This window comes from Hyperolius riggenbachi, chromosome 9 (assembly GCF_040937935.1).
Source record: "Hyperolius riggenbachi isolate aHypRig1 chromosome 9, aHypRig1.pri, whole genome shotgun sequence".
In the NCBI taxonomy this organism is placed as follows: domain Eukaryota; kingdom Metazoa; phylum Chordata; class Amphibia; order Anura; family Hyperoliidae; genus Hyperolius; species Hyperolius riggenbachi.
The window spans coordinates 126,794,115-126,866,203 of NC_090654.1; the positions used below are offsets into that span (position 1 = coordinate 126,794,115).

Consider the following 72,089-nt stretch of genomic DNA (forward strand, 5'->3'; position numbering starts at 1 on the left):
CTTCCTGGCTGGCAGAACACAAAGGGTAGCCTTAGGGCCCTTCCTCTCCAACCCTGTACCACTAAAATACGGTGTACCTCAGGGCGCAATATTATCCCCTTTACTGTTCACCATATACATGCTGCCACTTGGAGAAATCATACAAAAACATGGCCTGACATATCATTGCTATGCTGATGACACCCAGCTATATTTGTCATTCAAACCTGATGTCACAGACCCTACTCCACAAATAAACGCATGCTTAGCTGAGCTTCAGGAGTGGATGAATAATAATTGGCTAAAACTTAATGCTGACAAAACTGAGGTTCTTGTTATCGAGGGCCAGGGCTCAACAGCAAAGCAGCTCCAGTCTCAACCAACACCGCTAAGGATAGGGAGCTCAGACCTGAACAACTCAGACTGTGTGCGCAGCCTGGGAGTACTGATTGATGGGAAATTAAGCTTCAGGAATCAAATCTCAGCTGTTGTGAAACATTCCTTCTTTCACCTAAGGAATATTGCAAGGATTAAACACCTAATTCCTTCAGAGGATCTTCCAACCCTAGTTCATGCCTTCGTCACATCAAGGTTAGACTACTGCAACGTCCTCTACACAGGCCTGCATAAGAAAGACTTACGCCGCCTGCAATTAGTACAGAATGCCGCCGCAAGGCTGTTAACGAGCCAACCCCGCCATTGCCACATAACACCAACCCTGAGCTCACTCCACTGGCTACCGATAAAATGGAGAATTCTGTTTAAGATTGGCTTACTGACATTCAAATCCTTGCACAATCTGGGCCCTGGATACCTGAAGGACTTGTTGCAACTACATCACACCCCCCACAATCTTAGATCAAAAGGACGTAACACCTTGGTCACCCCCAGAGTCCACCTCAAAACCTTTGGAGACAGAGCCTTTTGTCATGCTGCCCCTACACTTTGGAACTCCCTGCCACACCCAATCAGGACAGCCCCATCCCTGGAAGCATTTAAGTCTAAACTGAAAACCTACCTTTTCAGTCTGGCATTCATGAACATCTGACTATCTCCTCTGTAACACAACCCAGCCTGAAACCCTGTATTAATCTGAGACACAGCTATGCGCTTTGAGTCCTATGGGAGAAAAGCGCTTTACAAATGTTATTGTATTGTATTATTGTATATTGAAGTGAACAAATGGAACATGTAACTAAATAGATCACATTTTTTGAGCTGCAGTTAATAAAGTGCTTAACAGTAGATCTAAATCCATTATGCAGGGATTCTATATACTTTGTCCCTACATGCAGCTCACAGTAATTACAGGACGGGATTGCACATTTGTATGAACCCTTAACCGAAAGCCAAGTGGAAGAGTCGGCTCGAGAATTATACATGCTAGGGGACAGAAGGCTGCCCAGTGTGGGAGCCCGCCTACTGACAAAACTGACGCCATCCCGAAGAAAAGGCCGCAATTCATCATCACCTTCCAGGATAGGTAAGTATTTATTTATAATATGTTTCACTTCCTGGAATTCAGAACTATAGGTGGTCACGACTGCAGGCCTCCTATCAGGAACCCGGTCAGTGGCGTTTGATCTAATTAACTGAGTTCTTGACATGGATGCTGCCCGCTGTCTGCCCCTCTGAATAGTCCACCTGGGGTACCCTCTTTCCAAAAGACGCTTCTCAACCGCTGCAAACTCACGTCTCGCAGCAGCCTCGTCCGAGCAATTCCTGCGGGCCCGAATGAATTCGCCCACCGGAACTGCCCGGACGGTATGTGCGGGATGACAGCTGGTAGCCCGCAATGTAGAATTCCCAGCACAGGGTTTTCTAAACGTTTTCGTATGAACAGTCCCCAAGCCCAAGTCCCCCTCCAAGGTCAAATCTAAGTAATCAATGGAGGTGGAATGCCATACATGGGTGAACTGTAAGTTGCACTGGTTGTAATTAAGACAAGCCATGAAAGATTCCACCAGGCTCGGGTCACCCCTCCAGACCACCAGGATATCATCTATGAATCTCCCGTACCATGCAACCCGCTCTAGATGGCGCCCCCACCCCCAAAGATGTGGAACTCCTCCCACCAGCCCATGTAGAGGTTTGCTAATGAGGGCGAGAACTTGGCCCCCATGGAGGCTCCACACCTCTGGAGGTAGAAGACGCCATCGAACATGAAATAGTTGCGGGTCAGGAGATATTCAGTAGCTGCACAGATGAAAACACGGAGGTCAGAAGAGTAACCCGAGTACCTGGCAAGATGGTACTGAAGGGCAGTAAGTGCCAGGTGGTGCGGGATGCATGAGTATAAGGCTCTGACATCAATAGTGAGCCAACTGTAACTAGCCTCCCATTTGAAACCCTCCATGCTAGCCAAAAGATGTTTGGAGTCCTTGAGGTATCCGGGCAACCTCCTAACCAGAGGCTGCAACATGGAATCCACCCAATCACTGAGGCGCTCCCCCAGAGAGCCGATACCCGCAACAATGGGTCTGCCCTGCGGGGGAGCGCCCTCCTTGTGTATTTTGGGAAGATGGTGAAAGACTGGGACCACAGGAGAGACTACCCCTAAATAGGCAGCAAGTTTGTGGTCCAAAACCCCTAGACTCTCGCCATAACTAAGGAGACTGAAGAGCTGTTTCTGGTAGTCCTGTGTCGGATTCCCTGGCAACCTGGTGTAGGTCTGTGGGTCTTCAACCTGCCTAGTAACTGCTTGTGTGAGCACACATTTGAACAGCTCATGGAAAAGAGGCCTTAGGGGCCATTCACACTAGAGCGTTTTGCCGGCAATTTCAGCAAAACGCTCAAGCACTAGCACTTTTTAAAGCGCTAGTGCAATAATACCCTATGAGCCCGTTCTCACACAAACGTTTAGCCTGCACCATTTTTAGGTGATTTTCCGGCGATCGCGTTTAGTGCTATAGAAGCGCTAAACGCGAAGAAATCGCCAAGTGTGAATGCCTTTTTTGCACTAATCGACAAAAATAGCCTGAGCAAAACGCTAACAAAAGCGCTAGCGTTTTGCTAGTGTGAATGGGCCCTTAGTGAGCTTCAACTGGTCTATTTTCAAGTTGCATAATCCTAAATGAACTCCGGATTATTTACATCTCATTGACCATCCCTAGTCATTAGCAACAAGGAGTGAAAATGAATAAAGAACTTGATAAATGTTCTCATTGGCGCGTTAATAAGCTCTGTACTTGGAAACAAAATATGCATTATTTTGTTCTGCCTTTCAAGATATGCTTTTTGCTTCACTGGCAACAAAATTACAGGAGACAATCCACAAAACTCCAGTGAACTGTTTGATCAACTCTGCCTCTCCCATCAGGTTACAGATAATCATGTTGTGATACATAAAATCCCCTCTTCTGCTCAGCAGTAGACATTACACTCTAAGGGCTGGTGCACACCGAGCGGCTTTTTGGGCGTTTTCAGATCCGCTTGCGGCTGCGGATCTGCTTGGTCAATGTATCTCAATGGGGTGGTGCACACCAGAGCGGCAGGCGTTTTGCAGAAACGAAAAATGCCTGGGTGAGGCATTTTTTGGATTTCAGATGCGTTTCTGCCTCAATGTTAAGTATAGGAAAAACGCAAACCGCTCTGAAAAACGGCACTTCAGAGCGGTTTTGCAGGCGTTTTTGTTACAGAAGCTGTTCAGTAACAGCTTTACTGTAACAATATATGAAATCTACTATACTGAAAACCGCAGCAGCAATCTGCAAAACGCTAGCAAAATGCCTCAAAAATAAAAAAAAGCATTTAAAAATCTGCTAGCATTTTGCGGATCTGCTAGCGGGTTTTGGTGTGCACCAGCCCTAAGGGCCTGTACACACTGAAAATCACCAATCGCAAACGCACTGCGATGCAATTCAGTTTTTTAATCAAAATTCTACTTGCAATTTTTGTGCTTTTGCGATGCGATTGAGATTTTGCTGAGGCTATCTTTTCCTGGTTTCCTGATTGTTTACCTAAAAAGAAAAAAAAAAAAAACCACACAGAAAATTGCATGCATTGCATTTTTTTTTTAAGCACAGCAGTCACTCCAATTGCATTTTTTCCTAAAAACAACAATTGCACCACTGTACAGGTCATCACGATTTTCATGAGTTTTCAAAAGGCCTTATAATGTAAAAACGCAGTGAAACCCAGCCAGTGTACACAGGCCCTTTAGCTCCTTTCACATGGTGTGGGCTATTTCACACTTGGACACTCCTGGGGAGCTTTTCAGGCTGTGACAAATCTATCCCTATAGCATTCTCCCTGCAGTGTTTGCGATTTGCTTAAATCACAAACGTGCTGCATGTGGCATTTTGGGGGCGATTGGGTTGGGATTCTCATTTCATAGATAGGGAATTGCAAATCGCAGCAAAATGGTGAAATATAACAATTTGCATTTCAAGTGTGAACCATATCATCCTAACAATGCAATTACTATAGTGCTATCCCAGTGATTGCGGAGTGGCACATCCTGTCCGAGTAAGGGCTGGTGCACCCCAGAGCAGTGGTTCTGGAGCGTTTTTTAAAACGCTTGCAGGGGGAAAACCGCTTGGCTAATGACAGTGAATGGGATGCTGTACACCAGACAGTTCGTTTTTTTCCACAAACACAAACTCCCGGGCTGCAGCATTTTTTAGAATTCTGAGGCGTTTCTGCCTTAGTGTTAACCACTCGACGACCGCAGTGTTAACCCCCCCTAACGACCAGGCTGTTTATTGCCAAGCTGGGCTGTGCACGCTTTTCAGCCTCCCGCACAGCCCAGCGAAGGAGCCCAGTGATCGCACTCACCTTTTTTTTGCCCCTAAGGGGACATGCTGCCGGAGGTGTCCAATCGCTGTGGCAGTGGGTTTTTTTCAGCCTCTGAGGCAGTTTCTCCCTCCCCTCTTCCCCTCGGTTCTCAGAATTGGAACAGGACTGCAATCCGACATCAGCCTATGAGAGGACGGCGCTCCCTGGCCAATCAGAGGCCAGGGATCGCTGATTTTATGCAGCGCTGCCGGGGACTGCAGCGCTGCACGGATGTAAACAAAGGGGATTTCCTTCTCCTTTTGTTTACAAACAACTCCGTTCCGTGAAGTGGCAGGGAACGATCGCGCATGCGCGTGGCCGTTCCCTGGGAAACTGCAGCCCCAGGCCTTGACTTGGTCCTGGGGCTGCTGTCGCAGCCACGCCCGCCGGTGTTAGGTGGTCCCCAGGTAGTTAAAGAGGAACTTCAGCCTAAACAAACATACTGTCATTAAGTGACAGTTATGTTAATTAAAATGGGTAGGTAAAATAATCTCTTACCCACCCGGTTTTACAGGCAAATGTTTTTTTCATGAGAGCAGCCATCTTTTTGGTTGAAAGGAGGTGACAGGGAGCACAAGACAGTTCCAACTGTCCTGTGTGCTGATCACCCCTCCCAGTTGCTAGGGAACGTGAACAACATAGGAAATCCCATCATGCTTTGCACAGCATCAGGGGAAAAAAGCCCAGGCAGCTTTCTTTGATGGGCGGAGCTTAGCTAAAAATGCAGCTAAAAATGATGCTGAGAAACACCAAGCCTTTTCAGTTCTGCTGAGTAATTTTGTCCGGAGATTCACTTTAAAGTATAGGAAAGTGGAAAACCGCTCTGAAAAATGCTGGATCAGAGCAGTTTTCCAGGCGTTTTTGTTACAGAAGCTGTTCAGGAACAGCTTTGCTGTAACAATATTTGACATCTACTACACAAATACACTGACAAACACTAGGCATGTTCAGAATACATGCCTAGAATCGCTCTGAAATCTGCTTCAAAAACTTCTAGCGTTTCAGCTCTGCGAGAGGTTTTTGGTGTGCACTGGGCCCAACACACAGTATGCAGTGTGTGTACAGGGCAATGTGTGCATTTACAGTGGCAGTGAGGCACAATTTCATTGTACTGTATGCCTCATTGCACTACTACGGTACTGCGTAATGCGACTTTTTAGCTACTTTGTAGGAGTCCAACCTGTAGCTTAAAAGAAAAGATGGCAGGGACCAAAACACTTTACTGGGCAGGGGATCTTCACCTTTAAAGGGAAGGGCCAAGCAAATAAAAAAAAAAAAGAGTTTCACTTACCTGGGGCTTCTACCAGCCCCATGCAGCCATCCTGTGCCCCCGTAGTCATTCACTGCTGCTCTAGTCCCCCGCTGACAGCTTTCCGACCTTGGAGGTCGGCGGGCCGCATTGCGTAAGTTTTTACGCATTCCCACTAGTGCAGGAACATTAACATACATTTTTACGCATTACCTGTTCAATGCGTAAAAATGTACGCATTGAACCAGTAACGCTAGTCACGTTTCCAGTCACGTTAAGAAATGTTGCGTTGCGGTAACTCACTGCTTGCAGTGCATTACCTCAACGCAGACATGGTGCGACTTTAACGTCGCATTAAAATGCACTGTCCCACTATGAATACAGCCTGAAGCCAGAAACTCACTAGGAGCGATTTTTAATCGCTAGCGATTTGAAAAAGCTCTTGCTAATGCAATGCTATGGGGGATTTTTATAAAATAAAATCGCTCTAGTGGGATCACACCCATGGCATTACATTAGCAATCGCTCCTAGTGGGTTTCTGGCCTAACGCTGAACTGTTTGCTTACTATTCACCACCACCACTACTTAAAAAAAAAAAAAAAAAAAAGAGTTTTGATGAACATGCAGGAACAAGAGACAATTTAATAATAATAATATGTTTATTTGTCCAAAAGAACTGCAGTCTACAGTTTTTAGAACTATACCAAAAGCGAAAATTTCAACAATTGCTTTCATCACAGCTGCAAGAACAAAAAAAATAATAAAATAAGGGCAATGGGTCTCTTTGCATATGTTACAAATGTTATGATTACATCACATAACGAGACAGACAAGGGCAGAAAGACAGCAATCCAGGTAAAGGAAGAAGAAACAAAATGAATATAAAACTACCTATAAAATGAACTAAAAACTTTTCTGGATAGATACTAGCAGATGTTAATCTGATTTTTTTTTTTTTACTGCTTTTTATTTTATTAAAAACATTAGCTACAAAATTATCTTTAAATTCACTTGATGTACAACTGCGATGAAGTGAAGAATCGGTTTGAGTTGCAACCTTCAGTAAGTGGATGCTGGGTGATGAACGATGTTACAACCATTGGGAAAACAGGAGCCAACAACCGAGCAGGAAGAACCGCGAGACCTGAGTCACCAAGAGTGGAAATCTAAAGAAGGCAGCGCTTAAATAAAAGAGGAGCACTAACCGAAGCACAACTATCCTTCCTGAAAAGGTCATTTGTACTTTTAAATATATTCCTCAGAACTAGGTTGAAAGATTTAAGAAATATTCCCTGCAGCTGTGTAAGCTTATAAAAACAGCAGCATATAGAAGTGGACTCTAAACTAAACTCCATGAAATATGGACTGGGCGTGGATTGAAGTACAACTTGTATAATTTATACATTTAAGTCCCAGAAACAGTTGTAAATATAGCAATATGGCAAGCTGCGTACATAAATGTAACCTTCTTGTGTCAGACTAGGCAACTGCAGCAAAATTCCTGATTTAAAAGAAAAAAAAAAAATCACGGTTAATGGAACTAAAGCTGAGCTCCCACCATGAAGTCTAATGCAAAAAGGGAGTGGAACACAGACAGCAGTCTGAAAAGATGCTGCCGATAGCCACACCCCGCTGCTGCACACATTGGCGTTTAGTACAACTCAAGTTATGGTATATGAACAGGTTAGCACCTTTTCATTTATAAAGTAAAAACAAGGACTCGGGTGACCCAAATCTGAAGTAAAATGTACAGTACTTTTAAGATTTTACTGCTTAAACCACTGATTATAGGAGCCTAATAAAACAGTGCATGCGATTTGCTGCCCTTGTTACATTTAATATAAAGTCATTATGGGATAAGTTAAATGCAGGTTCTGAATTTTAGTGTTCTGGCAATCTCATCAGCTGTGAATTTTATGTTGCCATGATTACAGCTAGAATCGCCACACGAGCCTGCAGATTACACCCCTGCATTTGAAATCTGCAGTCAAGTTTGCTCTATCAAACATCACAGACAAAAGCAAGCATACATTTCTCAAGATTGCAAGCCACATCCCCAAGATTCCCATAAGCAAGCACAGGAGAGAGTGGTTTTAAAAAGAAAATTAAGGGAGGAATCAAAAGAACACAAAGTAGGAGTAAGTAAAATATCCAGTTTTAGTTCAAACTTAAAAAGCACAAATACACTTTAGAATCACTGCATTTTCTTCATACAAAAGCAACTGGGATCTAGAAGAAAGAAGGGAGAAAAGCACAATAAAATAGTGGTATTGTCCACCCTGTATATAAAATATTTGTAATGCTAGACTATAAGCCAGGTGCAGAAAGCAGGCAAGTTGCTGCAAAGAAAAAAATTAAACATCTTTGGTGCAGCCAAAGCCAAAGTTTGCGCTGACTGGAAGGCAATGTGTTAATATAAAGTCTCAGATGCAAAAAACTTACAAACTAGGACGCAGGCAATGTGTTAATTAATATCCAGACTCTGATGCAAAACTTACAAACTAGGACGCGGGCAGTCTTTTCAAATTGAGTTTAATTTTTTTTTCTTCCAAATAATTAGAAAGTTGAGGGTTTTCTTTTTTTTTTTTTAAAACATAGTCCAAAATATTTTAAGGGTAAAACATTGATACTAAAAAAAATAAAAAACAAGAGAAATTAGGACAGAAAGCTTAGCATGGATGGTCAGATGCAAAGACAACTTTTCTCAACAGGAAGCGCTGGCATGGCAAAACAGCAAATGAAATTCAGGGCAGGAAGGAAAGCATGTAAAGTCTGGCGCAAAGAAGTTTCCAAACAACAGGGGGCGCCACTGTGGCAAAACAGCAATATGCAAGGGAAGGAAGTTGCAGAGATTTGTAGGATGTGGAAAGGGCACCATCTTGAGGCTTTCAGAGTGAAGTGATTCAGGCCAATATCCCCCGGACCACTAAATGTTGAAGATGCTGCTTTGTCCAATGGTGATGGCAGATGGTTGCATATCAAAGGAGAAGGAAGATGAAGTATATATTTCGTAATTCTTTTCTTCTTAAAGTATTTTTCTTTAAAGCACCCACATCTCCCAGTATAGGAAAAGGTTGTCAGGAATCTGCCCAGTCAGAGTGAAGTCATTTTAGCTGCAAGAAAAAGACAGAAAGGTTAAATGCATAGAAGTAGCAGCAATTCACATAGAACTACAAATATATTAAAATATTCATCTGCCAAACATTGAGTGTATTTTGCTTAAAAAAAAAAATCATATTCAAAAATGTTTCAACAATGTCTAGTGCAGCATTAAATAATAGCAATTATATTTACTAAAACTGTTAAACCTTGAAACCTTGTTACACAGAAAATCATAGTGGAGGCAGAGAATCTGGGGAACAGTAGATCCTTTCTTATGAGCGAGAGCTGTGCAGTGTCATTCACAGAACAATTAGCAACATAACTAGAAATTTCCTCCCCATTCCTACACTGAAGCAGATGCAGGGGCTGCCTGAACGTATAGTACTGCCTCTTAGAGGGAGGAGAAAGAGAACTTGTGTAACCAGAAGAAAAGTCATGGTACCCGAGAAGAAATTTAGAGAACCTGGGATGTGGGTTTATAAAATGTAAAAAAAACAAACACCTTGGCGGATCAGGTAGCCACCATCTCTGCCACTCTGCTTGCCCTCAACTCCCTTTCACTTTCGTGACCTCTGGGGGTCACAACGCTGGAAGAAGCTGCTTGAGCAGGCCATACCCCTTTCCTCTCATACCCTACGTAATAGCGATGACACAGAGGCATGTCATGAGGCAGGGGACATGCCTCTGTGTCCCATCTGCCTACCCCCCCCCGGTTCTCTTTAAAATGGCATCTGGAAATTTATTTGAAATTAATTTCAGGATGTAAGGTCTATAGAGTGCACCATAGTGGCTGCAGCTCTGGCGCTTTGAGTCCACCAGGAGAAAAGTGCAATATAAAGGTTGCGAGTCTTGTCAATGTTTTCATTAGCTGAAAGTCTGTTTTTTAAAGTGTATTCAAACATTAATTGCAATAATTGATTTAATGAGGACATTTAGCATGTTCTGGAGTTTTTCTTTAACCACTTTGTGACAACCTGACTTATAAAAACGTCCTGCTAGAGCCTCTTAATGGCTCCAGGACGTTTTTATAGTCAGTGTTGCTACTGCTGTGCGCGTGCAAATAGTGGAGAGAAAAAGAAAAAAAAAAAACCACCTTTATTTCCAAATACTAAAATACTATATTGTCCCCATACTTTGTTCTGGTTATCACAAGATTTTAATTGTGTCCCTAGTACAAATAGGCAGATAAAATGTGTGGGCTTTATGCACAGTAGCAGGGTTATTAAAACTATAGGGGATGAAATTGGAGAAAGTGCATTTTTCCCTTTTCCCCCTTTAACCACTTGCCGACCAGGGGATTTTTCAATGATCGGTGCTGCGTGGGCTCTACAGCCCGCAGCACCGATCAGGAGTGCAGCAGGGCGATCAGACTACCCCAGCAGGGATGTCCTGCTGGGGGGGTCTGATCGCTGCTGGCTGCATTTGCTTAGCGGGGGCTCTTCAAAGCCCCCCTCCGCAGCGTTCTCCGCCGTCTCGCCGCTGCCTCCCTCTCTTTCCCCCTGTGAGCTGCACAGGACGGATTTCCGTCCTGCGCATTGAAGGATAGGCTTCAGCCTATCATATGCCGGCGATCCCCGGCCACTCAGAGGCCGGGGATCACCGATCTGCCTTACGGCGCTGCTGGCCGGGGATCGCCGGCATATGATGTAAACAGCGGGGATTTCTTCCCCCGCCTGTTTACATTTTGCCGGCGAGCCACGATCGGCGGCTCTCCGGCTGTTCACGGAGACACCCTCCGTGAACGGACATGGAAACCCGCAGACGACCAGTTTACGTCAATCGGCGTTAGCTGGTCGTCAAGATGTTAAAATGCATAGAAAATAAAGTAAAGTAAAACAAATATTAACCCCAAAAAGCCCAATTGGTGGTGAAAAAAAAACCAAAAACCAACAAGATATAGATCATTTCATTGTGAATAGTGGCGATTACCGTATATACTCGCAAGCATGCCGACCCGCATATAAGCAGACCCCCAACTTTTTCCTGAAAAACCCTCATAAGCCGGGGGTAGGAAATGCTGGCCGTGTGATCCCCCCCCCCCCAGTGTGTCCCAGTATAGCTAGTATAGTGCCCGGTACAGCTAGTATAGTGCCCGGTACAGCTAGTATAGTGCTCAGTATAGCTAGTATAGTGCTCGCTATAGCTAGTATGGGTGTTTTGTTAAACGAGTTAGGGGGAAGCCTCCGGATCCTATCAAGTCTTCCCCCTGTCCTGCTGTGTCCCACGGCGGTCTCGCTGCAGCCCACAGAATGCACAGCTGACAGTGTCAGGTTTTGCTATATTTACCTTCTCTGGCTCCAGCAGGGGTGCTGCTGCGGCTCTCCGCTCAGAAATAGGTGGAAATAGCCAATATGTCGGGTCCGCTCTACTATGCAGGCAACTTGCGCCTGCGCAGTAGAGTGTACCGACAGATCGGCTATTTCCGACCGGAGAGCCACTACTACACCTGCACTGGAAAGGTAAATATTTACATCCCTGCTGTTCGAAGGGGCACAGCGAGACTGCTGTGGGACACAGGAGGATGGGGGAAGCCTCGATCGGACCCAGAGGCTTCCTCCTACTGAGAGTACCCCAAAGGGGATTGTTTTTAGTTACAGATTCTCTTTACATGGAACTTTAACAGAGGGGAAAAAAAAAAAAAAAGTTTCACTTACCTGGGACATTACCCCAGCCCCCTGCAGATGTCCTGTGCCGCGTCACCTCAAACCAATCCTCCGGTTCCCCGCAGGCAGCTAGCCCTGGCCGCGCGCCTACTTAATCGTGCTCCCAGGCACACATACTGCCACGGCAGCGCAATCAAGTACACGGGTGGCCAGAGCCGCGGAGGTGCACTGGCCGGTTTCCAAAATTTACACTAGCTGCCTGCAAGGGACCGGAGGACTGGTTTGAGACTGAACGGGCACAGGACATCCGCAGGGGGCAAAGGGAAGCCCCAGGCAAGTGAAACTTTTGTTTGTTTGTTCCCTTTAAAGAGAGCCTGAATGATTCAGTCCCCCGAAGTGCGACGATGTAAATATTTACCTCTCCGCAATCCTGCACAGGCATACTAGCGATTTTCGTTCGGGTAAGGCGGAAAGAGCCAAACCCAATCGATCTGCTCTATTGCACAGGCAAAAGTACTTTGCGCCAGCACAGTGGAGCTAATACGAACGGGTTTCGGACATTCCCACCTAGCCCGAAGGAAGAGCCGCTACTGCGCATGCGCTGGATCCCGGCGAGGTAAATATATCAAGCCTTGTCAGGGGAGGATTGCAGGAGGATTCAGGGGAGACGGCGCTGGATTTCCTGCAGCTACAGGGGCCCTAATACAGGGTCTCTTTAAGGGACATTTTAGGGTACAGAAATAAGTAAATTTGCAGTGCATTTTAGGGCAGAGATACACTGCAAAGCGCTTTTTGATCAGTTTTCGTTTTTAAAAACACGCTTCCATTGACTTGCATTAAAACTGCAGCAAAATTGCCACATTGGGCTCTATTCACAAAACTTCATACAGGACTTATTACATAAAATTTATAAAAAATAACCTTTCAGCACATTTACAAGCAAAATAATCACTCAAACAAAGTTCCTGATTAACTTCATTTCAGTATTATTTTTCTTACCTTAATTATATTTTTGCTCTTTAGGAGCTTAGAAATGTAACATAGATAAGGTGAAAGCAGAGGAAAAAGCTATAAATCATGCCCAATGTTTCACAAAATAGTGTTTGTGGCAAGTTTAAGTCAAGTCAATGGGAGTGCGTTTTTAAACATGAAAAAGGCTCAAAAAGCGCACTGCAGTGTGCGTCTGCCCTTTTTCTGGGGCCCTGGCCATCTTATTTCATTACACAAGTTTTTAAAGCCAATTACATCACTACATATAAGTAATATAGGGCCCTAGATCTAGAATATATGTAGCGCTACGACAACTAGTCAAGTAATATACAGAAGGAATGGAGTCACACAGGAGGGAGCACAGCAGCAAAGTGAGTGCACTCCGTTGCCAACAAACCATGTACATCTTTTCTTTGTAGCAAAAGTCATCAATGCTGCTCACCTCGCCTCCTGTTCACTGGGTTTTTCACCTTCTACAACTGCCTTGTCCTCTGGTTTCTCCTCTGCTTTTAAATCCTCTGTCTTGGGTGCCTCACTGCTTTCTTCTTTGTTTGCTTCCGGCGTCTGCTTTTCTGCTTCTGTTGCAGATTCCTTATTCTCAGTTTTCTCTGCTTCCAGGTCATCATCTCCTTTAGCCCTCTTGGGGGAACTCTGTAGGGCAAGAGGCAATAAACATGAGTATACACGAGTAGGTGCACACCATAAAGTCCTGGCAATGGTACATACTGGGATGGTTAATGAGATGCAAATACTTCCGTGTTGATACAGGATTATGCAAATGTTCTATGCAAATTTATGCAGCTTGAAAATTCATTATTTCCATAATTCTGCATCAACTCAGAACTATTTGCATCACATTTACCATTCCTAGTAAATACTTCTATCAAACCTAGGATCAGTCTAAATTTAGAGTGCTTAAAGGGAACCTTAACTAAAAAAAAAATAAAAAAAAATAAATAAAAAAAAAAAAAAAATACATGAGTTTCACTTACCTGGGGCATCTACCAGCCCCCTGCAACCACCCTGTGCCCTCGCAGTCACTCATGGCTCCTACGGTCCCCCGCTGCCAGCTAGTTTTGTTTTTGCCGACTGGGAGTCGGCCGGCTGCCATGCATACATTTTTACGCATTTCCGCTGGTACAGAAAGCTATCGTGGACATTAAGTACATTTTTACGCGTTACAAGGGCAATGGGTAAATTGTTATGCATTGCAAAATTCATACGAAGCCCAGACTCCAGTCTCCTTACCTCTGCAGCATCTTCTGCTTTCCTCTTAGTTCCAGCCTTATCACCCTTCTCCTTGGACTGCTCATCAATAACTAATTTCCCTTCCTCATCACTGCTGCCATCGGCGTGCCCCTTTTTATCACCATCGCCATCAGACTTCTCTTCATCCTCATCCTCTTCCTCCTCCTCTTCATCGGCATCAGCTTCTTCTGATTTCTTCTTTGGGGTAGGCTACAGAAAATAAAAAAAGTGAAAATGCTTCCCCCTTTTGATCGTAACCAGATAAAGCTAGTTCTACATGAATACAACACTGATATACAGTATAAACACAATGCTAACACAGGAACGGTGGCTCCTATATCATGAACACTAAAGTGAACAAAACCAAAACCCAACAAGCTCTTGTCAGATATGTTCAAAAGGTCCCTGAACAGCAATGGAGGGTAGAGGGAGGACTTAGGAAGCCTCTATCTAGGGAAGGGTGTTTTTTTTTTAAATATTTGCCCCGGGTTGACTTTAGAGCGACCTGAGCCCTCTTATGTAAAAATAAAAAACTAACCTCTGCCTAAGGGAGGTTTGTAAATGTGTGCTGTGTCCGTACAAAAATCCTTGGAGTTCCAAATTTATGATTCCACCATCTCCTCTAATTTACATATAACAATCTTATTGATTATAAGTATGTGCCATAAAAAGGCATTTCACCACTGCCAAAGCTTAGGAATTTTAAAGCCATGTTAAAGCGGTATAAAACCCAGACATAATATTCAATAAAAACTTGTTTTCCTACTTTTTATATGCCATACGGTTATCTTTGCTTTTGTGCATAAGCATTATGATTAATTGTATCAAGTGAGGAATGCAAGCAAACCCTTCTCTGACACTGCGGAGTCTCCTGAAGACAGTGAGACAATCAAAGCATTTGTGCTGATGAATAAACCAGTTATGAATAAAATGCAAAGTCAGCTTTCAGAGCAAAAGAAGTGTACTTTGGGAACGTATAATTTCTAAATGAATACAAGTATTATTCATTTAGAAATGATAAGTTCCCAAAGTACACTTTTTTTGCTCTGAAAGCTGACTTTGCATTTTTATTCATAACTGGTTTATTCATCAGCACAAATGCTTTCGGACTGTCTCACTGTCTTCAGGAGACCCAACAGTGTTAGAGAAGGGCTTGTTTACATTCCTCACTTGATACAATAAAACACAAGATAACATTTTTTCAAGTTTGGATTAGTCCAGCTTTCCCTGCAGGGGGCTTCTAATGCTAGGAATGCACGGTACGTTTTGTACCGTGTAATCGAGCCGCTGATGGTTCGATTGATAAAATCCGACGTGCCCTATCACCCGCCGGATCGATTCCCTGCCCGATACCACGGGCAGGACAACAGAAGAAAACAAAGAGAAGATAAGAAGCGCCCACGAGGACGAGCGGGAATCGATCCAGGCGCCCACAGAGATGAGCCGGAATCGATCCAGCAGCTTGATTACACGGTACAAAACGTGCCGTGTATTCCTAGCATTAGGCCTGTGTTTAACCCTTTGAATGGGGTTCTAGAGGAGGGGAAAAAAAAAAAAATCTATTAGCGCAAAGAAGAAATGCTGGGTTTCATTCCGCTTTAAGATGGCACCTGCTTTTTGGAACAAAAAGCTACTGACCAGGAAGCCGACACTCTACCCTGTCAGCTATCCTGGCCTGTCATTGTCCCAGCATGTCGTCTGTATAACAGGATTCACCAGAGCACCATATCAGCTGTATTCCAACGTGTAGCCCTGCCTCCTTGCAGAAAAAGGCCTCTACCTTTTCTAAATCTGATATAGAAAAGTCCAGGACCATTTTCTACAGGGGGGGCAGATCTGTGCACTGAAACCCAGCTGATATGGGGTTTCAGTAAATCCTATTAAACAGGCAACATGTTGGGACATTCCAACTTTGGGACAACGTTGGGACCTTCTAACAAAACTAGCCCTTGGTAAGAGTACTTGTAGAGGGTGAAGACAGGAACAAAAAACATTGATCGGGCCTGAAAGAAAACCCATCCCGGGGGGGGGGGGAATGGACACTTCATCGGGAGGGGGAAGCCGCTGGATCCAATGGACGCTTTCCCCATCCTCTGTCCCACTGTGGTCTCGTTGGGCTGCCCCGAATGGCAGCCATGTAAATATTTACCTTCCCGGCTCCAGCGCAGAAGCGGCTCGGGATCAGGCAGAAATAGCCGATCCCAGTCGGACCCGCTCTACTGCGCAGACGCAAGTCACTTGCGCAGTAGTGCGGACCTGGCTGGGATTGGCCATTTTGGCCTCATCCGAGCCAAGAGCCGCTACTGCGCCGGGCAAGGTAAATATTGCAGGCGTTACTGTGCCTGCGCCACAGCCTGACAACATGTGGGCTGTGGCTTCAGAGGGGCCCGGTGAGATCACAGTGGGACAGAGAAGGATGGGGAAAGCCTCAATCGGATCCAGATGCTTCCCCCTCTTGAGGCAAGTACCCCCAGGGGGAGTCTCTTAAGCAATCTAAAGGTGCCCATACATCAAGAGATTGTAGGCATTCGACAGAAATTAATCTCTAACCGAATTTGATTAGAGTATCTAAAGCAGAGGGACACCAAGAGCCCCAATAGTGTAATTCGTCTTGGGGACAACAAAATAAATGAGAAGTTGAAATTATAAAAGCACATACTCACCCATCATGAAATAAGTCTTCTGGACAAAGGCCTATCATTCTGTCCAACCAATTCAGTCAATATGTTCGAATTATTTTCAGATCTTAACTCATATATCAGAAAACTCACTCTCAAACGCCACTTTGCGATTAAGAGAAATCAGACACTTCTCTCCTCTGTACCCCTCATCATTACTGCCAACGACTCAATTGCCATCACTACATCTGATCCCAATGAGATACATTTGGAAACATTCATCACCACCCAACTGAAAGGACAGTCCCGATTCTATCCTACAGCCTCTAAGGGCCATTACATTGAAACGTTTTATTCCCTCATTATGGATGATCTGCGTACCCTGCAAACACAAACTCACACCACAAAACCAAACCTTACCCCCAACGAACATACAGCTCTTAAAACACTACTCCGAAACCCCAATCTGGTCATCAAACCTGCGGACAAGGGCGGTGGTATAGTTATTCTCAATAAATCTGATTATCTTGACGAATCCCTCAGACTTCTTAATGATCGCAACCACTACAACCGACTCACTTCCGACCCCACAACAGCCCTTAACAATATTCTCAAACAGTTCATCAATCAGGCCTTCTTCCAGAACATCATTACAAAAAACGAACGCAATTTCATCATTAACCAACACCCCGCTACCCCCTTTTTCTATCATCTACCTAAAATCCACAAACAGCTACATAAACCGCCCGGAAGACCCATCATTTCCGGCATTAATTCCATGACCAGTAATCTCTCCCGGTTTATTGATAAACATCTACAGCCACTTGTCATCAACCTCCCATCCTATTTAAAAGACTCTTACCACCTCACACAACTATTATCCCAGATCACCTGGTCCTCTGAATACAGTTGGTTAACCTGTGACATTACATCCTTATATACAAATATTCCACATCAATTCGGCCTTTCTGCTATTCAATACTATCTCACCACTATTCCCAATATGCCCCCCTTACAACAACAGTTCCTTCTGCAGTGCATTGAGTTCATTTTGTACAACAACATTTTCACATTTAACCTCCCTGGCGGTAAGCCCGTGCTGAGCACGGGCTATGCCGCGCAGGGGGATTTCTCAGGCCCTGCTGGGCCGATTTGTTCACTTTTTGTTTTGCAACACGCAGCTAGCACTTTGCTAGCTGCGTGTGCAGTCTGATCGCCGCCGCTCCGCACCGATTAGGTGCCTCCGCTCGCCGCGCCGCCCCCCCCCCCCCCCCAGACCCCGTGCGCTGCCTGGCCAATCAGTGCCAGGCAGCGCTAAGGGGTAGGCCGGGACTCCCAATGACGTCACGACGTCGATGACGTCGGTGACGTCATGCCGCCCGTCGCCATGGCGACGGGGAAAGCCCTCCAGGAGATCCCGTTCTTTGAACGGGATCTCCTGATCTCCGATCGCCGGAGGCGATCGGAGGGGCTGGGGGGATGCCGCTGAGCTGCGGCTATCATGTAGCGAGACTTTGACTCGCTACATGAAAAGAAAAAAAAAAAAAGAAAAAAAAGAGTTTGCTGCCCCCTGGCGGATGTTTTGCAAACCGCCAGGAGGGTTAATGACTGTATTTATCATCAGGTTAGCGGTACAGCTATGGGGAGCTCCTTTGCACCCTCGTACACTAACCTGACCATGGGATTAATTGAAACAACATTACTCAGCAATGATCACCCGTTCAAAAACAATATAATCCTATATAAACGCTATATTGATGATCTATTTTTCATTTGGAAGGGTGATACCACCCTCATTCCTTATTTCATATTATTCCTCAACTGTAACAAAGCCCGACTCAATTTTACTGCCCAACACCACCCTACCACAATCAACTACCTCGACCTTACTATTTCCATAGTTAACAACTCCATACAAACCAAAACATACTTCAAAACAGTAGACTCCAATAATTTCATTCATTTCAGCAGTTTTCACCACCGCCCTTGGACCCAGAATACCCCATATAGCCAGTTTAAAAGGATTTTTAGAAACTGTTCCGATATCAATGACTACAATTCTCAATCCGATATTCTTGCAAAAAAATTCTCTGAGAGAAAATACCCCAAGAAGCTGATCCGCGATGCACGGCATAAGGCCAAAATCCAACCATCCACTACAAAAACCATCTCCAATCCTACCACTGACAATAACCCTCAATCTAGATTCATCACAAAATACTGCAAAGAACACTCAATCATTAGATCTATTTTACATAATCGCTGGGAAATCCTGCTCCAGGACCCCTACCTTAAACCCCTATTACCTACCCGACCGCAAATCACCTATAGGAGAGCACCCAACCTCCGTGGCCTGTTAGCTCCCAGTAAACTTCGCAACCATCCTCCCTCCGCCTCTTCCAGTACACTTCCCCCCGGCTCCTGGGCCTGTAACCACACCCGCTGTTTAGCCTGTCCTTTCATTACCAACACAGTCAGCTTTAGTTCTCACACCACAGGTACTCAATACCAAATAAAAAAACATATTTCATGCCATTCCAAATTTATCATCTATCTCATTTCCTGTTCTTGCCGTCTCCAGTATATTGGCAGAACCACACAAGAAGCCCGTAGTAGGATAGGACAACACAAAAGGAATATCCTCAAACACTTCCCTTTGCACAGTGTCTCACGTCACTTTCACCACGCACACGACGGCACCCCTGACACCTTCACCATCACTCTCATTGATCAGATCAACGACAGTGCCCCGGCGGCCTCTGTTACCCTAAAAAAACTGGAAATGTATTGGATACAGACCCTCAGGACTTTGGTTCCTGAGGGTCTTAATGAAGTACTAGAAAAAATACATTAAGCACTTTACCTAATCCGTTCAGTCTTTTAATAGTCCTCTCTTTTATCCTTCTAATAATGTATATGTTTATTCTAATTTTATGATATACAACTTTTATTTTGATTTTTATACATTTTATGCATTTTACATGTCTTTCTACCATTTTTATGTTGAATACTGGTATATTTGTTTGTATTTATCATTGGTCTTACTCTGATTCAGTACAATGCAACTTTTTACACCCCCCCCTTATCCATTCTAAAGTGGTCAAGCATACCTTTGAGACTTCCATCAGTTCGAAACTAATTTTTCTAGCCGTTCCTTTTTTTTTTTTTCAACTTTATTTACAAAATTTACAAAGTTTACACACATGATGGCCCCGCCCCTCTATGACACACTTCCGCCCGGAAGTACTCTCACATTCCTCATACTGATCCATGCTACTTAATGAACTCAGGTGTCCTCTGGCATTACAGAGGCGCCGAGCTCGCTGATATAATACAGATGGTAAGTCTGCCTTCTCCTTATACTCTTGTTTACTTGCTGCCTAAAACACCCCACCTGTTTTTTAGCCATTCCAACACCCTCTGTTCCTCCTCCTCCTCCTCTAGACCATGTCAACCCTTTCTCCCAATTTCACCCACCATTCACTGTTCTGTATGATGTCCACAACAACCGGCAGCAAACCCAGCCAATTTTTTACTTTATGTATTTACATATTTGTTTGTATTTATCATTGGTCTTACTCTGTTTAGCACAATGCACCTTTAACATTCCCCCTACCCATTCTATAGCTGTCAAGCATACCTATGAGACTACTATCAGTCTGAAACTAATATTTATAACCCGCGCACAACTTGTCACTAAAATGTAATGCAAAATGTAAATTTACGTATTCATATCAGCACTTTGACGATTTTATGCCTCTGGTTGTCTGTTTGTGTATTTTCTGCAGCTGTGACTCCTACTGTATTTTGCCTGAGGAAGCGGGATGTATGGCCCGTGAAACGCGTTGCATTGTTTTTTGGAGTTCCGAATAAATTGTTGACTGTCTGAATCGCAGTCCTTGCCTGTGTCTGTTTGGAGGGGGTAAGACCACCGCTGCCTCCTCTGTTTAACCAGTTGGTTTTTTAAGTTCATTTAATTACCTTTTATTCTTTTGGCGCCTCTGTATCTTGTACACTGATTAGAGTATCTGTTAGTCGAAACTGCCCATATACTGTAGGCTGATTCCTGTCCCATTATAGCATGAAATCGTAGAACAATTTCATTGCTCGTTCCGAAATTGGCCGTCGTACACATAATCAACCAACTTCAGCCCGACATCTTGCACCAGGCGCAATCGACTAATGCGACCAATGTTGGCTGGAAATTGGTCATTATGTCAATTAGTCCTACACTTGGAAGCACCGATTTTCAACCAATTTGATTATAATATTTGGTTGGTCAATCGGCCGCCAAATTCGCCTGATGTATGGGCACATGTAAGAGTGATGTGCAGGTACTCTGCAGGAGAATGAGGGAATTCTTCCTTTATTACACATTCTTCATGCATGGGTGACAGACAACACCTATACCAGGCGGCTGCATGTGCTGTAGGCAATATACATATAAAAAGTGTAAATACCTTTTCTTCGTCCTTTGCACCCTTTGCTTTTGCACCTTTCTTCCGGGAAGTAGGCTAAAAGATAGTGTACACATTAGTGGGGCAATGCACAAGATTGGGGGTCATTAGGTGCCCCCACACAAAATCATGTACAAGCCTGAAATTACAAGAGCATTGTTGGATGCATTCTACAGGTCTGTTTTCACTGGCTGTTCACAAGCTGTGAAACAGTTTCTGCCCCACACTATAAATTCTCTTGTGAACAGAGTTGAGAGGACTTTCAACTTTCCTGAGCAGCGCCCCCCCTCCCCCCAAAAAAGACACTGGAGAACTAACAGCTGGGGAGGGAATTATACCACAATACAAGTCACCAAGATGGACATGCCTGTCATTTATATCGTCCTGAAAATTCCAGCTGCCTTGTAGAATGGTGACTTTCAGTCTTAGGGTACGTACAGACATACGATAACGATCGTTCGTTCTGAACGACGAACGATGTTAAAGGAGGTATCGGCCGATGATCGTTTGAAGAAAGGCTACTTTGAACATCGTTCGTGTACGAACGATCTTGGAACGAGCGTTGCGTGCGCAACATAATGTATAAACTGATTTCAAACACAAGTGTCAAAAAGAACTGTTTGAGCATGTGCAAAGCTTTGAGAACGAACGATCAACGACCGATCGTTGTACAGACATTACTTTTTGAACGATGGTCGTTGGAAAAGATCTGGCAGAATGGATCGTTCTTTACCAACGACATATCTCGTTGGTCGTTGTTTTAATGATCGTTAGTGCACTTTTTACGAACGATCGTCGGGCAATGCCGTCGGTAACGATCGTTTTAAACGACTATAGTCGCATGTCTGTACGCACCCTTATTCACTGGTTATTACATCGGCATCAGCATCAATCCAATCTACATACTTGGTGCACGTGTACAATCTAACAGTTACTTGACTAGAGGTGTATGTTGACAACTAATGTCGCCCATGGGGATCAGGAACTTGATCCCTCAGATTACTTTGTGGCCACGTTCTGTTGGTATACATGACACACGACGGAGCTATATGATAAAGAACTATGATATTGGCCTGTGCTCAGCCAAGATAACTCTGAACTGCAAACAATGGGGCAATATTATTAAATAGGAATGGAGGAATTATCTCTTTGGGAGGAGTTTCATTAGGAAATCTGTTGAGTACATTTATCCTTTGAAGTAAAAAGTGTGAGGCTATGATGAGATTGTTACCTGGTATCCAGATGCTTTCACCGTTGGGTTGTTCTCAATTTCCCAGAGCCCCTCGGTAAATCCTTTCCTCTTGTTTGCCTTTCCAAACTTTTCCTTGGACTCTTCATAGGGAACAAGGTCTTTGCCACCAAGGTATGCTCTGAACAAAGACAGAACAGCTTTTAATCCTCTGTGTGCACATGTATCCTATGTGTACTATCACTACACAATGTTGCCAACATCACATGTACCCCTTAAACCCTAGCTATATCGCTAACTTTTGGAAAACAATGACACCTGGTGAAATTCTGCTTCAAGAAGAAGGATAAATATTATATAATATAAATTGAAGTTTATATACTTAAACTTTTATACGTTGCCGATTTTGTACCCCTGAAAACACAAAAAAGACCCCTGGGTAACCTGAGGTTTGGAACACCATCACAGTAGCTTCTATGCTCTGTATGCCTCTCCATTATCTATGCAGTCAGCTTTTCCCAATATTTCCCTGTACATCACCCCATCTGTGATCTATAGTAAAGTCTAACCACTACTCTTGGCATAACACTTCATGTATGTGCCAACGAAGCAGTGATCACACCTGATCTACCAGTTATTTGTTAGGCTCTGATACAAGGTATAATGTACAACCTTCCTAGTATGCCCAGTACTGTGAACAAACAAGCAGAAGGGTCAACTATTCCTTTAGAAAAACAAATCTGTGATGTAGTGTAATTATTTAATGAGGAGCAATTTGGAGTTTAATACACTTCTATTAAAAAGTATATTTATGGCCACAAACGGCTGTTGCCCAAACTGTTTACTTTGTGATAATTTACTAAAGCTAAATAAAATAAATCCTAGAGCTCCAAATGTATATAATACTCAATCATGATATCATAAGCCCTTCTTGATTCAACTTAATATGCACATACATAGTCCGACCACAGTGATGCAAAGGATGCACCAAAAAAGTGGAACACAATATGGCACCTTTTATGTACACCTCCCCGGCAGAAATTAAAAAAAATATAAATAAATGAGATATAGATATATAGAGATTTGCTCCAAATAAAAAATAGTGCTGTTTACTAAAGCTAGTTAACACTTACGTTTCATGCGTGCCAAAGAAGAAGACTTGGTATTTATTAGCCGCGGACTTAGCAGCTGGATCAGGGATTTCATCAATCTAGAGAGACAAGAGGGAAGGGAAAAAAAAAAAAAGTCATGGTGGTTGCACGGAATAAAAATAGACTACAAATCCAATGGGCTGCAGGCTAATATAACACTGACATGTGAGAGACGGCTAACAGCAACATATTCCAGTCATTAAAGGGATACTGTAGAGGGGTCGGGGAAAATGAGTTGAACTTACCCGGGGCTTCTAATGGTCCCCCACAGACATCCTGTGCCCGCGTAGCCACTCCCCAATGCTCCGGCCCCGCCTCCAGTTCACTTCTGGAATTTCAGACTTTAAAGTCTGAAAACCACTGCGCCTGCATTGCCGTGTCCTCACTCCCGCTGATGGCACCAAGAGCGTACTGCGCAGGCCCAGTATGGTCTGTGCCTGCACCGTGCGCTCCTGGTGACATTAGGGGAAGCGAGGACACGGCAACGCAGGCGCAGTGGTTTTCAGACTTTAAAGTCTGAAATTCCAGAAGTGAACCGGAGGCGGGGCCGGAGCATTGGGGAGTGGCTACGCGGGCTCAGGCTGTCTGTGGGGGACCATTAGAAGCCCCGGGTAACTTCAACTAATTTTCCCCTGACCCCCCTACAGTATCCCTTTAAAGAGACACTGAAGAATTTTTTTTTTTTTATATAATGCATTGGTTGTGTAGTACGGATAATTACGAGAAGATTAGTAGCAAAGAAACTATTCTCATATTTTTAATTTCAGTTATATAGTGTGTTCTATAACATTGCATCATTCTCTAACATGTGCAGTTTACACCAGTGTTTCTCAACACGTGGTTTGCGGACCCCAGGGGGTAAGCAGCCAGGGGGGTGCAAAAACAGGGGAGCATGCCCACACATAGCGGCGGGGAGGGGGTCCACACCCCCCTCCCTCACCTGGGCTCCCCCTGTCAGCGCTTTCCCCCTCCGACACATTAACAGCGGCGGCATGGTGAAAGGAACGTGGACTTACTTCCACGTTCCACGACGGAGATTCTTCTCTGTTAGCGATGCTTCTGCTTCCTGTTTATCAGGAAGTTGCGTAAGGCTCAAAGAAGATCGGACCTCCGGCGTGGAACGCAGAAGTTTGCGTTCCTTTCACCATGCCGCTGTAATGTGTCGGAGGGGGGGGGGGGGGAAGCGCTGATGGGGGGAGCCCAGGTGAGGGAGGCCTCCCCGACGCTATGTGTGGGCATCGCTCCCCTCATGCGCTACGTCCCCCTCCTGGCTATACTTGGGGCACCCACACCTAGCTGTACTTGGGGGGACCTATACATATCTATACTGGAGGCACCCATGCCTGGCTATATTAGGGGCACCCATACCTAGCTGAACTGGGGGCACCTATATCTAGCTATACCTGGGCCACCTATACTTAGCTATACTGAAGGCACCTATACTGGGGGCACCTATACCTAGCTATACTGGGGCCACCTATACCTTGCTATACTGAGGGCACCTATACCTAGTTATACTGGGGCCACCTATACCTTGCTATACTGGGGCCACCTATACCTTGCTATACTGGGGCCACCTATACTGGGGGCACCTATACCTAGCTATACTGGGGCCACCTATACCTTGCTATACTGAGGGCACCTATACCTAGTTGTACTGGGGGCACCTATTCCTAGCTATACTGGGGCCACCCATACAGCTAGCTATACTGAGGGCACCTATCCTGGGGGGGCACTTATACCTAGCTGTACTGGCGGCACCTATACCTAGCAATACTGGGGGCACCCATAGCTGGCTATACTGGGGGGCACCCATACCTAGATGTACTGGGGCACCCATGCCTTGCTATACTGGGGGCACCCATGCCTAGCTATACTGAGGACACCTATACCTAGATATACTGTGGGCACCCATGCTTGGCTATACTGGGGGCACCTATACTGGAGCAGGCACCTATACCTCGCTATCTATACTGGGGGCACCAATACCTGGGGTGTATACACACACACACACGGTACTTGGTACGGGTTACTTGGCTCGAACTGAATTGCGATAGGGGGTACTTGGCTCGAAAAAGTTGAGAAACACTGGTTTACACAACACTCAGCATTCTAAATGATTTTTTCAGAGCAGACTTGTGAACTATTGACCTGTCTTCTGGCAGAGAAAAAAGAAAAATTCTTGTTGAGATAATCTTCAGAAGACAGCCCTCTCCACGACTTTCAGGCCCCGTTCACACTGCACGCGTTTCCAGCCGCGTTTTGGAAACGCGTGCAGGTGGCCGACACGCACGAAATCAGACATTGCATAGAGTGCAATGTCTGATGTTCACACTGCATGCGTTCCGGACCTGTGCGGTCCGGGAACGCATGCTGCACGCATTTTTTGCAAAAACGCGTGGCTGTCCCATTCACTTTTCAGTGATGGGATCAGCCACGCAACGCATACAAACGCGGATGGCGTGCGTTCGTCCGCGTTTCGCGTGCCTGTCCGCGTTCGTAATGTGAACGAGGCCTCAAAGTCGAAGAGCTTAATGGCTTTTTTGCATAGCGATAACTGGAGTTTAACTCTTCCTGTACTGGAAACAATTAAGGTAGCCATACACTGGTCGATTTGACATTAGATCGACCAGCTGACAGATCCCTATCTGATCGAATCTAATCAGAGAGGGATCGTATGGCTGCCTTTACTGCAAACAAGATTGTGAATTGGTTTCAGCCTGAAACCGATCTGTTGAGCTGCTCCTGCCGCCTGTCTCCCCCCTGTATACATTACCTAAAGCTGGCTCCGGGTCCTCTTCTCCGCGCTGCACCGCATCCCAGCATCCCACACGCATCCCAGCGTACACTGTCACTCCGTGACCAGGAAGTTCAAATGGAGCGCCCTCTATTTGAACTTCCTGGTCACTGCAGTGACACAGGAAGTTAATGTAAGCTGGGATGGAAGCAGGAACAGAGCGGTGCATCGTGGAGAAGAAGCTCGGGAGCCAGCGTCAGGTAATGTATACCTGATCGGATCGGCCGCCGCTAGCGATGCGCTCCCTACCCGCGGACGATCGACGGTATTTTTCCGCACGGCGCGATCGACGGACCGATCAGATTTCGGGAGGAAATCGGATCGGCGGGTGCGTTTAGCGCGAACGATTGGCAGCAGATTTGATCCCAGTGATCGAATCTGCTGTCGAAACGGCCGCAAATCGGGCCAGTGTATGGCCAGCTTTAGACTTGTCTCTGATATTAATTTTTTATTTCTTAGCTGTACTACACATACAAATTTAATTTTTTTTTTTGCTTCAGTGTCTCTTTAAGAAAAAGATAAGATACGTACAACATCTAAGGGTGAGCTGGGGAATTAAGGTGACCACACACTGGATCTAATCACTGATACTACCACTGATGTATTTGACCCTTGCAAGCTCACTTCTAACCAATTTTTGAAAGCTTCTCAATCAAAAACATTAGTGCCACAGGGAACAGACCACCAAAATGCAAATGCATAGCAAGAACTCTGGGCATTCACTATTGACTAGTCCATATACAAAGCAACCTGCAAGTGAAAAGAAAATACTGTAGATCAGCCTTTCTCAACCCTGCAAATACTTTTTGGATCTCAAGGGACCCCTGAACTTATTTTGCAGGTGGCATGGTCTTTAAAAGCTGGTGTGGCTGTTTGTCACTACCGCCTATTACACTGCCCTTCATTATAATGTCTCCTTAGTCTAGTGCTTTTTATGAATGTGCTCATTCTGAATTCGAAGCTTCTTTTTACCGTACCCCTATTATAGTCTGCTCGCTATCATACATCTCCCAACCCCCACGATGGGGAAAAATGCCAAGGTACTCGAGGTACCCTGGGGTTCCAGGGAATCCTGGTTGTGAGAGCCTGAAGTACATCAATTGTTTCTACAGTCCTAATCCTAAACAGGTCTTTGCTGGAATGTAATAGGTCAAATAAGTAGGTTTAAGAACACTAAAAGCTGATCATGCTGCGTTGCATCATAATTAACATTGAATTTTATTACTATTACTGAAGCCCGCCAAGGCAAGGATTGTGTTGGATGCAGGAACTACTACTATACAGGTTCTCCCCAGATTGCAAACAAAAGTGCAGGAAAAACACATTGCTTTCCATTTTTTAAGATGAAGGTAGACTTTTAGAATTTGATGCAGCAACCCACGTCTCAAAAATTTCAAACAATGGTGGGGTAGCTACAGTAGGTAGTATTGTTTCACTCACCTGGGGCTTCTATTAGCCCCCTTTTGGAGTCGGTGGGCCACTGCACTTTTGGACAGCCCTAGCGGCCCTCCAAGTTGGCAAAAACAAAAAAAGTCACGGTGGGGGAACAGAGAATTGCTGAGGACCGGCGAGGGCACAGGAACGCCGCAGAGGGCTGGTAGAAGCCCCAGGTGAGTGGAACTTTTTGCAGGCTTAAGTATGCCTTTAAGCCTTATCTACATGCGTAGATGAGGCGGCGATCTGGCGGCTCGATTAGCCGCCGTATCGCCTCTTCCGCATCCCCGCCGCACCTATCTTCCGCTCGATTCCCTGCCATTGTCTCCTCGCGGGGAACGAGCAGGGAATCGGCGGCTCGATTGATGAGGAACATCGTCGCAGCATCTACGCATGTAGATGCGGCTTTAAGCTAAGTTTATGGGCAATGTTCTATACCAGGGCATCCAATTACAGTAAGGGTGAAAAATGGGGTAGGGTGGTTGCAAGTAGGACAGGGACTGCACAAGTTGCATGTTACAAGTCATTCAAGGAACCCTTTAACCCCCTTGCTGTTCCAATTGTGTCGGCAAGGGGGCGGCGCAGCACTTTATTATTATTATTTTTTTTAAATCATGTAGCGAGCCCAGGCAGCGCAGATCGAAATATGCACGCAGCTAGCAAAGGGCTAGCTGCGTGCAATTAAAAAAAAAAAAAAATTATGCAAATTGGCCCAGCGGAGCCTGAGAAATCCTCCTGCGCAGGTTACCCCGAGCTGAGCTCGGGATAACCAGCAAGGAGGTTAATACACTAGATATTAGGTGTAATAAAACAATTAGTATCCGTTTCAACCCCCAAATTGATGTTCTTACATCTGAAATCTGCTTCTGAGTTAAAATTTAAAGGTGTGTAAACAACTTTGCTAGATGATGCCTGTCAACATCGTTGGGCCCGGCTGCACAAACACCACTTAGCTGTGTAGCGGACAATGCGCCGTTTTGCTATGTGGGGAGGCAGTGGCAGGTGACAGGTGCAGTGAGTGACAGTGGCGGGTGGGGAGGAAACGGCAAAAAAAACAATGGGATCGCCCACTGCAGGAGGAGAGTTGATCTGCTAAGCAGATTGCTTGGCAGTCGAACCACTATACACACACACGTCCGATTATCAGCTGAAGCGGTCGTTATCAACTGCCTCAGTCGACTTTAGTCACACATGTGTATGAGCTTTTGTATACTTGAGTGTCAAGTGGGGCAGGATGGTCTAGGTAGATAGGACTGTTCACCTCATGTAATGTGTACCACTGTTTAGATAAGAGGTCTATGAGATTTAGAGAAAGAAAAAAAAAGTGTGGAAGCTGCAGCTTGTGTCAGAATGGGCATATTGCCGTTATGTCCATTCCTGATTGCACCTTGGCTACAGTAAATTTACTTATACAACAAGCTAAATCAACCTTACTCCATACAGTTTTCACTCTGATAGCCAAGGTGGTATAATCTGCTGGCTACAAAGCAGCGCTGGAGGAAAAAAAAAAAAAAAAAAAAAAAAAAAAAAAAAAAAAAAACATTTTATGTATAGCTCATTCCATGTCAGCCATTATCTACAAGCTGCTGAAACCATGTTCCTCACATACTGTACAGACAACACTGTTGCCTTTTCTACTTCCAGAGGATTTGCCCCATCTGCCTGAAGACCATTGGAAAAATACAAAGCCTGTTTTGAGAAATCTGCCCACACAGCGTGGGTAACATGTCACTTAGAGCATGTGTGTCATTCCTCACCCACATAGCTACACATTAGCAGGCCCAGGAAACAAACACACACTGCTGAACTAAGCCAAGAGACTAGCACTTCCAAGGCATGGAGGGACAGTGTCACAATAACTGGAATATTCTACTCACATCTGAGATGTAGGTGGCACAATGTGGTTTACGCTAAAGATGTAAAGCAAGAGGTGAATAATGTGTGGGGTAAGCAGAAAACATTGCTGTGATGTGTCAGGTTGGAGCAGGCTGTCAAGAGTAATAACTCGCGCACTGGCACTGATCAAAACCAGCAGGCAGAGAGCAGGAAACCAGTATTTTTTTCTCCTCTGTAGTTAGAAAAGAGTAAAAAAAACGAACAAAAAAAAAAAAAAAAAACCACCACGAGAATCCAGAGAGGAAAAGGAGGAGGGCGACAGCCCTGTATCATCCACACAGAGCTCACCATCATTACTACAGTGCAAGTAAACACTACAGGGCAGACTGCATGTGCTACAGCTATACAGGACATGCAGGAAAGCAAAAGATAGATAGAACACGTCTTGCAGACTGGCCGAAGTTACGGGACCTGGTACTGGCGATAGAGAAGGCTGAGAACCGCGGAATGGGAGTGATCTGTGCGCAAGGGGCTGGAGGAAGCCCCGGGTATGTATAAAAAAAAAAAAAAAAAAAAAAAAAAAATTTTACATAGTCTCGGGTACACTAACATTTACAGCTAGTGTCAGGTGTGAGATTTTGCAAATAGAACAGGTTCCTAAAATCGCCTATTGGTTTTTAGGCTTGCCAGAGACTGTCCGGTTTCACACCCATCTAAAATATGCTCCCCCGGCCCCAGGAGTGTTGCAGCGGAGCTCACACTCACCTGTCCGCACGAGCGCTCCTCCTGTGTCCTCTTCATCACTGCTGGGGTACCTGTGTCCCATGACCAGACATGTACACGGTCACAAACTGTACATGACACCAGGTCATGAGGGTGCAAGTGCCTGGCAGCGATGGAGAAAGGAAGAGCATATCAGCGGACAGGTGGGCATAAGCTGCATTGCCAACACTCTGCCCAGCCCAGGGGGTGAGGAGCACATTAGATAGAGACCTGGGGGCCCAGCAAGTGAGGGTGGCCACACAGATTTTCAATAGATTTCATACTGATATCTATTGAATATCTGTACAGTGTGTGGAAGTAATAGATCAGATTTAGATCCGAAAGGGATTTCCCGGATGGTCGAATCTGGTGGCCATCTATATGTGTATGGACAGCTTAAGGTTGGTCGTCAGGAAGGGGGATGTTAGCATTAGGCATCAAAAGATTTACATTGAGGGGGAAGATGAGTGATAGACTGCAGTAAGGGGGTTAATATTGTGGGGGGTTGTTATGGTTACGTATCGGGAAGGGAATTCATTTTTTGAGGCTTAGGCCCGGTTCACATTAGCGTTCCCTGTCCGGATCCGCCTGATCGGATCCGGACCGTATACTGTACAAACGGAACGTACGTTCCGCATAGCAATGCAAAGGCTATGCGGACGTTCACATACGTACGTTCCGTACAGTACGGAGCCAGACTCTTTTCCAACATGCGCTATTTTTTGGTCCGGCTCATCTGGCCCGGAGCCTGACTGCACCATCCGGATATAGAAAACCAATGGGAAACGGAAGCACAGAACACACTGGAGACAACACCGGACGTTCTACCCCACTTCCTATGCGTTTCATAGCGGCCATTTTGGGTGGGGACACATGGGCCCAGCATATCTGGAGTGGAGCAGCAGTGCTGGAGCTGTTTTGGCAGTATGTCGGAGGTGGAGGTGAGGCCTACAGCGGAGGACCTGATTCTACAGGTGCACCTTCTGCAGACCCCAACAAATTAAGGTTTTTTGTTTTTTTTCCCCCCCACGGATCCGGATGGCAGCCTGAAGCAGTCCTGATGCAAACAGACCGAATGGTTCCAATCCGGATCAGGTCCTGATACGATCCGGATCCGGTCCATTTGCATGCCAAAACGCAAGTGTGAACGGGGCGTTAGGATATTATCCAGGGTGAGGCACTGAAAACATGAGGAAAACTGATCCACGAACCTGAACTAATATCATATTGGTAATTGTATTACTGATTCTCTATGGTTGCTAGCTCAACACACAGCATAAAAATTAACCAAATTCACTACCCCCAACTCACTATTTTAAATGTCCTGTGCAATCAACAGGGTGAGGACAGTAGGATCAAGAAAACTCTTCAAAACAGAAAGTTATTTACTAGTGGGCATGCCATCTACTGCAGTCATGAAAATGCAGTAATTAAGCATGACACAGCTCTGTGGTAACATGTCAGGTTGTGTTAAACTCTTTAAGCCTCTGGCTGTGGGATTGGCAGTAATCTTGCTGTGCTGAGAGACAGTCTCTTGAGCGCAGAGGGTGTGCTTGTAGGCTTTTACAGATCCTCCTCATACATAAATACTGGGCTGGCTGTCAGAGCAAGGGCAAGCCCAGTCACACCTGTGTGCTCTACTACAGCCCCACGTGATCTTAATCCATTCATATTGCCAACAAAGGGATACAAAGTACTACACATGCTTTCTGTCAGCTAGTGCAGTTAAGCGTGCTGCTTTTCCTTCACAGGCCATGAAATACTAACTACAAGATGCACTAATCAGTCACTGCATTAAAAACAAAAAAAGGTGAAGTCACTGATTGATTAAACTACTACAATTACACCCATGGAGGGGTTGGGTGCACAAGTGAACAATCAGGTCATAAAGATGATGTGTTGGAGCAGGAACAACAGGAAAGTGTAAGGATTTGAGCAACTTTAATAAGTGCTAATTTTGTGACTGTTACATGACAGGGTCATGGACACTCAAGGTTCTGCGATGCAAATGGGCGTGCAAATGTCAGAGCGAGAAAGAATGGAAGAAAGTAGCTAGGCTGATTAATTCACCTTTTCCTCCTTTAGATCACATAGTTGTTATGTACGACCTACCTAAAAATTGTTGCACATATAGCGCTTTGTGGCGATGACATCACCTGGTGGCAGAGGACTCTCCTCATCATTCACACTATGCAAAAGTGGTACAGGATCCATTATGAGACGCGCTTTACTGTTAGCTGACCAAATCAATAGCAATGCAATCCACTGTCTACAGAAAACTCCTACTGCAGGTGTTTTTTTTCCAATGGGTCAGAAAGTCAATGCAGTCTTTAACCCATCGGTTTTGAGTCCACGGCATCTTTCATGAAAATGCAGGGTAGCAGGCATTGAACCAAGCTCATCATATGAAAAGTTCGACAGGTTATCTTATACTCACTGCCCTGGCTAGAAATGTGCAATCTGCCCGACAGTATCAGAGGTTGCCATATTACTTTCTGTAAATGCAATTAACCGTGTCCAAATTTTTGGAAGTCTACACACACCTGCCTCCAAGCATCTCTGGAAATGGTGTGTGTGTGTGTGTGTGTGTGTGTGTGTGTGTGTGTGTGTGTGTGTGTGTGTGTGTGTGTGTGTGTGTGTGTGTGTGTGTGTGTGTGTGTGTGTGTGTGTGTGTGTGTGTGTGTGTGTGTGTGTGTGTGTGTGTGTGTGTGTGTGTCTTTCTAATGAAAGATTTGCTACACCATTTTGAGTTTTTTGAGGCTTCAAAAGTGCCATATGAGATTGGACAAGCTGACCCTGAACTCTACATTACTTTGTGTAACCCAACATGAGCTGAACTATTATTAAGTGCTAGGAGTTAAGCCCCATACACACACTCAACCACTGTCTTTAAAGCCCAATCCACACGATACGATTCTTTATGCAATTCGATTACAATCCGATGATAATATTCAGCTGGCCCGATCAAGCCGCTCGACCCCCGCCCGATCCCTGCAGGCGGACAATGGCAGAGAATCGAGCTCTGATAAAGGAAGCGCCGGCGGGGACGAGCGGCAATCGATCTGCACGCACGAGCGGGGACGCGGCTGGGGTCGATCCAGCAGCTAATCGGCCGCCGGGTCGACCCGTGTATTCCTGGCATTAGATTAGAAGCAGATAGATCATCAGATAGATCTCTGATCTGATGTGTTTAGGAACATTTTTTACTAGGAACAGGTTTTTTTTTCAGCCGGGTGGCATGAAAAAGCAGCCGGGTGGGAAAAATGCAGGGCAACTTACAGCATAGGAGGTGAGCCGATGACAGCCGGGTGGAGCACCCGGCTAAAAGAGCCTGGGGAGAACACTGGATCTGATGGCATTTTTTTTGCCATCAGATTTCCATTAGGTCCAATGCAAAATGATAAGCAATCTCAACAGATCTTCCTAAATTTTCCAACATGTCAGATTGATCAGCTAAGTGTATGGGCCCCTTAAAAGACTGCTGTTGAGTGTGTATGGGGCTTTATAGTATAGGCGATTTCACTTGAAAACGAGTCTCATGTATAAATGTTTTAGTACCGTATGAGAAAAATGGACAGCTGACATGCAACTGATTGTAGTGGCAAAAGATCTCTCAAATGTATGCGGTAATTAAACATCACAGAGCCTCCTTGGGCTGCAGCCAGTCCCTCTCTGCCTGTATTGAGGAAAGCTGGACGTCGTGTCAGACACTCGGTGGCTGTGGCTGAGTATTCCTAGCCATCTGGCAAAGACTACCTAAGCAGCAGCACCCAATATAAACCCATACAGAAAGATCTTCTCTATACTTATGTAACACCAGCCCAGTATTCATTTGGATGATCTTTGTCTCCACTGTAGAGAACCCCCTTATAGCCTATCCACAGATGGCCATACATGAAATAATCAAAAAACACTGCAATGGGCACAGATACAAAAAGATGTTCTAATAAGTACTTCTATTTTCACCCAAAACTAAAATCACTTAAAGTGGACCTAAATATGCATGATTTATTATATTGCCATTTTGGACCTATTCTATACCTAAATGTTTACCAATTGTAGGTTTTTTTCCCCTTTCATAATGTACACTAACCTGGTTTTTAACCAAGCGATTGAAATTACATTAGTAAAAAGTATCTAACAAGATTTCATGCAAGGACTCGATTTATGTATAATTAAGCACTTAATACAAATATTTTAATAACTGCATCTCTGTATTTGCACCCTATTGACCATCCCTACCCAAGAACATTGTCAAGAATTAATGTCATCTAAAAACTGCAAAAACATTATGGACAAGCACCATGCATAAAAGGTATGTATCACCTGATGTGACTCCTAAATCATAAACCACAATGTGCTAAGGGCAAGAGAACCAGCATAATAAAGGGCCCTTTTTGAAAAGCACCTAACTGGTCATTTAAGATAAAATGTCACAAAATTCTTTGTTTTACAAAAAAAAAAAAACCACACGTAGCAAATAAACCAATTAAAATATCACCGTAGAGGTGACAAGCAATGTCTCAAAAATACATAATTAGGATAAATATAAAGGTATACATATCACAATGGGCAAAAAGGGAATTCTCCCATATGAGTAAACCAGCCTCAAAAAACATTGAATCATAACAAGGGGATGTGAACATAAGCATCCGATTAGCATATTGATTATATAATCACAAAATTATTATATCAAATAGTGCAATGAAATAAAGTGAGAAACCAATATTCCATGTACCGTAATGAAAGTGTATAAAGTGCATCAAACTGCACAAGTCAAAGAGTAAAGAACCTCAATAGAAAGGATTGAGAGATAAGGGATGCAGGGGAAACCGTACAGAATAAGAGGAGTATTGGCAGGAGAAAATAGAGACAAGGGTCCCTGAAGTGCTAAATGAAGCAGAGCTTACGTGAGAGGCGATGTGAGGGATCCTAGATGCCGGGGAGAGACAAGAGGCAGCCTCAGTGCACCACGCGGGCTCAACCCGCTTCAGAGGAGTCTCTTGTCTCTCCCTGGCATCTAGGAGATCTCCCATCGCCTCTGGGCGATACATTTATCCTAATATTTATTTTTGAGAGACATTGCTTGTCACCTCTATGGTGATATTTTAATTGGTTTTATTTGCTACTTGTGGATTTTTTTGTAAAATAAGGAATTTTGTGACATTTATCTTATACGACCAGTTTGGTGCTTTTCAAAAAAGGGCCCTTTTTCCTTTTTTTATTATGCTAATGTCATCTAAAACACAAACTCAGCATGTGGAGTAACGGAGCAAAGCCACACGCATGTTTAGCCCACAAACTACAGCCTGCGGGCCAAATTTGGCCACGGACGCTATGAAGCCGGCCTGGCGATAAAGGGCCGCAAGTTCACTACTCTCACCTTCTCCAGTCCATGATTCAAACACTACATATCTTTGACCACCCAATGCAACACATTAGTAAAAGCTACTGCTATAGCTCATACACTAGTATAGCACAGAGCAGCAGTATAAGGACACAGCGGGCTTGAACTAGTTCTGATCTGCAAGGTATCTGAAGACCTGAAACATAGCTGCAGTGAGAGGCCCTCCCACCCTCAGATCTTCCAGCAAGCCTCTGAACTAGGTCACAACATGAAGCTCAGTTCTGCAATTTCAATAGTGTTTCCTTGGTAGCTGTTGGCTAAGGGAAAAGTAGGGGCAGCTAACATGCATTTAAGCGGAACTCTGATTAAAAGTAGGCAGATCTAGGCTCCAACCATTTCAATCACCTGGAATCATCTGAGCAGTGACACTGCTGCAGAGACGATGAGCATTAGGTGTGCTTCAAAAGAAAGTTGTGTTTTCCTAGCACAACTTTTAGACTACAACTTTGTATTAAGCCTAGCTTGCAGACTTACAAGATCAAGAAATAGATAGGGCCCTTTTCCACTAGAGCGATTGTGATTGCTGAATCGCAAATCGCTAGTGATTTTTAAATCGCTAGAGTTGTTACTTTATCATAGAAATCACGAGAAGTATCTTCCACTACAGTGATTCGATTTGGAAATCGCTAATCGCAAATCGCAATCGCTTGCTGGAGCGATTTTTACAATGATAATGCAATGCAAATGAAAATCACAAATCGCAATCGCATAACAGAATTAATGAAAAATTGCAATCGCTGGCGTTTGTGATTTGTGATTGCGATTGCTAGTGGAAAAGGGCCCATAGAGACATCCTCATGCTAGAATTGCATCATCTGCAGTTACCACACAGCCAAATTGCAATCACACTAAAGCCTCATCTACACGGGTAGATGAGGCTGCGATCCGGCGGCTCGATTGGCCGCCGGATCGCCTCTTCCGCGTCCCCGCCTGCCGGATTTGATTCCCCACTCGTCCACTTATCTTCCCACTCGCTACTTATCTTCCGATCGATTCCCTGCCATTGTCCCCTCGCAGGGAACAAGCAGGGAATCTGCGGTTCAGCTTTTTAGGAATAAACCCCGTAAACAGATATTGGCTCCTTATGTCATCTTAACAAGCGATTACAACCTGTCTGCTGTCCACAAACTGTAGCCCTCGCCAATACATAAAAGACTAACAGTTGTGCTTCCATAGCGATAAGAGATAAGAATGGCTGCGCAGCACATAATCCAGGATGACTGTATTCAGTACATGTTATTCTGACACACTGCACATACACCATAGTGAGCCGTCTGCTTGGCTGCACATGCTGCAAGTAAGAGGTCAGACAGAGAGCAGTGCTGGGGGAACTCAGCTAGCCCGTGCATTGCTGGGAATCCAGCCGGGCCTTACATACACAAAACACAGCCAGCTACTGAACGTGACCTTCTGTATAGCAGACAGCGTTATTTTTCATTAGGAGCAAGGCCGAGGAAGGATTACAGCAGCAGAGAGGGAGATCAGCCAGTAACAAACACTCTACTCCACTGGGCTTTCCAGAGGGAACCTGTCCTAACACCATGCTAACAGACAAGAGAAGATAGAGCAAAAAGTTGTTGCCCTTTGGGCAGGGGAATGCCACATCCCAGCTCAGCTCTACAACTTTTTGCAAAGACCTAATCACAGCTTACATTTCAGCTGCAGCTGAATTTGTAGCTGTGAAGTCCCACCTGACACAAAGGTAACATTTGCGCACTCCATTTACGAATATATCTGGCACAATTAAGCCCACCACCATAATATGTTATATTCAAAACAATACATTGATACAAAAGCCTTTTACCATCTAAGTACAAACTAATGCCATTGACATTTCGATTTTTTTCTCAGATCTGGGTAGGTGGCCGCAGTGGTGCACAGTAGATTTCCCAATGGACTATACTAAGTTGAGCAGTACAAAGTAGACAATGGCAGCACCATTGGGGCTTGTTTACAACAAGAAAATACAGAAGTATAATGCTCCATCTACACGGAGCGATCTGGCGGCTTGATTAGCCGCAGGATTGACTCTTCCGCATCCCCGCTCGTGCATCGGATTTGATACCCGCTCGTCCCTGCTTATCTTCTGCTCAATTCCCCACTATTCTCTGCTCACGGGGAACCAGCCGCGGCGAGATCGGACCTGTCGGATCTTAACGAGCCGCATAAGCGGCTCGATTGATAAGATACATCGGCACGTGAAGACCCAGCTTTAGACTGCTTACAAAATTATGGTAGGAAGGGGGTAAAGACCCCTGTAACTGCTAATTTAGAGCTAACATGCAGCTCGATAGAGCAGGAATCTAATCAAACACCTATATTAACCCATTTAGGACAGCATGGAACTGGCCCCATAAGGACCAGAGCTTTTTTTCATTGTGCTGTTCAGTGATCACCTGTTTTTTTTTTTAAGAAAAAAAATTCAGAGCATTGTGCCTGTTGCTATGGTGAGGGCAGAAGGCTCGATGGTGTGATGCTGATGCTAGGTTACAACCTAGTATTGCATTCTGTTGCTAGGAAGAGGGAATTGGGATTAATGGAGCAACATCTGGTAGTTGGGGTTAGGAGGGTAACAATGTGCTCACCCGAGATGATCATCAGTGTGCACACTGTACACACATTCGATGCTCAGCAGATAAGGCCCCCATTGGCTGCCTTTGCAGAATTTAGACTGGCATGTGTACGAGGCTTTAGCTTTCACAACAGTGAAGAGGCTTATGACAGTACTCTAGCCCACAGATCTCATAATTTTGCGATCACTGAGAAGGCCGCACAAACACTGTCTAAGCAGAGGAGACAGATTAGAGAGTAGAGATGGAAATAAAGGAAAGATGAACAGACTGAAATAAGAAAGCTCAGACTTCTGAATGGCGGCCGTGTTCCCTCTAAGCGCGATACTTAATCATCACTTGGTCGAGCCAGTACCCACAACCCCCTATAAAGCATAGACAATTTTATTTTACAGTATTAGATAATTGGAGGTCTAAAGACTACTTCTACTGACCAAATATGCTATTGCTCCGTTATTGCCTGATGAAGCAGGATCAAACATGCGAAACGCGTTGCAGTTCATAAATAAAATTGACTGTCTTTACTACAGTCGTGTGTCTACTTGGAGGAGGTAAGTCCACCACGACCTCTATTTACTAAGAATTTGGTTTTTAAGCTCATTTAGCTTTCTTTTTATCCATTTGGCGCCTCTGTACTCCTGCATGACTTGCGACGTTAGTTCATCGGCAGCAGCCCACCTCCAGCCTGCGTGGATTGTAGTTTTTGGCGGGCAGAGCGGGCCATGGGAAAACGGTGTCCGAAGCCTTGCACTGTAGACTAATTGCGTCTTCAGTGCAGGGCTTCAGGCATTTTCCCGTAGCCCTGCCTGTCAGCACAGGAGTTTTGCAGCCAGACTTGCTGCACTGAAGATCACTGCGGGAGCTGTGCGTCGGAGGCCGGAGAGGAGTCTTCTGCCAGGTGAGTAAATGTTTTTCTGGTGAAACGCTGTCCACATTATGTGCATTTTCTGGTGAAATGCTGCCTGCATTACGCGCATTTTCTGGTGAATGCTGTGCCTTTATGCAAATTTTCTGAAGAAAGGCCGCGACATGAATTTTCTTGGGAAATGCTGCACCATTATGTGTACTTTCTGGTGAAACACTGCTGCATTATGGGCTTGATTTGCAAAGCCGTGATAACTCATATCACGGCCGCGCTAGCATGTGCTATGACTGTTTTCGCGCACAATCATGAATGGTCACACGCAAAATGCTCAATTGTGCGAGTTACACGTGGTATAGCGCACACAAAACGCTAGCGTGACCGTAATATGAGTTATCGCAGCTTTGTGAATCAAGCCCTGTGTGTCTTGCTGTCTGAGGGGGTCTGTCTATTTGTTGTTTTTGTGTAGGGGAACTTTATCCAATTACCTTTAGGGTCACTTTGCCCGTGTTTTGGAAGAAAACTTGGGGCCACTGACTTCGCGTTACAGTTAGCTCTGCCCACACCTATTTTTTGTCACGATGCGTGAAGCACGCAGCACTCCTATTCTGGTACACCTCCCCGATCAAACTTGAGAGCACAATGTGGCCCTTGAGTCAAAAAGTTTGCCCACCCTGTACTAGATGATTGGGAGATTGCCTACAGGTAAGCACACAATGGCTGTCGCCTAAACAGTTTGCTGGCCTATTTCTACAGGAGAGGTAAAACTGATGCTACCTCTACTTTTTAAACAGTTTCGAAATGTTTTGCCATATCAGGCACCTCTGAAAAAACGGTTCTTGTACACAGTCATAGCAATAGACATAAGCCATCCATACACAGGTCAATTTAATTCCTGATTTGGCAAGTGACTAATAAGAGTAGTAGTCAAACAGATTTTAGCACAAACCCGAGAATCCAATTAAAAAAAATAAATAGTATAACCAGCCACGCCATCCTTTATTCCTAAAAATTAAGCTTTCATCCCACAGTTCTAGCAGTTTGCTGTGACTGAGAGACATTGCTCAGGGGATCAGAGCATTGTCAGGAAAAGGCATGGCTGGGAGGTGGACCCAGCTCAACCGTGTGTTAAAATCTGGATCTGGAGGTGTGCCAGACAGCTTGCCAGTAGTGCCACACCAGCCTGCTCTGCCCTGTTTTACTACAACTGGCTGTCAGTGAATCTCTCAAAAACACAGCAGTGACTCCAGGAAAGAACTTTGCACTGTGAACCCAGTGGAAATACATCCAGGACACGGGTCTTCTCGCTCCTGGTAACATCTGAGTCTTACAGAAACAGAACAGCCATAAACATAATCCTACAAGTTCAAGTAAATAAAAGACTCTGGAATGAACCATACTTTATCCACACATAGCGCTTATGGCACTGTATTACCCTATAGAACAGCTTTACCTTAGTCCTAATTAAAATGTAAAAATGTCCCCCTCAGTTATGATGCAATGACCCCCCCCCCCCTCCCCCGAAGCTACTTTCTGGTCAGGAGGGACACCGAAGACTGCGCAGGCACAGCTTGATGATGCGTGTCCTATACAGGTGTGTCGTAGTATGCCTGCGCAGAGTGCTGCCAGAAGTGGGAACACAATCAAAGGATGAGCGCCACCAGGCAGCACCTACACAGTCTTCGCTGACCCTCCCGACCGGGAAGTAACTTTGGAGGGTCAGTGCACCATAATGGAGGAGAATGTGGGGAGCGGTGGGCATGAGGAGAGCCCACTACACATACCTGCTGCTCCCCCATTTTTAAATGTTCATGAGTACTAAGATATCTTTTAAAATAATTTTACTGTATAACTAGTGTATTTTTACTGTACTTTGCACCAATAGAAAGAATAGATCCAAGCACAAACCTCATCTAATACAGATGACAGATAACACAAAACAGCCATGTGTCCAGCATGTGCATGCTTCGCAATAATGTTATTACACTCAATACGGGAGAGGACAAGAACAGGAGGCTCTAGGGCACTTTCAGAAGACTGAAGTGTGATCATCAGGCAAAAGTGGGCAAAGATTACTTTTAGGACATTCAAACTCCATCTCCAGCCTGCATAGTGGAAAATGGTTGACGCTACACTTGCAACATTCAGGAATACATATTACAAAGGCTTAGACACCCCCCCCCCCCCCCACCTCGAAAATGGCTCGTCAAAGAGGTTCACTTGACCACGCTCCCATCCAAGAATGAGGGCGGCTGCAAAGCACAGTAGCTTGGAGCTGCTCACGGCTAGGTGGGGGAGCCGTTCTGCATCTGCGTAGAGCAGTCACACAAACCTTTTCCTCACGCTCTTGTGTAACAAAGTTGTGGGGGGTCCCAGAACAAATGGAGTGTTGGTGGTGGGTACTGAAGTATCCGTTTAGGGCCATTTTTTCCCCTACAGGTACACTTAGACTTTATGGCTGCAGACACTTCAGGTGCTCTTCTGAGTTTTATAATAATAATTCACAAGCCAAAAAACCCAGTATTTAACAAAACAGATCCCCCTCGCTAAAGTGCCGAGACGTTTTTTTTCTTAATGCTCTGTGGTTCGCACCCAGTTCCACAACCTATTTGCACAAGATTCCCCCTCTCCTCAAGGAGTAATGACATGCGAGTAGTCTGTGCCCATAGAGCTGGTTCAGAAAAGACAAGTTAGAACAGACACTGTTTCCATGGGCATCTGAAGTATATGTCTGGAAATGCAGTGCATGCTGCAAGTTTGTGATTTAGCATTGCAGCGATTGGAGTGGATAACACAGAGAACAGATATATCGGCACATCTGGACAGATTCTATGTTTAGCACAAGAACCCTGACATATCTATTCCGTGAAAAATCAGAGGGAAAAAAAAAAAAAAACACTTGCAAGGCAAAGTGGGGCTGTAAGAGAAAACAGGCCAGATTTTCAAGATCACTTATGATCTCCAGCTCGAGAGCCTTGATAAATGTGTGGCTGGAGCGTGCGGGGTCACAATGGGAAGAGGTTGCTTACAGTATGTAGTTTGTGAAAGCTATGCCAGTCCTATGCTGCAGGCTGTTTCATTACATTATTTCCAGAATGTGCTCAGGACAAGCATCAGAAACCAAGCAGGCACCTTTTACTACTTGCACGTTGCAAAGAAGGAATGGGAGGAGGAAAAAAAAAAATAAGTGTTTCTACACTAAAGATAAAGGCAAATGCCCTTTACAGCTCAAGCCTCTCCTGCAAACACTGGAAAAGGGATAATGGATCGAATGCATTGTCATGCACTGTGTACTCTGCATGTGAGTAACAAGTGGTCACACATATCCAAATGCAAATAGCGCTACAAAACCCAGCTATAACCAAGCTCTAGTGCGCCACAATACACTTGGCTTGCTTAACAAAACAAAGAAACCTGAATGACATTGAAGGCTTGCAACTGCCAAACTACAACTGCATAACAAAGGCCCACAACTAAGAATAACAATTTAATTCACAGAAGCAGTGACTCAAACACCTCTAGTGAACCCTAATAATTTCCTTGGGAAGGCAAAAAGCACACAGCAATCAAAAAAACAAACAGTGACCAACAACACTTCAAGAAACAAAGTTATAATTCTCCCCATGCAAAACTTCAGTAACTACTACAAGACAGGAATTTTGTAGTTTAACATGTGCAAGATCTCAGGTCTAGTGAACCAGACATTGAAATAGAGTATGAACATGCAGGAAGTTGCCAGGGAACCATAGTTGCCAATTACAGCCTTGAGCCAACTGGCACGTGTAGCCTAGAGCTAGCCATAAATGGGGTCTTCAGAGTCAGCTTTATTCGCAAAGTGCGACCAGAGTCGTACTCGGAATTATTTGTGGTTCACATGGCATATACAGGTACAAAGACAGGAACACAGGTGCGCAGGCAGACAAAACAGACATCTACAAATGTTCAAGCTACATAGACATTAACCCGGAAATCAACAGATAGAACGGGCCCACGGGGCCTACGTAAAATCATTCTTCATGGCAACCAATAACTGGTCTGCTTTCACCCTGCTTCTTCCACACGCAATTGCTAGGGGTTTTTACACAACAGTGCTCTTAGTTTATTAAAGCGGAATATAACCCTGCATTTCAACTTTGCTCTAAAACATTATTTACAGTATATTATATGCAACCAGCATTTTTTTTTTTACTAGACCAGCATTGGAAGGGTTACACAGGGCTTTAAAGTCCCTAGAGATTTCTGCAGACGCATCCAAACTTCAGTTAGATACTTTTTGTTTACAAATATGTATCTTTTAAGTGTTTATTGTGACTCATCTCTCTCACTGAGAAGGAGCTTGGAGGACAGCCAAAGAGTGTGTAACTGTTTATCAATAGATACATCTAACTAAATAGAATGTAACTATCTGAACGTCTGCACGGAACTTAAAACCTGTGTTCAACCCTTCCAATGCTGGTCTAGTAAAAAAAAAAATGCTTTTTGCATATAATATGCTGTAAATAATGTTTTAGAGCAAAGTTGAAATGCAGGGTTATATTCCGCTTTAAGTGGTCCATATATTCAGCAATGAAGTGTAAATGTAGCCATTTGTGGATCTGTGTAGAGGAAAAAAAACAAACAAAAAAAAATAACCATCAACTCCAGACACTCAATTACTTGTGTGCATCTGTTACAAGTTATAATGGAAACATAGCATCATAACATGTCAACTATCCAAGCATGACTCTCCCAGGCTAGGTTCAGGGCCCGTTTCCACTAGCGCGGAAACCGGGCCGAATTCGCAGAGTTTCCCCGCAGGCAAATCGCGCAGGGAAACACTGCCATAGGAAATAATGGTGCGGCCGGACGAATCGCTTGTCCTAGCGATTCAGCCGACATCACCATCCATTTTCGCACTGGAGGCAGCGAATTCCATAGACGTGCATGGCACAGTTTCTGGGATTCGTCTGCGTACATACAGACCAGGAAGTGCAGCAGCGAGCTGTGGCTAGTGGAAAAGGGTTCTTACAGTAGGATGTTATGGTGCTGCATTATAAAGTCTTATAACAGCTCATCGCAATACAATTAAAAGTCTATATGACACTCACAGTGCAATGCTAGCGTTGCATTGTAAAGCTACATACACACAGGGGGCAATTGTCCCCCGTTGCATGCGCGCACGCGAACAGGGAGCAACAGCCCCCTGCCGGCGACAGCTGTCCACCCGTCTCGCCAGAAAGGCAGATGTTAGGGCTGGTTCAGACGGACGTCTGCGTAGCGTCGCGTCTGGGGGCGTTGCGGCGGCTGCGCAGTCAGGCTTTCAGTAGCCTTCAGTCGCGTTCTGATGCGGTCACGGGTTTTTTCCCCCTAGTGGAACATTAGCCATGGCGGTTGGCCGCTCCCTGGAAGCTACATGTTGCTTCCAGGGGTAGCCCGAACGCTCGCGAAAATTGGGACCCAAACGCAGCGTTCAGGTAAAAGCGTGCAAAAGCTTGGTGTAAACGTTCCCATTCATTTGAATGGGAGCGTTTACCGCGACGTTCCGAACGCTTGCGGTAAACGCTCCGCAAGCGTCCGTCTGAACCAGCCCGAATGTGTGCTGTAATATAATTTTGAGAAACAGTGCTCTACAAAGGAGATGTATACCACAGGCCATGCAGGGGAGAGTGCACAGATCAGGCCAGGCAATGCAGGGGAGAGTGCACAGATCAGGCCAGGCCATGCAATGCAGGGGAGAGTGCACAGATCAGGCCAGGCCATGCAATGCAGGGGAGAGTGCACAGATCAGGCCAGGCCATGCAATGTAGGGGAGAGTGCACAGATCAGGCCATGCAGGAGCAGTGTTCTCCCCAGAATTTTTTTCCAGCCGGGTGGCATGAAATAGTAGCCGGGTGGGGCGAGATGAAAATGCAGGGCAACTCTGCTTACAGCATAGGAGGAGGTAAAGGTGGTGAGCTGATAACAGCCGGGTGGAGCACGCGGCTAAAAGAGCCTGGAGAGAACACTGAGGAGAGAGTGCACAGATCAGGCCAGGCCACGCAGGGGAGAGTGCACAGATCAGGCCAGGCCACGCAGGGGAGAGTGCACAGATCAGGCCAGGCCACGCAGGGGAGAGTGCACAGATCAGGCCAGGCCACGCAGGGGAGAGTGCACAGATCAGGCCAGGCCACGCAGGGGAGAGTGCAATGATAAGACCGTTGTTCCAACATTTTAGCATGCCCGACAGAATAGCATACAAATACTACTGAGCATGTGCAAAGTCATGCAGGGCATACATTAACCCCATAATACCCATCAGCAGCATTAACCTTTTCAACCCCAGTTAGCTGCCTGTGTGCTGATGTGCAATCTCCACTATCCAAGTGGACAGAGTTAGAATAAAAAGTTGTCCGAGCGAAGCGAGGACCGAGCCCACAGCCCAGCGAGTGGGCAAGGGGACACTGATTCTACTAACAAGGGGTATATCACTTTAAATGTATGCTGTTTTGTCAATGTATGCTAGTTAGTTGGAACACCGTACCACGCAGGGAACTCTGCAATGATAAGACTATGCCATGCTGGGGAGACTGCAATGATAAGACCATGCCACAAAGGGAACTGTGTAATAGAACCATGCCTTACTGGGAATTGTGCAATGATCAGACCAAACCATGCAAGGAACTGTGCAATTATTAGGCCATGTTAAGTAATGAACAGGTCAGTGTAATGTCCATACCATGGTGTGTAACTAAGTAGACATAATGATAATCAGGCAACAGTGCAATGGTTAGGCCTTGCTACATGACAAATAGGACATCACAATGACTAGGCCCTGCTCTGTAACAGACAGTAAAATGATTAGTACAGGTTGTATAACATACAAGAAAGAACCAGCTTCAGGCCCATTATGTGTCGTAGGACGCTGGTGAGGCCTAGACTTACCCTGGCTGGCCAGTGGGGGTAGCCCTTCATCTTAGCGAAGATGAGATCGCCGCACTTGTACTCCCTCTGCCTGTTGGAACGGGACATGCTGCTGTGATGCGGGTGAGCGTGCTGCACGGACAGGACTGCTGCAGCTGCTGAACAAGAAAGGCCTCTGCTCTGCTGTGTCTAGCGCTGGGCGGGGGAGCTACGGGTCCGGCAATGCGCCCATCCACTTGTTTGTGTTTGAATGTCTCCTCTCTGGCGGTGATTCGCTCCCACCTCCACTCTCCTCCCAGCTTCAATCTCCTCCTCTTCCCTCGGCGCTCTACTCGCCACGCCTGAGCCTTTCCAGCCTTGCCATTGGAGCATGTTTCCCGCCTCGCCGTGACGTCATCTCCAAGGGCTGCGCAGCACCCGAGAGAATCGATCGTCGCTGCGGTGACGCGTGGCGCGAAAAAGTATTCTCGGCCTCAACCATCGCGATGCCATAACACGTCACACTTGAGGCTCTAGCGAAGGCATGCGTGATATAAATACAACCAAAAAGATGGCGCTTGTCCTCCATTTTGTCCTTTGGAAGAGGGCCTGTAATCTTTCATAGTTAAAGCAGCCATTTTATGTCAAACTAACTTATTAACTTGTTGTGAGATCGAGATAAAATGCATAATAAAAACAGTTTATATTAATTTATTTACCAAATATCATGTAAATATTCATTTTGAAATTGAGGCAAATTGAATGAAAAAATCCATCATACCACACTTTACCTTTCCTAGATTTGTTAGCATGCAAATGATGGTTTTGTTCCTTCAACCTAATAAAACTCTGCCTTTTCCACTGCCAAATGCGTACATGAAAAAAGAGCACCCAGAAATTTGGGCACCCAGAAAAGCTGATAGCAAATTTACCAATATTCTTTTGTTATAATTATACTAATATTCTATTGTTATAATTTATTTAGCACCAACACCTTCCACAGCACTGCACAAAGTATATAGCATTGCCACTAACACTAACTGCCCCCCCCCCCCAGAGGGGTCAAAATCTAGTCCCTACGATAGTCCTATGTCCATTATAGTCTAGGGCCAATTTAGAGGGAAGTCAATTAATTTGTATATTTTTGGGATGTGTGAGAGGGAACCAAAGTGTCTAGAGGAAACCTATGCAGACGGGGAAAACATACAAACTCCTTGCAGATAGTGCCCTGTCTAGAATTCAAACCAGGCACCCAGTGCTGTCCAGTACACCACCAAGCTGCGGCTGCCCACTGCCACAGTGCAGATGATAATATTAAAATATTGGTAATAAATACTTTAACAACCCCCCACAACTAACCTTAACACCCTCACGGCTAACCATGCCCCCCCCCCCCCCCCACACACACACACACACACACACACACACACAGAGCTATACTTAAAGGATATACCAGAGCCAAACAATATATAAAAAACGGGAGGCGCAGGCATGTATTAGGTGGGGTGCTCATCCCCACCACTTACCCCGTTCTCCTACAGCGCCCTCTTTTATACCATAAATTCTCATCTGCAGCTCACTCTAGGTCACCGGAGTCGGGCAGTAGTGCGCAGGTGCGCGCAGCCAGGATCACTCTGCGCGTGTGCACCATGGCACAATGACGTCATTGCGCCATTGTGCGCGTGGACAGACCGCTCCTGGCCACACTTGCCGGTGCACTACCGCCCGACTCTGGCAACCTGGACTGAGCTGTGGTGGAGGATTTATGGGATTAAGGAGGGGGATGGAGGAGAATGTGGGTTCAGTGGGCATGTGGATGGCACTTAATACATGCCTGCTTTCCCCCAAATCCCCCCCCCCCCCCCCCACAGTTTTAAATATATCATTCAGCTCTGGTAACCCACTAATTTTCAGGCACCGCCATAAGCGATGATAGAAATATTGACAATGGGGGGAGATTTTGGGCGCCTTGCACAAGCACCCACTATTTATTGCTGTATTTTGAATTACGGACAGCCCCAGTGCCTGACCTTTTTATGGGTGCCACGGCGCCCACATTTTCCCCATTTTTATGGGAGCCTATAGTTGTGCCAAAACTTCCACCACTAGCAGTCCCCTAAATTTCCTGCAGATATAAAGTGCAAATGTTTTTTGTGTGGAGATTTTTATATGTGTTTTGATTGTATGCATGTTTTAATTTTCATGCCAGCAATGATTTTGATTGGTTTAGCAAGGGAAAAAAAGGAACATAGGACAGCTTTGTTTTATTTGCTTGTTTTTGGGGGGCTTCTATTCACTTAGCACAAACGCAAGTGCACCAAAGATGCAGCAGGCACAGAGTTTTTTTATTTGAGAAGAAATTGCAGTAGGTTAAATGGTGTACCATGGTTTAAATTACCAGGGTGGAGTAGTTGAGACTGGAAAATTGAATGAGTTCCAAAAACCAGATAAGAGCACATGCAGGAGAAAAAAGCCCTCATTTAAAGTAAACTCAAGGCAGCAGGAAAAAAAAGATTTCTAAGAAGAGAGAGTCCTCTGGATCTTTCTGATGCTTCCCATGACCTCCTCGACCCCACTGCTGCTGACTGAGACCCTCTTTTAGTTTGCCCCCAAGCTCGTGCACAAAGGGGTGCGTGGCCGCAAACTAAAAGAGGGTCTCAGTCAGCATGTATGTATGAGTACGCCCGTGCCTGCATGGTAACGTGACCGCTTGTTGAGCGCGGCCACAAGAACATATCTGACAAACTTTTGTCTGATATGTTCAGAAGGTACCTCTACCTAGATAAGTAGCGGTGGCTGGATAGTGTACTGGTTAAGGGCTCTGCCTTTGACATGGGAGACCAGGGTTCGAATCTTGGCTAGGTTAAGTACCTATTCAGTAAGGATTTCAAGGCAAGACTCCCTAACACTGCAGGGTGGCCTCCTGAGCGCGTCCCAGTGGCTGCAGCTCTTGAGCGCTTTGAGTCCGAAAGGAGAAAAGCGCTATACAAATGTTCAGATATTATTATTATATTATATATTATTATATATTATATTATTATTATTATTATATTATATCTCACTTTTATTTTTTGCCACATCAGGTTCAATTTAAAGAAGACTCATTTCCACTGCAGGCTTAGGGCCGTTGCACACTGGCATTTTCAAGCCAAATGGATCCGCTTCACCGGATCCGTAAGGCTTGTTCACATTGGCAAACGGATCTGTGGAAACAGATCTGATCACTGGTCGATCGGATCTGTTTTCACTCCGTTGCCACTCCGGTCTTCCAGTGAGTGGGCGGGTGAGGCAGGGTTCACTTACCCAGGCTGAAGTCTTCCTGCAAATGCGTCCCAGGTCACGTCACATGACTACCACGCTTCCTCCTCCAACCCGGAAGGAGGAAGTGTGAAAGTAACTTGAAGCGACGTGGGACGCAACAGGAAGACGGAAGCCTGAGTAAGAATACTTCCCTCGCCCGCCCGCTCACACTTGCGTACCCGCAGACCCCTACCCCCAGTGGAGCCTCCCCACATCCCCCCAGACCAACACCCCCAATTGAGTGTCCCCCCTCCTCCTGTGTATTTTGCCCCTGAACGGTCAATTTCTTCCCTAGCGTGAAGAAACGTTCCATTCTCCCATTGCCCCCAATGCAGGGCTTCATCTTCCGTTTAGAAAAAAGGTGCTGCAGCCCAGTCCCATAGGTTAACATTGGATCTGTTTGCATCTGTTCCGTTTGTACAGTATCTGTTCCACAGTTTCCTGCATGTATCTAGCATATATGACAACTTCCTCCTCCTTTGCTTCCTTTGTTTAATTTCATTGCACTGGAAGCAGATAGCACATTTCAACCAAATTCAACAAGTTGAATTTGAAGAGAGTTTCCAGCTTCACATTTTTAGGAGTCACCATCGCAGAGAACTTGTCCTGGGCTGACAATGCTTTAGCTCTTACTGGCAAAGCACAACAACGCCTCTACTTTTTGAGAAAACTAAGGAGCGCTAACCTTCCACAGAAGCTGCTGGTCAATTTCTACAGATGCACTATAGAAAGTGTTCTGACCAATTGCATGACAGCCTGGTACAACAGCTGCACCAAGGCTGCCAGAGAAGCCCTGCAAGCGAGTTGTTAAAACAGCAGAAGCCATTATTGGCACTGAGCTGATAAGACAGTGCACTTCTTGGTATAGACCTCAGTGGGAGTGTTTGGAGACTCTAGGAGGAGGGCGGGTAATGAATATACAATTAGCAAGAGGAGAAAAAATAGTGAGGGAGGAAATGATGTCAGGATTCGCTTCATTCAAAGGTAACTAAAGGGGCCAATAGCAGAAGGAAATGGCAGCGCTTCCAAACAGACGCTGCACCTGAATTGACTACCTGCACAAGTATGCAGAGCTCGACTAACGGGCAGGTTACACACCTTGCATTCAAAACAGGTACAGTAAAGGTAGAGTGACCATATTTTTGTGGGTCCAACCTGGGACGGGGGGGGGGGGGGGCGTGGGGGGGGGGGGGCGGCGAAAAGTGGGAAGGAGTGAGGAGCACGCAGCGGCGAAGACTGGGGGAGGGGGGCCGCGCCGAAAAAATGGGCGTGGCCATGACATTGTATGGGCGGAGCTAACGTAATGATGTAACAGCGAGGCATAAGAAAGCAGTGTTTACGCCATGATGTGGACAAACGAGACTTTGTATCATGGGTGTGCAGAAACTGTGTGATGCTAATAGTATACCGTAACCACAAAGCAGCAAACATAGCCATCTATGACCATTAAATAATAAATGCAGTAACAGTTACCCCGGACACCAGAAAATAAACGCAATAGGCAACATGTCAGTATAAAATAAATGCAATGCGGGCAAACATGTCAGTACAAAATAAACGCAATGCGGGCAACATGTCAGTACAAAATAAACGCACTGCGGGCAAACATTTCACCAGAAAAGAAACGCACTGCGGCCAAACATTTCACCAGAAAAGAAACGCACTGCGGGCAAACATTTCACCAGAAAAGAAACGCACTGCGGCCAAACATTTCACCAGAAAAGAAACGCAACGCGGGCAAACATTTCGCCAGAAAAGAAACGCACTGCGGGCAAACATTTCGCCAGAAAAGAAACGCAATGCGGGCAAACATTTCGCCAGAAAAGAAACGCACTGCGGGCAAACATTTCACCAGAAAAGAAACGCACTGCGGCCAAACATTTCACCAGAAACGAAACGCACTGCGGGCAAACATTTCGCCAGAAAAGAAACGCTCTGCAGGCAAACATTTCGCCAGAAAAGAAACAATGCGGGCAAACAATAACATTTCACTAGAAAAGAAACAATGCGGGCAAACATTTCACCAGAAAAGAAACAATGCGGGCAAACATTTCACCAGAAAAGAAACAATGCGGGCAAACATTTCACCTGGAAAAGAAACAATGCGGGCAAACATTTCACCAGAAAAGAAACAATGCGGGCAAACATTTCACCTGGAAAAGAAACAATGCGGGCAAACATTTCACCTGGAAAAGAAACAATGCGGGCAAACATTTCACCTGGAAAAGAAACAATGCGGGCAAACATTTCACCTGGAAAAGAAACAATGCGGGCAAACATTTCACCAGAAAAGAAACAATGCGGGCAAACATTTCACCTGGAAAAGAAACAATGCGGGCAAACATTTCACCTGGAAAAGAAACAATGCGGGCAAACATTTCACCTGGAAAAGAAACAATGTGGGCAAACATTTCACCTGGAAAAGAAAGCATTTACTCACCTGGCAGAAGTGTCCGGCCTCTGGCGCGCTGCTCCGTCCCGGGACCGTCTTCCTCCTCCTGCTCTTCTCTCCCGTGCTGACAGGGCTACGGCAAGATGGCGCCCGAAGCCCTGTACTAGTAACACAAATAGGTCTCCAGTACAGGGCTTCGGCAGCCATCTTGCCGTAGCCCTGCTCGCCTGCCGGTGTCGGAAACAGACACCGGAAGAGGAGGCTGGAGCGGGGCTGCGGGCAATGAACTGGCACGGCGTCTATAGACGCCGCTGCCAGTTCATTGAGGAGAGAGTGGCCAGAGTCCCGAGGCCGGGACGTCCCGCTGCTGAAAGCGGGACGTTTCCCGGGACCTCATTAAGCCTGGGACAGCGGCCCCCGAATCCGGGACGTGTCCCGGGCAATCCGGGACGTCTGGTCACTCTAAGTAAAGGGGGCGTTAGCTTCAGCATAAGTTGTGCACAAATTATCCCTAATAGACTCTCCTACGGCGGTGACGTGCCCTAACAGGAGAGAAACTAACCACTAATCTAGCAGTGAAACATATCAAAAAGTGAAGCATGTTCAAACAATGAAAATTGTCCAAAAAAGAAAAAAGGGTTAAAACCTCAAACTAATGTAACAGTGAAGCATATTCAACAGTGAAACATATCCAACAGTGAACCCTAGCTAGTCTAAAATTAAAATCATAATCCTTAGCAAGAGGAGAAAAAATAGTGAGGGAGGAAATGATGTCAGGATTAGCTTCATTCAAAGGTAACTAAAGGGGCCAATACACCTAACGATTTTCCCACAGATACACTGCCGATTCGATCACAGTAATCGAATCGGCAGTGAAATCGCCGCGCACACCGCTGACAGAACGATCGATTTCCGTCCGAAATCGATCGTTCCCGTCGATTCCCGAAGATCCGTCCGTGTGGAAGATTTTTCTCGAACGCCGGCGGGTTGGGAGTGCGTCGATAGCGGCGTTTGAATGCCCGACGACCGCCGCAATACAGCGGGTATACATTACCTGTTCCGCCGGCGCAAATCCCCGCTGTCACTGCTGTTTTCTCCGCTCTGGTCTGGTTTCCGGCATGCTTCACTTCTTCTTGCCCGGCAGGAAGTTTCAACAGTACAGGGCGCTCTACTGTTTAAACTTCCTGGCGGGCAGGCAGAAGTGAAGCATGCCGGGGACCAGACCAGAGCGGAGAAGACATCAGTGACAGCGGGGATTCACGCCGGCGGGGCAGGTAATGTATGCGGGGGGGGGGGGGGGGGAGGTGGAGCGGCGGCAGCACCACCACCACCACCACCACAGATTGTAAACAGTTTCAGGCTGAAATCGGTTCACAATCTGTTTGCAGTAAAGGTGGCCATACGATCCCTCTCTGATCAGATTCCATCAGAGAGGAATTTATCTGTTGGTCGAATCTGATGGCAAATCGACCAGTGTATGGCCACCTTAAGAAGGAAACTGTCTAGAATAGGATTTTCTGCTTTACCTTTATAAAAATTCACAGGAAGGAATCATAATTTGGACAGTGCAATATATCTGTTATGTAAGTAGAACTATTATTTATCTACTTACATATGTGTTTTTTATTTCTAGGTTAGCATGGGTGTCACTTCTTCTTTAACACTTTGATTGCATACTTGGCACTATTTCATCTCTAGCAGACACAGCTGATGCGACCATATACATGAAGACTAAAATAGGAATTGTCCTCCAGCATACACACACTCTTTTGTGCTCTTACTTTGCATCACTGATAATCCTGACAATGAATAATGAGAAGTGTGTGCACTCCACCAGCTGGAGAGTCATTTTCCTATGCAAGGCCAAAACGTTGGTTTTGTCATGGCAAGCAGCAAGGTACAACAGTTTGGTGGCTGATCATGCCTTGTGTCAAATACAACAAGAACTACATTTTCTTGCATGCAAATCAAGAAAAACATTTGTCAAATATGTGGCAGTGGAATTAAAGTGGAACTGAACTCAGAACAAAGATACACAACAACATAATAACCTTTAAAGAAAAATATTTATTTGTTACAGCTGATTAAAATCCTGCAATAAATCTGCAGTTTGTCTACTTCCTGCTTTCATGGAAGCAGACATATTGTTTATATCCTGTGTTTACCAACTATATCTCTACAATGGCAGTCAGCAGACACGGCTTAAGGATCAAATTATTACTTGTGCTTAGTCACACATGAGGGGCAATTAGACAGGCTAAACTCTCTAAATACATACAGGGTGCCAGGCATGCTCAGATGTACCAAAATTCGGTTCGGGTACATTCAAATTCGGGTCCGCATGACATTCGAATTTAAATTCGCCTTCGACCACAAAATTCGGTTCGGATTCATATTCGGTTCGGGGTTACGCCTCAAAATTCGGTAAAAATTCGTGTAAATTCGGGGGGGGGGAGGGGGGGGTGTTTTTTTAAAGGGAAATCACATTGAAATAAGTGTACTTAAAATAAACAAAACTAAAAACGTGACGTGTGGCACTGGCAGCAGGCAATGCATTGTGTGGACCCTGGCGGTTAGACCACTGACAGCAGGAGGATAAATACAGCAGCAGGAGGATAAATACTGCAGCAGCAGCAGCAGCAGGAGGAGTAACATGTGGCACTGGCAGCAGGCAATGTATTGTGTTGACCCTGGCGGTGGGACCACTGACAGCAGGAGGATAAATACAGCAGCAGCAGCAGGAGGAGGAGTGACGTGTGGCACTGGCAGCAGGCAATGCATAGTGTGGACCCTGGCGGTGGGAACACTGACAGCAGCAGGATAAATACAGCAGCAGGAGGATAAATACAGTAGCAGGAGGAGGAGGAGGAGTGATGTGTGGCACTGGCAGCAGGCAATGTATTGTGTTGACCCTGGCAGTGGGACCACTGACAGCAGGAGGATAAATACAACAGCAGCAGCAGGAGGAGGAGTGAGTGACATGTGGCACTGGCAGTGTATTGTGTGGACCCTGGCGGTGGGACCACTGACACCAGGAGGATAAAAACAGCAGCAGGAGGAGGAGTGACGTGTGGCACTGGCAGCAGGCAATGCATAGTGTGGACCCTGGCGGTGGGAACACTGACAGCAGGAGAATAAATACAGCAGCAGGAGGATAAATAAAGCAGCAGCAGGAGGAGGAGTGACGTGTGGCACTGGCAGCAGGCAATGTATTGTATTGACCCTGGCGGTGGGACCACTGACAGCAGGAGGATAAATACAGCAGCAGGAGGAGGAGTGACATGTGGCACTGGCAGCAAGCAATGTATTGTGTGGACCCTGGCGGTGGGACCACTGACAGCAGGAGGATAAATACAACAGCAGCAGCAGGAGGAGGAGTGAGTGACGTGTGGCACTGGCAGCAGGCAGTGTATTGTGTGGACCCTGGCGGTGGGACCACTGACAGCAGGAGGATAAATACAGCAGTAGGAGAAGGAGCGACGTGTGGCACTGGCAGCAGGCAATGCATAGTGTGGACCCTGGCGGTGGGAACACTGACAGCAGGAGGATAAATACAGCAGCAGGAGGATAAATACAGCAGCAGCAGGAGGAGGAGTGACATGTGGCACTGGCAGCAGGCAATGCATAGTGTGGACCCTGGCGGTGGGACTACTGACAGCAGCAGGATAAATACAACAGCAGCAGCAGGAGGAGGAGTGAGTGACGTGTGGCACTGGCAACAGGCAATGTATTGTGTGGATCCTGGCGGTGGGACCACTGACAGCAGGAGGATAAATACAACAGCAGAAGCAGCAGGAGGAGGAGTGACGTGTGGCACTAGCAGCAGGCAATGTATTGTGTGGACCCTGGTGGTGGGACCACTGACAGCAGCAGGAAAAATACAACAGCAGCAGCAGGAGGAGGAGGAGGTGGAGTGACCTGTGGCACTGGCAGCAGGCAATGTATAGTGTTGGCCCTGGCGGTGGGACCACTGACAGCAGCAGGATAAATACAACAGCAGCAGCAGGAGGAGGAGGAGTGAGTGACGTGTGGCACTGGCAGCAGGCAATGCATAGTGTGGACCCTGGTGGTGGGACCACTGACAGCAGCAGGATAAATACAACAGCAGCAGCAGGAGGAGGAGTGACGTGTGGCACTGGCAGCAGGCAATGCATAGTGTGGACCCTGGCGGTGGGACCACTGACAGCAGCAGGATAAATACAACAGCAGCAGCAGGAGGAGGAGGAGTGACGTGTGGCACTGGCAGCAGGCAATGTATTCTGTGGACCCTGGCGGTGGGACCACTGACAGCAGCAGAATAAATACAACAGCAGCAGGAGGAGGAGGAGGAGGAGGTAGAGTGATGTGTGGCACTGGCAGCAGGCAATGTATAGTGTTGACCCTGGCGGTGGGACCACTGACAGCAGCAGGATAAATACAACAGCAGCAGGAGGAGGAGGAGGAGGAGTGACATGTGGCACTGGCAGCAGGCAATGCGTAGTGTGGACCCTGGTGGTGGGACCACTGACAGCAGCAGGATAAATACAACAGCAGCAGCAGCAGGAGGAGGAGGAGTGACGTGTGGCACTGGCAGCAGGCAATGCATAGTGTGGACACTGGTGGTGGGACCACTGACAGCAGCAGTATAAATACAACAGCAGCAGCAGGAGGAGGAGTGAGTGACGTGTGGCACTGGCAGCAGGCAGTGTATTGTGTGGACCCTGGTGGTGGGACCACTGACAGCAGGAGGATAAATACAACAGCAGCAGGAGGAGGAGTGACGTGTGGCACTGGCAGCAGGCAATGTATTGTGTGGACCCTGGCAGGGGGACCACTGACAGCAGCAGGATAAATACAACAGCAGCAGGAGGAGGAGGAGGAGGTAGAGTGACGTGTGGCACTGGCAGCAGGCAATGTATAGTGTTGACCCTGGCGGTGGGACCACTGACAGCAGCAGGATAAATACAACAGCAGCAGCAGCAAGAGGAGTGACGTCTGGCACTGGCAGCAGGCAATGCATAGTGTGGACCCTGGTGGTGGGACCACTGACAGCAGCAGGATAAATACAACAGCAGCAGCAGGAGGAGGAGGAGTGACGTGTGGCACTGGCAGTAGGCAATGCATAGTGTGGACCCTGGCGGTGGGACCACTGACAGCAGGAGGATAAATACAACAGCAGCAGCAGGAGGAGGAGTGACGTGTGACACTGGCAGCAGGCAATGTATTGTGTGGACCCTGGCGGTGGGACCACTGACAGCAGCAGGATAAATACAACAGCAGCAGGAGGAGGAGGAGGAGGTAGAGTGACGTGTGGCACTGGCAGCAGGCAATGTATAGTGTTGACCCTGGCGGTGGGACCACTGACAGCAGCAAGATAAATACAACAGCAGCAGCAGGAGGAGGAGAGACGTGTGGCACTGGCAGCAGGCAATGTATTGTGTGGACCCTGGCGGTGGGACCAATGACAGCAGGAGGATAAATACAACAGCAGGAGGAGGAGGAGGAGTGACGTGTGGCACTGGCAGCAGGCAATGCATAGTGTGGACCCTGGAGGTGGGACCACTGACACCAGGAGGATAAATACAGCAGCAGCAGCAGCAGGAGGAGTGACGTGTGGCACTGGCAGCAGGCAATGCATAGTGTGGACCCTGGCGGTGCGAACACTGACAGCAGGAGGATAAATACAGCAGCAGCAGGAGGAGGAGTGACGTGTGGCACTGGCAGCAGGCAATGTATTGTGTTGACCCTGGCGGTGGGACCAATGACAGCAGGAGGATAAATACAGCAGCAGGAGGAGGAGTGACGTGTGGCACTGGCAGCAGGCAATGTATTGTGTGGACCCTGGCGGTGGGACCACTGACAGCAGGAGGATAAATACAACAGCAGCAGCAGGAGGAGGAGTGAGTGACGTGTGGCACTGGCAGCAGGCAGTGTATTGTGTGGACCCTGGCGGTGGGACCACTGACAGCAGGAGGATAAATACAGCAGCAGCAGGAGGAGGAGTGACGTGTGGCACTGGCAGCAGGCAATGCATAGTGTGGACCCTGGCGGTGGGAACACTGACAGCAGGAGGATAAATACAGCAGCAGGAGGATAAATACAGCAGCAGCAGCAGGAGGAGGAGTGACGTGTGGCACTGGCAGCAGGCAATGTATTGTGTTGACCCTGGCGGTGGGACTACTGACAGCAGGAGGATAAATATAGCAGCAGGAGGAGGAGTGACATGTGGCACTGGCAGCAGGCAATGTATTGTGTGGACCCTGGCAGTGGGACCACTGACAGCAGGAGGATAAATACAACAGCAGGAGGAGGAGGAGGAGTGACGTGTGGCACTGGCAGCAGGCAATGCATAGTGTGGACCCTGGCGGTGGGACCACTGACAGCAGCAGGATAAATACAACAGCAGCAGCAGGAGGAGGTGGAGTGACGTGTGGCACTGGCAGCAAGCAATGTATAGTGTTGACCCTGGCAGTGGGACCACTGACAGCAGCAGGATAAATACAACAGCAGCAGCAGGAGGAGGAGGAGGAGTGACGTGTGGCACTGGCAGCAGGCAATGCATAGTGTGGACCCTGGTGGTGGGACCACTGACAGCAGCAGGATAAATACAACAGCAGCAGCAGGAGGAGGAGGAGTGACGTGTGGCACTGGCAGCAGGCAATGCATAGTGTGGACCCTGGCGGTGGGACCACTGACAGCAGCAGGATAAATACAACAGCAGCAGCAGGAGGAGGAGTGAGTGACGTGTGGCACTGGCAGCAGGCAGTGTATTGTGTGGACCCTGGCAGTGGGACCACTGACAGAAGGAGGATAAATACAACAGCAGCAGCAGGAGGAGGAGTGACGTGTGGCACTGGCAGCAGGCAATGTATTGTGTGGAACCTGGCGGTGGGACCACTGGCAGCAGCAGGATAAATACAACAGCAGGAGGAGGAGGAGGAGTGACGTGTGGCACTGGCAGCAGGCAATGCATAGTGTGGACCCTGGCGGTGGGACCACTGACAGCAGCAGGATAAATACAACAGCAGCAGGAGGAGGAGGAGTGAGTGACGTGTGGCTTTGGCAGCAGGCAGTGTATTGTGTGGACCCTGGCGGTGGGACCACTGACAGCAGCAGGATAAATACAACAGCAGCAGCAGGAGGAGGAGGAGGAGTGACGTGTGGCACTGGCAGCAGGCAATGCATAGTGTGGACCCTGGTGGTGGGACCACTGACAGCAGCAGGATAAATACAACAGCAGCAGCAGGAGGAGGAGTGACGTGTGGCACTGGCAGCAGGCAATGTATTGTGTGGACCCTGGCGTTGAGACCACTGACAGCAGCAGGATAAATACAACAGCAGAAGCAGGAGGAGGAGGAGGAGTGACGTGTGGCACTGGCAGCAGGCAATGCATAGTATGGACCCTGGTGGTGGGACCCCTGACAGCAGCAGGATAAATACAATAGCAGCAGCAGGAGGAGGAGGAGGTGGAGTGACGTGTGGCACTGGCAGCAGGCAATGTATCGTAATTCTTTATTAAAGAATACGGCAACCTATTTTATACAAAAATATAAAAATAACCAAAATAAATATTAATAACAAACTCAAACATTAGGCCATAGCCTAAACCACTCAATATTTAGTCCATATCAAGTCTATTTCCTAAAGAAAGAAAAACTGAAACCCAAATCAACTTAAACCACACCTATTTGGTCTCAAATATACACTATACAATATTTACACTATACACATTACAGTAAGAAAGACACAAGCTCAACACACACCATACAATCTTGGTTGTACAGATTTACCAAATCTATGTAGTATAAGGACCAACATATTGAAAATACCTTGAATGCTTGATTGGATAAGCTCTTATACTACATGAAATTGGTAAGATTGAACAACCAAGATTGTATGGTGTGTGTTGAGCCTAAGCAATCACACTCCTCCTATGCTTGCAAGCCATTCCTCAAATTTGAGTCATCTAACTAAGTGAAAGAGAAATAGAAAGCTCACCAAAGGAAATTTGGCCAAATCAGGGAGGCTTGACATTCCGCCAAAACAGACGCCACTCCTCCCGACCTAACCTCTCTCCTCAAGACCCCGAATTTTCCCAACCTCACCAATAATGCCATGCACCACTACCTGGACAGGGAGGACTTTCTGATGGATCGCAATTTGACACCGTGCATTCCAAGTGTAATACCGAATCACTAAGCTGACTAAAAATAATGTGTCCAAATTAAATGACCCCCGGTTATTGAATGCACCATATGTCCACTCCGCATAACTAAGCCGCTCAAGAAATACCTAAAGCCCTACCCACCTGTTTGTATACTTCTTTCTTAAAGGAACAGTTCAAAAGGAAATGGTCCATGGTCTCCTCCAAACCACCACACTCCTTATGAGGACAACCACGATCCCGATCTCCTATGAACTTCAAATTTCCCCTAACAAAGAGTCTGCCATGAAAGGAAAGCCAAGCCAGGTCCCTGAATTTGTTAGGAATCCTAGGAGAACATAGCAAGCGCAAACCCTCCTCCATAATTGGGCTTGGGCAATCTCTCAGGGCCAATGAGTCCTGAAAAAAGGTTTCAACCACTCTCTCTACCAGGGCTTTCCTAGGGATTGAGATATCCTCCTTTGTCAGTTCCCATTGCCGGATCACTTTCAGACACGGTGCAACATAGGCCGGAAGATAATCAGCACTGGCTCCCAGTCTTTTCACCAAACCACCTTCTTCCCACCGCCTGAAAAAAGGTTTAAACCAGGACTGGAAAATACCCATCCATCCAGGCAGTTCCTCCGCATACATTTTACCAAAGTTGTATTTAATAAATAACAGAGAAAAGAAAACCACTGGGGTAACCATTCCTAAGCCACCCTTCTGCCTTGACTGATAGGTGATGTTCCTCTTTACGTGGTTCATCTTATTTCCCCAAAGCATTTGGAAAAACAAGCTGTAGATCCTTGTGTGAAGAGACGCTGGCAAAATACAGACAAAACTGACATATAACATAATTGGAATCAAATAAGTTTTGATTATGTCAATCCTTTCTCTGAAAGTCAATCGCCAACCTTTCCAGCGGACCACCATAGCCTCAGCACATTTTAGTCTGCTTTCCCAATTTTGGTGAACATAGTCACCCAGGCCAAATTCTATGCCAAGTATTTTAAGCTTTTCTTTTGGTGCTGGAAAAGAGACCGGAAGTAAGAAGCTCTCATTTTCCTTACCCATCCAGAAAGCCTCACACTTGTCCTGGTTGATCCTGGAGCCTGATGCTAATGAGTAACGGGCAACCTCCGCACAAACACCTTCTGCCTCCTCCTGCCCAGAGATTACCACAGTCACATCATCAGCATAGGCCACTACCTTCAGAGGAGGCACACCAGCTATGCCCGACGGCACCCCACACAAGGCCCCACCCTCAATCCTTCTTATGAAAGGATCAATGGCAAAAGCATATAGCAGGGGACTCAAAGGACACCCCTGGCGCACCCCAGATCTAACCTCGAAGGTCTGTCCAACCCAACCATTGACAAGCGGGAAACTTTCAGCACCTTTATATAAAACTTTAAGCCAATTAATAAACCTCCCCGGTAGACCATACTTACTAAGGAGCATCCACAGATACTCATGATTAACACGATCAAAAGCCTTTACTTGATCCAACGCCAGTAAGTATTTTCCCCAACCAGCAGCCCTGCATCTTTCCAGAATCTCCCGGACCGTTGATACGGCTGAAAAAGTACTTCTACCCTGGACAGAACAGTGCTGCTGGCGAGAAAGTACCTCATTTGCCACCTGACTTAAGCGCCAAAAAATTATCTTAGCCAGAATCTTTCGGTCAACATTGAGAAGGCTGATGGGCCTCCAATTCTCAATCATTGAAGAATCTTTACCCTTTGATAAAAGAATAACTGCTGATTCTCTCATAGAGGGAGGAAGCTCATCCTCTGCAAGACTGCGATTGTAAACCTCCGCCAATTCAGGAACCAGAATGTCCTTGAAAACCTTATAAAATTCAGCCGTCAAGCCATCTGGCCCTGGAGTTTTTTTGATAGCAAGCTGCTCTATGGCTTTTGCCACTTCCTCAGCAGAGATTCTCTGTCAAAAACGCAAGAGGGACATCTAAATTCACCAGTTCTGGAATATCACACAAGAAAGATTCCATCTCTGTCTCATCAAGAGGTCTACTACTCAAAAGTTCAGCATAAAAAGACTTCCAGGATCCCTGCTCTGGACTTCACCAGAGATCCTGTACTATCTTTGAGACCATATATGATCTTAACTGCTATACTCTGTTTGCAATTCTGATAAGGGTCTGGCGAGTGACTTTTACCATAATCCCTTTCCAGAAGCAAAGAAGCATGCCGATTGCACTGACTTTTGTGCAACAAATCCTTAATCCTTTTGATCTCCACAGGATCTCCATCCCCCGAGACAGCGATTTCAAGTTTCCGCCTCAGACGTTGGTAGGTAACATATTTACCAAAAGCTCTTCTTTTTGCTAGGTTCTTGAAAAGACCTACTGTCCGTTTTTTAACCATCTCCCACCACTCAGACCTACTGCTACAACAGTCCAGCAAGGTAACCTGTGCCTGAAAAAAAATCCCTAAAAGATTGTCTTACACTTTCCTCTTTCAATAGCAATGAATTTAATCTCCAAATACCCTTTCCTTTTGGAGGGACATCTGCAACATTCAACACCATAGATAGAATACAGTGATCGGAGAACCCCATCACCTGCACCCCTGGAGATGAGGTAGCAAAGCTCTCCTTAACAAAAAACCTATCTATCCTACTCCTACGCTCTTCACAGAAATAAGTGAAACCCGTGTCATCTGGGATGTGCTTTATATGCACATTTACCAGACCAGCATCCCTAACCATATTATTCAAAAAATTACTGTCATAGCCCAGGCGAGTCTTGGCACCTCTCCTGTCCCTTAACCTAACTACGGTATTAAAATCACCACCAAAGACCACCTTCTGGGCTGTAAACAGGAATGGCTTGATCTCTGTGAAGAGGCGCTTTCTCTCCCTCTCAGACTGAGGCCCATAGATGTTAATCAGCCTTTAATCCTGCCCCCTCACAGAGACGTCCATGACCAAGCATCACCCCATCTCTACTTCACTTACCCGCCGGAAAGTTACCATGTCGGTCTTAAAAAGGACCGCCACCCCAGTGTAAGGCTCAGCCGCAAGAGACCAATAATAGGGACCAAAGTGCCAATCCCTCTTGGCTTCATGGATGTCAGACAATGTTTGAAGCCTGGTCTCTTGCAAAAACAAAATGTCGGCATCAAATTGACAGAGAAAAAATATGGCTTCCCTACGAGCACTCACAGATCTCATACTAGCAACATTAATGGTTGCCAGTTTTAAAGGGGGGGGGGGGACCTCTATTAAGATAAATGAAAATGAGATTGCTTACCCTTCCTTAAACTGCACTTTTCTCCTCCTTAGAGGAAGATATCTCCATATCCTCAGTCTTTTCATTAGCTGAGGCACCTTCATCTACTTCAGATAGATCAATCTCTTCAGAATGATCTGATTGATCAGACAAAGTATCATATTTATTACCTGTAGCAATAATTTTATTCCTCCTAATCTCCTCCAATTTCTCTTTTGACTTTTTCTCTGATAACATTTTTCTCCTTTCCTTCTTACTCATCACTTTTACAAAACCAGATTCTTCATCTCTATTTTCCTCCACCTCCTTCTGTTTAGCTTTACTCATTTCTGTCTCTGGAAACTTTTTCCCACTTGTTACATTTTTAACATCAGTTTTCTTAACCACATTTTTCCCTGACATCTTCTCTTTTTCAATACTTTTAACATTACTTCCCTTTGAAGAAACACCCCCTTTAGGAACAGAAAATATATTTTTCTCTTTATCAGGGTCATTGATCTTAAACACATGATCTAGATTTTCATTTTTAGGCATTTCAGGAGGTTTAATACCAGCAACGGATAGGGACGGTGGAGGAGGGGGTGGGATTGCTGATTTTAAAGAGGATCTGTAACATCAAAAGATCCCCTGGGGGGTAATCACCTCGGGTGGGGGAAGCCTCCGGATCCTAATGAGGCTTCCCACGCCGTCCTCTGTCCCACGGGGGTCTCGCTGCAGCCCTCCGTACAAGATGACGTCATTATTTACCTTCCCGGCTCCTGCGCAGCTGTTGGCTCCGAACTACACGGAAATACCCGATCGCCGTCGGGTCTGCTCTACTGCGCAGGCGCAAGTTTCCGGCGCCTGCGCAGTAGAGCGAACCCGACTGAGAACGTGTATTTCCGTGTAGTTCGGAGCGGAAAGCAGCCACAGTGCCCCCGCTGGAGCCAGCAAAGGTAAATATTGATTTTACAGTCGGGTCTGTCGCCGGCTGTTCGGAGGGCTGCAGCGAGACCCCCGTGGGACAGAGGACGGCGTGGGAAGCCTCATTAGGATCCGGAGGCTTCCCCCACCCGAGGTGAGTACCCCCCAGGGGATGTTTTTGAGGTTACAGAGTCTCTTTAATACTGACAAAAAAGGAGGGATAATGGACTGGGGCTTCAAGGCGACGGATTTTGACTGTGACGGCTCATCACCAGGGGCAACCTCATCCTCGTTTTCCTTCAGAATTTTCTCCATTTCCCTATGCACCTCCCCCCCCATATTAGATAAGGATTCTGGACATTGCGAATAGGGATGGCCTTATTTTTAAACAAATACTGCACCTAATATCTTTGCAATCTTTTGCTAGATGACCTAACGCATGACAACGGGAACATTTAAGTTCTTTACAGGATATACTATAGTGACTGCGTGATCCACATTTATGACATACACGAGGCTGCCCCTGGTAAAAAAACGTCACTCTATCTCTGCCAATAAAAACAGAAGTGGGGATATGCTTAACAACATTCCCCACTCTGTCCAATCTCACCATTAGCTCCCAACCACCCCCCCCCCCCCCCCTCCCCAGATCTCAAATTCGTCCATAACCTTCTTTGGAGTTGATAACGGCACTCCATAGTTTTTTAGCCAGACTAATAAATCATGTACAGGTATGGACTCATTCGGAACCACGATCGTCACCTTCTTGTCCAAGGATCGTCCGGACACACTCTGGGGAGACAACCCTTTCCACTCCTCACTCACTTTCCAGGTGTTTTCATACTTCTCCCAGAATGCATCCAGACCAATCGGGGACAAGAAGCTGACATCGAAAAAAGTAGGGGGGTTTTCGGGAGCCAAATGTAACGATTGTGGAATTCTCTCCGTGATCAGCGCACAAGACGTGCGCTGACACTGCTGAAATCCTACACAAGCGTAATAATTTGAGGGAACCCAGCAAAAGGTGCAATGCACCTGTAGAGGGAAATTCCTGTCGAGAGGTGGAGTTGTGAAGTGCAGAGGAACAGCTCCTCTGCCCTGCCACACACGCCAGACAGGAATTGTACGAAGGGAAGAAACGCATGGCAAGATAGCCCTGAAAGAGAGAGATCAAAGCGACAGAGGGTATGTGTGTCCACCAATCTAGTCGCCACCCTGTGACGATGAATACACAAACATGAAGATAAAGTGAGAAGGCAATCGCCAGAGATGGCGATTGCTAACAGCGACACAAGACCGAATAAGCACAGATGAGGAATGTATGTATGTCCACCAATCCAGCCGCCAACCTGCGACGGTGGACACACAACAGAAGAAACCAAGTGAGAACGCAATCGCAAGAGAAGCGATTGCGGAAGAGAATGAGCACAGGGACAGAATGTATGTATGTGCCCCAATCTAGTCGCCAACCCGCGACGGTGCACATACAACAGCAGATATGAAGTAGGAACGCAATTGCGAGAGAGGCGATTGCCAGAGGTGACACAAGGCTACAGCAAGGCAGAGCATGAGAGTAGCAAAGGCACAGCAAATCATACAATGAGAAGATAAGGAAAATAACAAACGCTAACTAAACGCGAACACTGCACTCATTCGCAACAGCGAACGCGTTTTCTGCGCGGTCTCCGCGTGTTAAGCACAACAGAGACAAGCACGCCTAACTAACCACCGACAGACAAACATGAAACAGAGGACGTGAGCGCTTGCTTAACGGTTACCTCACCGAGCCTCCAGCAAGCGATCGTAGCAGACAAGACAGATGCACGAAAACAGGAATAAGTGAGAGATACGATCCACTGCTCTTTCCGCCAGAGCAAGTGCGATCCAAGTACAGCAAGAGAGATGGAGATCAGACGGATCCACAGCACTAGCGCAAGGCGAGTGCGATACACGCAAGACAGATCAGATGAGATAGCTGGTAGCAACCGCTGCTCCAGCTATACTCCAAGAACAAAGATCAGAACGACTTCCTGTCGACCACCGCTGGGACAGGACAATCGCAACAGACAAACAAAACAGATATGCAATCCTAACTGCACTAGGGAACCTGCCTAGTGCAGTCCCAGGAATTACTCTAGGCTAATCTTCAAACAATGAGCAAGGCTAACACTCCAGGAGTGTTTCACAGGACTAACCCTTATGACCAGCCCAGGTCTGTGATATCACATGGTATTTATAGAGCAAGCCTACAAAAGATGTGGCTAGGCAATCTGCATGACAAACGTATGCAAATTCCTCAGCAGCAAGCTGCAAAACTGACAAAAGGTCTCTCTTCCAGAGACCTGCAGAATGCAGACCTGAACAGTGGTCAAAAAGCTGCCTGCCTGCGCAGGCAGCCGAGCGGATCCTCACAGTACCCCTCTAGGGTCAGATTCCAGACGAGCCTCTAACCTGATATTTGCAAAAGACTCTAACTGAAGACTCATGAAGGTCAGGACAGCCCGACAAGGCCCAATTCCAGAGTCAGCCCACCCGAAACCGACCTCATCGGAAGGAGAAGCCACCGAAACATGCCCATCAGTACTACAAGTCTCAGTGTAACACCCATCAGGACTGTGAATGCCAGAAAAGAAGCCATCGACACCCATCGAGCCATGCCCACCACCTTCCAAGGACCGTCCAAAAATACCAAACCTGCCACAATACCCATTCGAAGTGTCCCTTTCCACAAAGCACCCACTGCTGATCTCATCCAAGGTACCAGGAATTATTTCTCCCAGGATCTCCCAGAACACTTTGAAGCTCCGCAGAGATCCCAGGAGGGCAGAACGATCACCAGGCTCACACGGAGAACTATCAAGAACCCCTATGGAACCAATGACAATTCCGGATTCAGAATTACCAGGACAAGCATCAAGACCAGGGCTTTCAGAGACCACCTCTGGGCATGCAGGCAGGCAGGCAACATCAGAACAGGTTTCCACCGAGGAAGCATCTGAGCAGGCTGGCAACCGAAACACACTTGGGCTTTCTGGGTCACAGAACACATCGGGGTACACTAGCCCAAGGGGAACCTCAGGACACGTCGAGGAACTGCCAACCTCAGAGTCCGTCACGACAAGACAAAAACCAGAACCGGGCAGAGAATCATCACGAGCAGTGGTCTCAAGCACTGGACTTTCAAAAGAAGGCTTGGACTCAAACCTAAAAATCTCTGTGACAATAATATCATCATTGACTACATATGAGTGAAGCTCCACCAGAGCTGCAAAGGCAGTCAGCACAACAGCAATGCCTACTGAAGTGGGCAACACCTCAGAAGGACTTGGGGGGCAGGAGACATCTCCTACAAGTTCTGCACCCTTTGGGAGGAACTTGGAGGTCTCCAGGACATCAGACAAGACCTCAGGAACATCATTTTCCAAGTTTTCTAAGAAGGATTCTGAACTATCCATGTTACAGGGCAAAACTGGAACTTTATTTTGTGGACAGGGCATATGTCCCAGGGAAGGTTCCACCATAAACTGAGACTGAATTTCATCATCATGAGCGGAATGTACAAGAATATTTACTGGAACACACACTGACTCCCTAACTTTAATCTCACTGCACCCAGAATTCTGCGTAGCAGTCAAACTAGCTTGCAACTCCAAAACTGCAGAAAAACAGGTGAGTATAGTAGCAATACCTAGACGAGCCTCTAGGGACACTGCAGGAGACTCTAAACAAGGCCATATTAACTCATCCAGAGTACAGGGTGCAGAATCAGCATTTTCCTCAGAACAAGAAAGGGACTCACAAATGTCAGTGTGAGTGGAGATCATGTTTTCATTCATGGTACAGGGCAGATTCAGAGAAAGCTTCTCTGGGCAAAGCAAAGAAGCTTCAGCATCAGATTCGCAAAACCGAAGCGCTGTCTCACTCTTAGATTTGGCTAACAATGTCAAATCCGAGGAGTCAGAACGCAAAACTTGCGAATCAAAAATCGCTTTAGGTTGTGAAACTGACGCTTCCATAGCGCAAACCTCCGCGATCTGCGGGGCAGACTGTAAGGCGTTCAGGACAGGAACACTGGAGCAACTGTCACCAGGCAACGGGCCCTTACAGGTGTGAACAGGGTGAGACAAAGACGCATTTGCAGTAGAAATAGCGACATCAGGAAAAACTTTATTAGACATATTAATTTTACTTTTGATGCTGCATAATTTAGGAATTTTCCCCATAGCAGGATCACAGATGGAAGATCTTAAAGATCTGTCTCTAAATGACAAGGGGTCCCACACATCCTTGAGAAAACTGGCACATTCATGCTGATCACAATCTGTAGGAACATCCGAGAAACAGGCATCAGATCACACAGATTCAAACTGCACGCAGTCAGGAGAGAATCCTCCAGGATTCTCACAGGAATCAACCACAGTGGCACACCCACTCATTTCAGATCGCACAATGTCAAGACTCACATGCTTTACCCCAGAAAGGCAGGAACAATCATCCGACAACGATGTCTCTTTATTGGAATCAATTGATTGGTGTGTGTGCAACTCATCCAAAATCGTCTGCCGTACATAAATCACCAGATCCACATCACCCTCGTCACATTCATCGGAATCAATCAAAAGGTACATAGAATCGAAACAATCATTCAAGACATCTTCGCTTTTTGCGATGTAAAAATCACAAAAGGCTTTCCAATCAAAATCAAATTCCTCCATCAAGGCCCCAATGTCCCATGAGGCAAATGGAGGTTCAAACAAGCCAGTATCCAGATAATCTCCATATGGGTGGAGTTCAGGAACAAGAACAGATTTTTTAACTGCTTTATTATAGTGTGCGATCCTACCTATAATAGGATCCACATAAGCTTTGGATTGGGGCAAAAAACCCGGAGACTGAGCAACATCATTGTAAACATCATTATCATACTGAATGGTTTTGCACATTTCAGACTTGACAGAAATAACCTCTTTATTTGTGGTTGCTATGGGCAACGAATCTTTTGGCTGACAAGCCAAATCAGCAGACTGGCCTGAAAGCACCAACTCATTAACATATGGAAATGACAGAGACATGTTGCATAACCTAATCTGATCAGCATCATGCACTGCAGGAAAAAACTCATCTCTGGTTTCAGAGTCCAGTATCTTAAACCTCTTAAGGACACAGGACCCATATTTGACCAAATCGTACAAATCGGAAATTCCCTCTACACTGGGAATTTCGGTTTGGCTGGTCATACTGTAACGATTGTGGAATTCTCTCCGTAATCAGCGCACAAGACGTGCGCTGACACTGCGGAAATCCTACACAAGCGTAATAATTTGAGGGAACCCAGCAAAAGGTGCAATGCACCTGTAGAGGGAAATTCCTGTCGACAGGTGGAGCTGTGGAGTGCAGAGGAACAGCTCCTCTGCCCTGCCACAGACGCCAGACAGGAATTGTACGAAGGGAAGAAACGCAGGGCAAGATAGCTCTGAAAGAGAGAGATCAAAGCGACAGAGGGTATGTGTGTCCACCAATCTAGTCGCCACCCTACGACGATGAATACACAACCATGAAGATAAAGTGAGAAGGCAATCGCCAGAGATGGCGATTGCTAACAGCGACACAAGACCGAATAAGCACAGATGAGGAATGTATGTATGTCCACCAATCCAGCCGCCAACCTGCGACGGTGGACACACAACAGAAGAAACCAAGTGAGAACGCAATCGCAAGAGAAGCGATTGCGGAAGAGAATGAGCACAGGGACAGAATGTATGTATGTGGCCCAATCTAGTCGCCAACCCGCGACGGTGCACATACAACAGCAGATATGAAGTAGGAACGCAATCGCGAGAGAGGCGATTGCCAGAGGTGACACAAGGCTACAGCAAGGCAGAGCACGAGAGTAGCAAAGGCACAGCAAATCATACAATGAGAAGATAAGGAAAATAACAAACGCTAACTAAACGCGAACACTGCACTCATTCACAACAGCGAAAACGTTTTCTGCGCGGTCTCCGCGTGTTAAGCACAACAGAGACAAGCACGCCTAACTAACCACCGACAGACAAACATGAAACAGAGGACGTGAGCGCTTGCTTAACGGTTACCTCACCGAGCCTCCAGCAAGCGATCGTAGCAGACAAGACAGATACACGAAAACAGGAATAAGTGAGAGATACGATCCACTGCTCTTTCCGCCAGAGCGAGTGCGATCCAAGTATAGAAACAGAGCGAGCTGGATCCACTGCTCTTTCCGCCAGAGCAAGTGCGATCCAAGTACAGCAAGAGAGATGGAGATCAGACGGATCCACAGCACTAGCGCAAGGCGAGTGCGATACACGCAAGACAGATCAGATGAGATAGCTGGTAGCAACCGCTGCTCCAGCTATACTCCAAGAACAAAGATCAGAACGACTTCCTGTCGACCACCGCTGGGACAGGACAATCGCAACAGACAAACAAAGCAGATATGCAATCCTAACTGCACTAGGGAACCTGCAGTCCCAGGAATTACTCTAGGCTAATCTTCAAACAATGAGCAAGGCTGACACTCCAGGAGTGTTTCACAGGACTAACCCTTATGACCAGCCCAGGTCTGTGATATCACATGGTATTTATAGAGCAAGCCTACAAAAGATGTGGCTAGGCAATCTGCATGACAAACGTATGCAAATTCCTCAGCAGCAAGCTGCAAAACTGACAAAAGGTCTCTCTTCCAGAGACCTGCAGAATGCAGACCTGAATAGTGGTCAAAAAGCTGCCTGCCTGCGCAGGCAGCCGAGCGGATCCTCACACCAAAATGGCATAAAAATCCACCGCCTTGAAACCCATTTTCAACAACAACTGTATAAAAGTCTTCCTAGTATAAGTTAAAGCATCCTCTCCAATGTAACAAACTCTTACTAGATTTCTCCGATTCCTTGCTGACATCCCATATTCATCAGAAATACCTGAAACACCAGCTACCTCAGCCTTTTTCTTAAGCATCTGTGCATAAGAAACCACACTCTTTTCAACTTGTACTGTGTTATAATTTGCATGGAGTTTGTGCGCTGCACCTGGTGCAAACAGAAATCAACGCACAAACCCGCAACCAGGCAGAGATGTCACTGTTTAGGAAAAGACTGACAAGCCAGGAGTAAATGAATAATAAGGATTTATTATCAAATGAAAATAAGGTAATACTGTGCATTAACTCATGCACGGAAACAATCGGTATCAACTTGCAGGCAACACACATACAATACACTGCATCAAATACAGGCAGAAATTCAATAAGCATACAAGGTATGAAATCGGGGTTTATACAAGGACCTCTCTGCATAAAGTGAGTTATGCAGAGTAGATCCAGTGTATAGAACTGTGTGCACACTGACCCTGGATCCGGAATAATAACACAACATAAGCCTAGAATATATCTACAAAATACAGATTATAATCGAGGAGGAGACACACGGATAGTCAGCAAGCATAGGTCATACACAGGAGATCAAAACAGTACAGTAATCGCTAGGCAAAGAGTAGTCGGTATACAAAGCACAAGGTCAAAACACGGGAGATCAATAGAGCAGGGAAACAAGGAACAATACAACCAGGAACAGGGAACTCAGGACAGGAGGGCTAGAACCGGGAACAAAGAGCTAGCAACTAGCCAGTTCACAGGTGTGGCTTAAATGCCATGCTGAGAGACCATGTGACAGTCCAGGCCTCCTCCCTGTCTGTGGAGAGATCTCTAGACAGTCCGCCCTCTGCTGGTGGGCAGAGGAAAGTTCAGGTTGTAAATTCATGGAGGAGGCTGGTGACATCTGCTGGTGAAGCAAAGTTAGTTCATGCAGGAATTTACCAGCAGATGCAGATCGTAACATACTGGTACACTTTTTCCTTGCTGCACATTTTCCACAAGTGTTTTTTTTTATATGTCAGTCTTCTCCCTTTCTTCCCCAACCTCCTCCCCCTCCCCTGCATCCACCAATCTTTTTTACCCTTTCCTTTCACCCATATTCACACTCTCCACTCTCCTTTTCCCCACCAGCCCACCACCATTTTTGGGCAAATTTTTTACCTGGTCAATCCTGCCTCTTTGATCATTACCATTCCTTATCCCACTTTTCACCTGGTCGATCCTGCCAATCTCTTTAGACTCTCCAGGTCCTGATGTAAGGCTTTTAACCTGGCTGATCCTGCCTCCCCTTTGCCTTCAGAGTTCTCAGGCACTTTTGCAGATGTGCCTTCACTCTGA

At 46.2% G+C, this 72,089-nt stretch overlaps 1 protein-coding gene across 1 annotated transcript; it reads right to left on the bottom strand.

Moving 5' to 3' along the window:
- Positions 1–6,645: 6,645 nt before the first annotated feature.
- HDGF (heparin binding growth factor) lies at positions 6,646–46,253 on the bottom strand. Its single transcript, XM_068253482.1, has 7 exons — positions 45,932–46,253; positions 23,346–23,422; positions 22,255–22,393; positions 21,027–21,080; positions 13,949–14,158; positions 13,143–13,351; positions 6,646–9,118 (listed from the first exon to the last, which is right to left on the bottom strand). Exons 1-7 carry the CDS (start codon positions 46,016–46,018, stop codon positions 9,115–9,117), a joined length of 780 nt encoding a protein of 259 aa, XP_068109583.1. The 5' UTR covers positions 46,019–46,253; the 3' UTR covers positions 6,646–9,114.
- Positions 46,254–72,089: the final 25,836 nt, after the last annotated feature.

Bases quoted from the DNA above. Each gene is read 5' to 3' on its own strand.
- HDGF (XM_068253482.1), bottom strand. From the start codon at position 46,018: ATGTCCCGTTCCAACAGGCAGAGGGAGTACAAGTGCGGCGATCTCATC. The intron at 14,159-21,026 runs GTATTTACACTT...TATTTTCTGTAG, and splicing joins GTGCAAAGGACGAAGAAAAG to CCTACCCCAAAGAAGAAATC. The intron at 13,352-13,948 runs GTAAGGAGACTG...CTTGCCCTACAG, and splicing joins AAGCAGAAGATGCTGCAGAG to AGTTCCCCCAAGAGGGCTAA.